Genomic DNA, 58,653 nt, shown 5'->3' on the forward strand with positions numbered 1-58,653 from the left:
ATCATATTGGCCACAATTAGGAGACTCAAATGGCGCTTACAGTCCATATAGATAAAACTAATAGGAGAGATAACAGATCTACATCTAGATGGATGCTATGTATGTCCATAGATAAAACTAATAGGAGAGATAACAGATATAAAGACATTAGATGGATGCTATGTATGTCCATAGATAAAACTAATAGAGATAAGGTAACAGATCTACATCTAGATGGATGCTATATATGTCCATAGATAAAACTAATAGGAGAGATAACAGATCTACATCTAGATGGATGTTATGTATGTAAATCTAGATAAAATGTGTAGAATGTGATATAGCTCAAGGACCAATAAGATAATAGAGAATAATCATCATCATCATCATCATCATCATAACTGTAAGTTATGCAGGAATGCCTAGCTGCTGGTGTTTATAACGATACTAATTATATTATATAGCCTAACTATGAAGTTTATAACGATAATAAGTATAAAACTATGAATTCTACTGGTGTTTATTTGGGGGTCCTTGACATGAAAAGGTTTGGGAACCACTGCTTTATGGTGTCGTCCACAGTTAACAGTTTTGTTTTGAGTTGTGCTTGAAATGTAGGCTACTGTAATTCTGCAATATGTCAATGAATTAATAAACAATTAATCAATCAGACAGGTCCATTTGGTTCCATTTGTACACTCACAATGTAAATGGGGGTCTCAGAGATATAAATGCCATTAAATGGGGGTCCGTAGACTAACGCATGTAAAACCGGGGGTCCTTGAAATGAAACGGGTTGAGAATCACTGCTAGAGCCGTAAATATGGAACCAGTACTTTGAGCTGCGTGTGTTGCAGAATGCATGGAAAAGTGGGTATTAACGCCATCTGGTGGTGGAATTTTACTGACAGAGGTAGAACTATACTTCTTCCGTACCACAGTGTTTTACAGTGCTTTGAGCTGCGTGTGTTGCAGAATGCATGGAAAAGTGGGTATTAACGCCATCTGGTGGTGGAATTTTACTGACAGAGGTAGAACTATACTTCTTCCGTACCACAGTGTTTTACAGTGGTAGAACTATACTTCTTCCGTACCACAGTGTTTTACAGAGGTAGAACTATACTTCTTCCGTACCACAGTGTTTTACAGTGGTAGAACTATACTTCTTCCGTACCACAGTGTTTTACAGAGGTAGAACTATACTTCTTCCGTACAACAGTGTTTGGTTGTGTTTACTTCCGCTAGCCCAGCTAGCTAGCTAGCTAGCTTAGCTAGCTTCCACCATAGAAGTAGCTAGCTGTGTGGTTAGTTAGCTTCTGAAACAAGACTTTATTTGTTTTAAAACATTTTTTATTTAATCGACAGTTTGTGTTAATTAATGTTCTGTCCTTTAGAACAACAATAAAACACGTGACTCGTAATAATAGCCATGGAAATAAAATACAGCTAACTGTAGCTAAAGCTATTTTCGGAGCTCACGTTTTATTTTGAAGAGAAAGCGGAAATGCAGCGTTTAACGTCAGAATATTGATGCTTGACTTGACGAGTAGAACTACCTCTTAATTTGAAAGCTTCCGGAAGTGCGTTCGCATAAATTGACTAAACATCGACTTGACGGACTGACTGACTGTAAAACACTGTGGTACGGAAGAAGTATAGTTCTACCACTGTAAAACACGGTTGTACGGAAGAAGTATAGTTCTACCACTGTAAAACACTGTTGTACGGAAGAAGTATAGTTCTACCACTGTAAGACACGGTTGTACGGAAGAAGTATAGTTCTACCACTGTAAAACACTGTTGTACGGAAGAAGTATAGTTCTACCACTGTAATACACGTTTGTACGGAAGAAGTATAGTTCTACCTGTCAGTAAAATTCCACCACCAGATGGCGTTAATACCCACTTTTCCATGCATTCTGCAACACACGCAGCTCAAAGCACTGTAAAACACTGTTGTACGGAAGAAGTATAGTTCTACCTCTGTCAGTAAAATTCCACCACCAGATGGCGTTAATACCCACTTTTCCATGCATTCTGCAGCACACGCAGCTCAAAGCACTGGTTCCATATTTACGGCTCTAGCAGTGATTCTCAACCCGTTTCATTTCAAGGACCCCCGGTTTTACATGCGTTAGTCTACGGACCCCCATTTAATGGCATTTATATCTCTGAGACCCCCATTTACATTGTAACATCAAGGTTCATTTAACTCTGAGAGTGTACAAATGGAACCAAATGGACCTGTCTGATCGATTGATTTGATTTGTTAGATTAATTCATTGACATAATTATTGCAGAATTACAGTAGCCTACATTTCAAGCACAACTCAAAACAAAACTGTTAACTGTGGACGAGTCACGACACCATAAAGCAGTGGTTCCCAAACTTTTTCATGTCAAGGACCCCGAAAATTGACACTAATTACCCCACGGACCCCCATTTGAAAAGACATGCCAGGGACCCCCATAAGAGAAGTTTTTTTTTCTATGGTGAAAAAAGAAATGTGTGTGTTAATAATATATATATTAATAATAATTATTATTATTAATAATAATAATAATAATAATTAATATATATATTATTAATAATAATAATAATTATTATTAATATATATATATTATTAATAATAATTATTATTATTAATAATAATAATAAAATTCTATGGGGGGAAATGTGTTTGTGTTAATAATATTATTAATAATAATAATAATTATTATTAATAATAATAATAATAATAATAATAATAATAATTAATATATAATAAATAATATAATATATTATTATATATTATATATAATAATATACCATAATTATATATTATTATATAATAATAATTGTGTTATTATTATAACACAATTGGATGTTGTTGGTTCAACATCCAACATCCAATTGATGCCCCACAGGCTAATTAATTAGTGTGGGTTTGGGGGTCCTTGACATGAAAAGGTTTGGTAATCAGTGATCTAGGGACCCCTCCCTCCAAAATCATGTGGGGACCCCCACGGGGTCCAGACCCACGGGGTTAGGGTTACAAGGACAAGGGTTTTCAACAGGTGGTCCGTGGACCACTGGTGGTCCGTGGAGGCATTCCATGTGGTCCCTGACCATTCACTTAGTAATGGAGGATTTGTTGTGTTTTGTAATTTTCTTTCCAATAGTTGAGAAACAGTGGCCTGAATGACTTGGTCAAGAAATTCAATAGAAAAAGGGAGTTAGAATCTCAAGAAAGGAAAGAGCACTGTTTTGTCTGGTTGAGTCATTATTATTAGGAAATTATTAGTAGTCGAATGGTTGAGAAACATATATATGTACAGTGGTCCCCAGGTTGATTCTATAGTCAGGGTGGTGGTCCCCAGGTTGATTCAATAGTCAGGGTGGTGGTCCCCAGGTTGATTCTATAGTCAGGGTGGTGGTCCCCATGTTGATTCTATAGTCAGGGTGGTGGTCCCCAGGTTCATTCTATAGTCAGGGTGGTGGTCCCCAGGTTGATTCTATAGTCAGGGTGGGGTCCCCAGGTTCATTCTATAGTCAGGGTGGGGTCCCCAGGTTCATTCTATAGTCAGGGTGGTGGTCCCCAGGTTGATTCTATAGTCAGGGTGGGGGTCCCCAGGTTGATTCTATAGTCAGGGTGGTGGTCCCCAGGTTGATTCTATAGTCAGGGTGGAGGTCCCCAGGTTGATTCTATAGTCAGGGTGGTGGTCCCCAGGTTCATTCTATAGTCAGGGTGGGGGTCCCCAGGTTGATTCTATAGTCAGGGTGGGGGTCCCCAGGTTGATTCTATAGTCAGGGTGGGGGTCCGCAGTTTCTTTCTATAGTCAGGGTGGGGGTCCCCAGGTTGATTCTATAGTCAGGGTGGTGGTCCCCAGGTTGATTCTATAGTCAGGGTGGTGGTCCCCAGGTTGATTCTATAGTCAGGGTGGGGTCCCCACTCCCAGGTTGATTCTATAGTCAGGGTGGGGGTCCCCAGGTTGATTCTATAGTCAGGGTGGGGGTCCGCAGTTTCTTTCTATAGTCAGGGTGGGGGTCCCCAGGTTGATTCTATAGTCAGGGTGGTGGTCCCCAGGTTGATTCTATAGTCAGGGTGGGGTCCCCAGGTTGATTCTATAGTCAGGGTGGGGGTCCCCAGGTTGATTCTATAGTCAGGGTGGTGGTCCCCAGGTTGATTCCATAGTCAGGGTGGGGGTCCCCTGCAGGTTCTTTCTATAGTCAGGGTGGTGGTCCCCAGGTTGATTCTATAGTCAGGGTGGGGTCCCCAGGTTGATTCTATAGTCAGAGTGGTGGTCCCCAGGTTGATTCTATAGTCAGGGTGGTGGTCCCCAGGTTGATTCCATAGTCAGGGTGGGGGTCCCCAGGTTGATTCTATAGTCAGGGTGGGGTCCCCTGGTTGATTCTATAGTCAGGGTGGTGGTCCCCACTCCCCAGGTTGATTCTATAGTCAGGGTGGGGGTCCCCAGGTTGATTCTATAGTCAGGGTGGGGGTCCCCAGGTTGATTCTATAGTCAGGGTGGGGTCCCCAGGTTGATTCTATAGTCAGGGTGGGGGTCCCCAGGTTGATTCTATAGTCAGGGTGGGGGTCCCTGGCTCTAGGACTACTAGGTTATTCTCCCAGGTTGTGTTTTCACAGTTTATCTTGAACGCAGCTCAGCCTCAGTCAGTGTGACTTTAAGCTGATAACAGAAACAGTTCTGCTGCTCTGAGTCTCTGAGTCACATTACAACTACAGCTCTGCTGCTCTGAGTCTCTGAGTCACATTACAACTACAGCTCTGCTGCTCTGAGTCACAGTACATTACAACATGATATACAGCTCTGCTGTCACTCTGCTCTGTGAGCAAACACAACTCTACTCAACTACGTCACATTATTAGACATTAGACAATTAGACAACAGGCTGAGATCTACAGCTCTGCTGAAACACAACTCTACTCAACTACAGCTCTGCTGAAACACAACTCTACTCAACTACAGCTCTGCTGTCACTCTGCTCTGTGAAGAAACACAACTCTACTCAACTACAGCTCTGAGTCTCTTAGAGGAAACACAACAGGCTGACAGTAACGGACTTTTTTCCTCCGACGTGGAAAGCCTGGTGAGGCGAGGTCATAGTAACGGACAGCTCTGCTGAGTTCTGCTGGGAGGAAACACAGCGCGTCGCAGTTTAAACTAAACCGCATCTCTACACCGTGTGTCTGTCAGTCAGTCACTGTGTGGGACTTTCATTAAAGAGCTTCTGTTAAAGTAGAGGTGAGTACTTTATCATTTATCAGTAGAAACAGCAGCTGTTTTTACAGCCTCGAGTTCAACTGACAACAGAAAAAAGAGTGTTTACTTTTACTGTTGGATGAGTGAGTGAGTTAGCAACTGTGGCTAGGAGAGATGCTAACAGACAGCAGTACTGTGGCGTACGGATGGACACACACACACACACACACACACACACACACACACACACACACACACACACACACACACACAGTTGATGTTTAGCTTTGAGGTAAAAGTGACGCTAAACTATGTCTGAAGAACAATTAAGTCATGTCAATCCTTTTCACTGTTTGACATTTATTGTTGTAAACGTGCAGCCAATGTGACGATTTATACTGTGGTTTATTTATGATGATATTTAGGAGGGAAGTGGGAAACACTAACAAACACAGTTTATTAGGGAAGACAGTTTATTTCACTTTGTTCTCGGTTTATTTTGCATCACAAGGTGTTGTTTACTTTGCAGTTAAACACCGGCTTCTGTTTAGCCCTGGAACATGACTGTCATGTTTACAGGGCTAGCTTCTGTTATGCTGTAATATATCCATCAGAGCTAATTATAATAATATCCATCCTGATCCAGCAGCATCAGTAAAACCTTTTAAACGCAGACATGCTAGCCCCAAAACGTCCCTCAGTCCCTACGCTCATTCTGTAGCCCCATAGGGTCCCTCAGTCCCTACGCTCATTCTGTAGCCCCAAAACGTCCCCTCAGTCCCTACGCTCATTCTGTAGCCCCATAGGGTCCCTCAGTCCCTACGCTCATTCTGTAGCCCCATAGGGTCCCTCAGTCCCTACGCTCATTCTGTAGCCCCAAAACGTCCATCAGTCCCTATACGCTCATTCTGTAGCCCCAATACGTCCCTCAGTCCCTACGCTCATTCTGTAGCCCCAATACGTCCCTCAGTCCCTACGCTCATTCTGTAGCCCCAAAACGTCCCTCAGTCCCTACGCTCATTCTGTAGCGAGATGAACCAGCGTAGGGACTGAGGGAACGTATTGGGCTCTGGTCAGAGCACTGGACCAACTGGACCAGGGCTACTGTCAACAGGGTAACAGGGTCACCCTCACCTTTATTTAAATTGCATTGAATTGAGACAGAGACTGACTGAAGTATGTATTAACAGTTTGCAGAAAACAGCACATTTCAAGCACCGCTCTCAAAGGGCACCTACGGATGGCTGCAATTCGAAACTGGCCTCTGTAAAATCTGAATCCCCCCCCCCCCGCCCCATTTCCCCTCACTGTATAATGTATCTTTTCCCTTTTTGCTTCCTATATGATGAATTCCTGTTCTGTTCTTTAGCTACATAGAAGTGTCTATTTGTATGTCTCTAAATGTTTTGATGAATTGAACAATGTGGACCCTGTTGTAAACAAGTGTAATGCTTAATTGGGTCGTCCACTCACAGTTAACAGTCTTTGTATTGAGTTTGTGCTTAAAATGTACTGTAAATTCTACAAACTGTTAATACATATTTCAATCAATCAATCAAAAACAACTCAATTCAAAGACTGTGTTAGGTGAGTGGACGACACCATAAACTAAAGCATTACACCTTGTTCAATTCATCAAAACATATAGACGCGTACAAATATACACTTCTATATAGCCATAAACAGGAATTCATCCTAAAGGAGGGAAAAAGGGAAAAAAAAAACATATACAGTGAGTGAGGGGGAAAATTCTGATTTTACTGGGGCCAGTTTCCAATTGCAGCCGTCTGTATTGAGAGCGGTTTTGAAGGAGTCAAGGGATTTGCATGTCTTGTTGGTAGGGCGTTCTATATGTCTGTGGCATAGGAGCATTAATTCAGTCCCTTGTTTGTGCCGAATCTGGGTTGCACAATGCACATGGTTTGTTGAACTGAGATGACAGTTGTTTAGAGTTTATGTCGCTCTGGTCCATAGCTCTAATTCTCTGATCCATAGCTCTAATGCTCTGACCCATAGCTCTAATTCTCTGACCCATAGCTCTAATTCTCTGACCCATAGCTCTAATGCTCTGATTCCATAGCTCTAATGCTCTGATTCCACAGCTCTAATGCTCTGATTCCACAGCTCTAATGCTCTGGTCCATATCTCTAATGCCCTGGTCCATAGCTCTAATGCTCTGACCCATAGCTCTAATGCTCTGGTCCATAGCTCTAATGCTCTGACCCATAGCTCTAATGCTCTGGTCCATAGCTCTAATGCCCTGGTCCATAGCTCTAATGCTCTGGTCCATAGCTCTAATGCTCTGGTCCATAGCTCTAATTCTCTGATCCATAGCTCTAATGCTCTGACCCATAGCTCTAATTCTCTGACCCATAGCTCTAATTCTCTGACCCATAGCTCTAATGCTCTGATTCCATAGCTCTAATGCTCTGATTCCACAGCTCTAATGCTCTGATTCCACAGCTCTAATGCTCTGATTCCATAGCTCTAATGCCCTGGTCCATAGCTCTAATGCTCTGACCCATAGCTCTAATGCTCTGACCCATAGCTCTAATGCTCTGATTCCATAGCTCTAATGCCCTGGTCCATAGCTCTAATGCTCTGACCCATAGCTCTAATGCTCTGACCCATAGCTCTAATGCTCTGACCCATAGCTCTAATGCTCTGATTCCACAGCTCTAATGCTCTGATTCCACAGCTCTAATGCTCTGACCCATAGCTCTAATGCTCTGATTCCATAGCTCTAATGCCCTGGTCCATAGCTCTAATGCTCTGACCCATAGCTCTAATGCTCTGACCCATAGCTCTAATGCTCTGGTCCATAGCTCTAATGCTCTGATTCCACAGCTCTAATGCTCTGGTCCATAGCTCTAATGCTCTGATTCCACAGCTCTAATGCTCTGACCCATAGCTCTAATGCTCTGGTCCATAGCTCTAATGCTCTGACCCATAGCTCTAATGCTCTGATTCCACAGCTCTAATGCTCTGGTCCATAGCTCTAATGCTCTGGTCCATAGCTCTAATGCCCTGGTCCATAGCTCTAATGCCCTGGTCCATAGCTCTAATGCTCTGACCCATAGCTCTAATGCTCTGGTCCATAGCTCTAATGCCCTGGTCCATAGCTCTATTGCTCTGACCCATAGCTCTAATGCTCTGATTCCATAGCTCTAATGCTCTGGTCCATAGCTCTAATGCTCTGGTCCATAGCTCTAATGCTCTGATTCCATAGCTCTAATGCCCTGGTCCATAGCTCTAATGCTCTGATTCCATAGCTCTAATGCCCTGGTCCATAGCTCTAATGCCCTGGTCCATAGCTCTAATGCTCTGATTCCATAGCTCTAATGCCCTGGTCCATAGCTCTAATGCTCTGATTCCATAGCTCTAATGCCCTGGTCCATAGCTCTAATGCCCTGGTCCATAGCTCTAATGCCCTGGTCCATAGCTCTAATGCCCTGGTCCATAGCTCTAATGCCCTGGTCCATAGCTCTAATGCTCTGATTCCATAGCTCTAATGCCCTGGTCCATAGCTCTAATGCTCTGATTCCATAGCTCTAATGCCCTGGTCCATAGCTCTAATGCTCTGGTCCATAGCTCTAATGCCCTGGTCCATAGCTATAATGCCCTGGTCCATAGCTCTAATGCCGTCACAACAGCAGTAAGGCTATGGACCAGAGCTAGAGTGTATCAATGGCTCAAAGACTCTGATGATCCCCCCGGTCCACAGGGATGTCCCTTTGGTCTAGTGGTTAAGATGTTGGACTTTCACATGGGAGGCCTGAGTTCGAATCCCGGGCGTTACATTTTACACTAGATGAAGTAGAGAGAGAGAGAGAGAGAGAGTTCACAGTTCACACTATAGATGAAGTAGAGAGAGAGAGAGAGAGAGTTCACAGTTCACACTATAGATGAAGTAGAGAGAGAGAGAGAGAGAGTTCACAGTTCACACTATAGATGAAGTAGAGAGAGATAGTTGTTTAGAGTTCACAGTTCACACTATAGATGAAGTAGGAATGCTAAAGTTTAAACACCAAAGTTTACACTTTATGATGAATACACATTGCTACACTTGCCTGATATCTGCGTTATTATATCTGCTGACTTGCACAAGACAGACTGTGATATTGTGCCTTATTCTTATTTATCTTTTGGAGCACGAACCTTATCTTATATCTAGTTCTGGGCCATAGCTCTAGAATCCAAGATATTGTTGTCCTGTTATCTTGACGTTATCCTTTTGTTACCTTCCCTATTCTCATGATTTTGTCATGACACAATAAAGTGCAAGTCGATGCAGCTCAAACAGAAACCTGTAAACTTGTGCTGCAGCAGTGGTGTCAGCCTGTCAGGGGTCCTTGAGGGAGTTCCAGGGGGTCCCCAGCTAAATGATAGTTTGGAACCCAATGGATCTGTAACTCTATAACGGGTCCATTTGGTTCCATTTGTAGACCCTCAGAGTTAAATTGACATAGATTTTTACAATATAAATGCAGGTCTCCCTCTGAGATATAAATGCCATTAAATGGGGGTCCATAGTCTAATGGATGTCAAACTGGGGGTCCTTGAAATGTAACTGGTTGAGAATCACTGCTAGAATACGTTAATATCTTCTCTTATGGGGGTCCCTGGAATGTCCTTTCAAATGTGAGCTAATTAGTGTCAATTTGGGGGTCCTTGACATGAAGAGGTTTGAGAACCAGTGTCTTCAGTAGCTACTGTCTGTGTATCGTTGTGATAATAATACATTACATTATCGATGTCATAAGAGTGGCCTGTTAAATATATTAATATTAAATATATCTCGTGGGATAAAATTATTTACTGTGACAGGATATAATTTATAGCTTTTATAGCCGTACGTTGTGGTGTTTGTTATCAGGGCTAAGCTTTAGTAGCAACTTAGCAAGTGATTTAATTGATAAGCTAAATGAGTCCAGCAGGTTGTAAATGAGGAGGTGGCTGATACTGATAGCTCTGGTTGTTCACCATGTCTAAAGGCCTATTCATAGTCTGGATTTTCGGTGGTGAGGTGACCACCGCTCCGGTGGTGAGCTGACCACCGGCTGTATTATACTATAGAGACTCTTATTGTGGATTAGAAAATATACTTTATTCCACTTAAACCATCTTCAAACACCAAAGGTATGGCTCCCCCATATCTTGCCCCCCATATCTTGCAAGTATGATTGAACCCTACAAACCCTCCCGTGCACTCAGATCAGCCAACGCAGGGAAGCTGGAAGTACCCTCACTAAAATCGCCGGGACAACGCTCCACACGTCCCAAACGCTTCTCCCTTCTGGCTCCAAAACTGTGGAATGCACTTCCCATTGCAGTCAGAACTGCAGCATCACTCCCAAATTCCCAATCTTCCGCCGTAGTCTGAAAACCCACCTTTTCAGACTCCATCATGGCCCATAGCACTTACCCTACCCCCTTAGATAGCATTTCTGTAGACTTAGACAGCATTTTATACAGACTTATAGCATGTTATGTAGACAGCACTATAATTGCATTGTATGTAGTCATAGCACGTCATAGTACATATGTATAGCATAGTAGTATATATGTATAGTTTATATGTATAGTTTCATTATATAGATATTCCACTGTTACTTTCTTAGCTTACGCATGTTTCATGATAAATGCTTTTATGTGATGTATTCCCATGCTTTTTGTTCTTGCTTAATGTAAGTCGCTCTGGATTAAGAGCGTCTGCTAAATGCCTAAATTGTAAATTGTTTAAGAAGGACAATATCAGTCACCAGGGAAAGAAAACAGGTATTTTCGATGAATCTATCGTGGTTAAAATTAATATCAAATATCTAAATACTGAATCGAGCAACTTAAAAACTGTCTGGGGTGTTCACATAAACCTGAGTAGAAGATAATATTATGACAAAGTGTTTTTGAAGGGAAATATCCCTTAAATCCCTTAGTTTTAGATAATGTTTTTGTAGTAAATAGTAATAAACATTACAGAGACTTTAGTTGTCACTTGTCACTGTACAATACTTTAAACAGTTGTCATGTTGCACACATGCTTAAAATAGCTGTTATTTGCGCCGCCCTCGTTGAAAACAATGTATTTCCAACTCCAGCTTGTCTCTCTCCTTCCAGGCTGCATGTTTTCTGACCCCTCAATGACGCCAATAAATTATAGCCCCTCCTCCACGCCCCTTAACCCTGATTGGCCTGTCAAATGAGCACAAGCCCCTCTTAACCCTAATTGGCTGTTGGCGGTGTAACCCCTGGTTAGTCAAATGTGGAGGAGTGGAGGGAATCGGGTCATCCCATTGGTTGTTGCTTGGTAATGAAAAGGACACAAAAAAAACAAGGATATGTTTCATGAACAAACTGTAGTTATTTATTGAAATGTCTCTAAGTTGCAGACACTCATCCAGTGGTTTTCAACCCTTTTCATATCAAGGTTAATTTAGCTTAAGCACATGATTCCTAGCATCCCTATTCTGGGGGGAAACTTATGGAACAATATCACTGATCTACAAGTTCACAGTGTGTTGCTTTGAGGCGCGTTGTGAGCTTGTAGATCGACCATTTTCTATTATTTAATTTACGGGGAAACAAGTGACACAAAGTTAGAATTTGGCGGTCCTTGAGGGGGTTCCAGATGGTCCCCATAGAGTTAGTAACCAAATGGACCACCAGTGGTCCTTGAGGGGGTTCCAGGTGGTTACCAAATGGACCCGTATAGATTTCTAACTCTTTGAAAGAGTGTAAATGAAACAAAATGTACGCTCCCAAGAGAAAATAAATTATTGTTAAACATCTGCATCTGCACCTGGGCCGTGGCTCAGCGGTCCATCCTGGGCCGTGGCTCAGAGGTCCATCCTGGGCCGTGGCTCAGCGGTCCATCCTGGGCCGTGGCTCAGAGGTCCATCCTGGGCCGTGGCTCAGCGGTCCATCCTGGGCCGTGGCTCAGAGGTCCATCCTGGGCCGTGGCTCAGAGGTCCATCCTGGGCCGTGGCTCAGAGGTCCATCCTGGGCCGTGGCTCAGAGGTCCATCCTGGGCCGTGGCTCAGAGGTCCATCCTGGGCCGTGGCTCAGAGGTCCATCCTGGGCCGTGGCTCAGAGGTCCATCCTGGGCCGTGGCTCAGAGGTCCATCCTGGGCCGTGGCTCAGAGGTCCATCCTGGGCCGTGGCTCAGAGGTCCATCCTGGGCCGTGGCTCAGAGGTCCATCCTGGGCCGTGGCTCAGAGGTCCATCCTGGGCCATGGCTCAGAGGTCGGCAGCGAAAAGGTCGGCAGCGAAAGCTGCAAAAAAGAAACATTAAAAAACCATGTGCATTACTCTACTTACAATAAGTCTAGTAGTCTACACACAATTAGAAAATGTTAAATAATTGTTATTTTGATCAACGTTTGCCTGTTATCTCTCCTAATAGCAGCAACATCAATACAACCTGTTATCTCTCCTGGCTAATAGCAGCAACATCAATAGGCCATCAGATGGTCCATCCATGCCACAAATGCACAATAAATGAATAATGGGCCTTGATCTGAAAAGAGTTGAAGGACTCAGATGATGTAAGGCAGTGGCTACCATTATTTCATAATTCATAACCAACCTGCCTGTTGTATTCCTGTTGTAAATATGATGTAATGCACTGGCTACCATTATTTCATAATTCATAACCAACCTGCCTGTTGTATTTATGATGTAAGGCACTGGCTACCATTATTTCATATTTCATAACCAACCTGCCTGTTGTATTCATAAACCATGACATTTATGGATATCTTTTCACACTCACTCACCAGGGTGTAACTCTGGCCAAACACAAGCTGGAGAGACAGAGGTCTGGCCGTACATTTAGTTTATGGCGTAATAAATACTCTTAAAAACTCCTTTCCTGGTTCATGTGGGGATAGGTTTATTTTGTTTAGTTTATTGCCAGGCGTTCAGAAAGCACATTGTGATGTTTGTTCTAGGGGCAGAACCAAGTATATTACTTAACTTGAGTAATACTATTACGTCAAATCAAAAATAGCCGATTTGATCTAGAGCTTGTAGATCTAGAGCTTGTAGATCTTGTAAATCTTGTAGATCGTCCGTAATTTGGTTGTTGGTTATTTTAGAGCATTTAAAGTGGTCAAACTAACAATGGAATTGTCATAAACTAAATTGGTTCAAGTAGCAGAATGGAATAACATGATTAGAAGCATCTTCCATTTTAAAACTATCGAAGCATAACGCTGCCAAAATTGAAATGAAATGGCAAAATACGAAAAGTCAAGAGAAATGCTTTTTAATTTTCAGGTTAATTAATGCATTTCTTGAGACAAAAATAAATCTAAAATGCAAAAGCGTTTACATTTAATCCACAGATGTGCTACCTCATTCCATGACACAATTACAATTATAAATAAAAGATCATTTGATTTTAAATTTTCAAAATTGTGCCTGCTAATTTGGGGAGAATATTAAAATGAAAATGCAATTTAGAAAAAGCAAAAGCAAATCATGTTGCATTTTCATTTTCGAATTTGAAAATGCAATGTGATTTTTACTCCTACTCCTACTCCTACTCCTACTCCTACTCCTACTCCTACTACTACTCCTACTCCTACTCCTCCTACTCCTACTCCTACTCCTACTACTACTACTACTACTACTACTCCTACTCCTACTCCTACTCCTACTCCTACTACTACTACTACTACTATTACTACTTACTGTGTCTTCCCTCCTCCAGAACACCAATGCAATGCTGCGTCTCAGACACTGTCAGCGGCTGACAAGACTGGGACCGCTCAACAATACACACAGGTACAGTAAAATTATACAGACAGACAGACAGACACTGGCTACGTTTACATGAAGGGTGATCATTCCGAATAAATACTTCTGAATAAAATACATCCGATGTAATATTTTTTGCCGCGAGTTTACATGGGAAATGGTCATTCCGAATGAGTGTTTATATGGAGAAGTGATAGAAGACATGATACATGTTAATTCACGTGAAACTACGCCATCTGTTGGACACATAAAATATAGGCAGTTCATTCATTGTGACTTTCAGACGAAAGACGACACTTTGAAATCCCATCATTTCATTCCGCAGTAGTTTTGAGGCTGCTGCTTGGATAGGGACGGACATACATGTTTACCGTCTTTTTTTCCCCACCTGCTCCGCTGGGAAGGTGATCATCTCGTTTTTATGTGTAGCCTACTTTATTATCTACAGCACGGCCAGGGCACGCAACACACTGATAATTATTGTATCGGGTCGCTCGTTATTTTTGAGAGAGAGAGAGAGAGAGAGAGAGAGAGAGTGTGAGAGAGAGACCGTTGAACACACACACACACACACACACACAAAATGCACGAAATAACGCGCTCTATGTGCAAACTCCTCGGCGCGCCTTGGATATGAGGCTTATGAGCGCCTTGGAGTTGGAGCGCAATGGAAATGAGAGAATGAGCATGCTCAGAAAGACCAGAATGAATTTACATCCGAAGCAGTGTATACATGAGTCCAATTTTCTTTCAATCGCATTGAAAATCGGAGTAATCCGGCCAGTGACATCGGAATGGTTTTTAGATCGCATCGAGCGTTTTCATTCGGATGTACGTTTTTGTAGGTGTTTACATAACAACGTTTAATAGGATTGAACTTCTATTCGGAATGAAAAGGGGATTTAACTGCTCATGTAAACGTAGCCACTGTCAACGGCTGACAAGACTGGGACCACAAAGTCCCAGTCTTGTCAGACTTATACAAAGGTAATATAATTGTATGTGTACTAGAGACTAGAGAAATGGTTGGATGGCACTTACACCCGCCTTCTAATGAGAGCGCAAAATCTGTCGACTAATCTAATATTCGACAACCTTCCCTGTGTCTCTTCACTAGTCCGATCCAGAAGAACACAGTTTGCCGGCCACTGCTACAGAGCTGACAATGAGGTTATATCTTCCCTTCTTCTCTGGAGTCCTGCCTCAAAGCAGACCAGAGGTAGAAAACTGTCGTTCCCTCTCATGTCATCGCTATAGGGACACAGACATCAGTAAGCAGGAACTGGGGGTGGCAATGAAGGACCGGAAAGTCTGGCGTGATATTGTGAAATCTATGATCTCTACCGCGGTCGAAAAATGATTATGATGATGTATTTATTGTCTAGGGTGAACAGAACCCCAGAACCAAACTGTTCATTTGTGTGAGACAGGGCGGGGTTAACAACTTGATATTTAATTCCATAATGTCATATTCAACCATAGGACTATCATTGTGTTATTAATCCATTCTGGAGTCTCACATTTTGTTTAAAAATGCTAATTTTGGTCATGGGTGATATAGCCGTCTTGGTAGTATAGCCTAAGCCCTTTAGGCCCTAAAGTTTAGGGGATATTTCTCATGTTATTTTAATAGGCTTAAAAATATATAATGCAGGAAAAGAGAGAATGCGAGTCCTTTACAACAGAAAGACAACTATTAGGGGACTAACTATTGGGGCATTTGAACACTGATGCCTGTCAGTCACAATGTGGGACAGACAGGGTCTCAATGTGAACACTGATGCCTGTCGGTCACAATCTGGGACAGACAGGGTCTCAATGTGAACACTGATGCCTGTCGGTCACAATGTGGGACAGACAGGGTCTCAATGTGAACACTGATGCCTGTCGGTCACAATGTGGGACAGACAGGGTCTCAATGTGAACACTGATGCCTGTCAGTCACAATGTGGGACAGACAGGGTCTCAATGTGAACACTGATGCCTGTCAGTCACAATGTGGGACAGACAGGGTCTCAATGTGAACACTGATGCCTGTCGGTCACAATCTGGGACAGACAGGGTCTCAATGTGAACACTGATGCCTGTCAGTCACAATGTGGGACAGACAGGGTCTCAATGTGAACACTGATGCCTGTCAGTCACAATGTGGGACAGACAGGGTCTCAATGTGAACACTGATGCCTGTCAGTCACAATGTGGGACAGACAGGGTCTCAATGTGAACACTGATGCCTGTCAGTCACAATGTGGGACAGACAGGGTCTCAATGTGAACACTGATGCCTGTCAGTCACAATCTGGGACAGACAGGGTCTCAATGTGAACACTGATGCCTGTCAGTCACAATGTGGGACAGACAGGGTCTCAATGTGAACACTGATGCCGGTCAGTCACAATGTGGGACAGACAGGGTCTCAATGTGAACACTGATGCCTGTCAGTCACAATGTGGGACAGACAGGGTCTCAATGTGAACACTGATGCCTGTCAGTCACAATGTGGGACAGACAGGGTCTCAATGTGAACACTGATGCCGGTCAGTCACAATGTGGGACAGACAGGGTCTCAATGTGAACACTGATGCCTGTCAGTCACAATGTGGGACAGACAGGGTCTCAATGTGAACACTGATGCCTGTCAGTCACAATGTGGGACAGACAGGGTCTCAATGTGAACACTGATGCCTGTCAGTCACAATGTGGGACAGACAGGGTCTCAATGTGAACACTGATGCCTGTCAGTCACAATGTGGGACAGACAGGGTCTCAATGTGAACACTGATGCCTGTCAGTCACAATGTGGGACAGACAGGGTCTCAATGTGAACACTGATGCCTGTCAGTCACAATGTGGGACAGACAGGGTCTCAATGTGAACACTGATGCCTGTCAGTCACAATCTGGGACAGACAGGGTCTCAATGTGAACACTGATGCCTGTCAGTCACAATGTGGGACAGACAGGGTCTCAATGTGAACACTGATGCCTGTCAGTCACAATGTGGGACAGACAGGGTCTCAATGTGAACACTGATGCCTGTCAGTCACAATGTGGGACAGACAGGGTCTCAATGTGAACACTGATGCCTGTCAGTCACAATGTGGGACAGACAGGGTCTCAATGTGAACACTGATGCCTGTCAGTCACAATGTGGGACAGACAGGGTCTCAATGTGAACACTGATGTCTGTCAGTCACAATGTGGGACAGACAGGGTCTCAATGTGAACACTGATGCCTGTCAGTCACAATGTGGGACAGACAGGGTCTCAATGTGAACACTGATGCCTGTCAGTCACAATGTGGGACAGACAGGGTCTCAATGTGAACACTGATGCCTGTCAGTCACAATGTGGGACAGACAGGGTCTCAATGTGAACACTGATGCCTGTCAGTCACAATGTGGGACAGACAGGGTCTCAGTTTGTGGGACGCCTGGAAAGTATTGTAAATGAGGGACTGTCCCACGTCCCAGAGGGACATCTGGTCACCACAGTGTTGTCCTGTGATCCACACACAGTAACGTGCATTTTAGTCACGCGATGAATGACCTGCACAAAGGTCAGAGTTGATACAAGGACATCCTCTAGAAGTCTAGATTGACTCAGTGTTTGAAATCCAGCCAGTCTCAGGTTAGCTATTGGTGAAGTTAATCATTATCTCACAACAGGAGCAAAATAGGAACTTCTCCTAAATGTTTTATCAGACCAGCTTCTGAATTACTGACTGTTATCGTCCCTTTTATTACTTTACTGTTTGGTCACTCACTCACTGTTTGGTCACTCTTTAGCTATTGAAAAATAGCAGAACTATTATGAGGATACTAGTGGACAAGAGATCCAGTATAAGTCATTTTACACTGAAAATAGCAGATCTACAAGCACATTGTGAGCTTGTGGAAAACGGGCCTTTGAGAACAAAGGAAATTCAACAAACCCAGATTCGGCTGAAACAAGCGACTACATTTATTTCGCTCCTATAATAATGAATAATGAATTGCATTTTTATAGAGCTTTTCCAAGTGCTCAAAGCGCTTTACAATGGTTCATTCATTCATACATTGGGAGGTGAAGGTTCTTTCATTCATACATTGGGAGGTGAAGCGGTGAACAGTCGACGCCAGCGTCCTCACTTCCCACATTCACACACCGACGGTGGCGAGCTGAGCTCACACGACCGACTCATTGGAGGCAGTGTAGGGTTCAGTGTCTTGCTCAAGGACACTTCCACATGTGGACAGGAGGAGGAGCCGGGATTTGAACCACCGACCCAGGGATCATTGGACGACCCGCTCTACCTCCTGAGCCACAGCCGCCCTATGCCACTAAAGTGTGGAACGCCCTACCAACAGCCATTAAGACATGTGAATCCCGGCCTGGGCCGTGGCTCAGCGGTCTGGCGGTGTGCCGCGGGGGTTCGACAACCGATCCCGACGGCCTTTGCTACATGTCACCCCCCCCCCCTTATCTCTCCCCCTACTGTCACCCTATCCCTCTATTCAAAAATAAATAGAAAAAAAAGACTAAAGCCACAAAGAAAAAAGAACATTTGAATCCCTAGACTCCTTCAAAACTGAACCTACAGATGGCTGCAATTCCACACTGGGCCCCGTAAAGTCTGAGCTCCCCCCTTCGCCCCCACACCCTTTTCCCCATAAGTACTGTACATGTTTTTCCCTTTTTTACTTTCTGTATATGATGATTTCCTGTTTTTATAGAAGTGTATATTTGTAAATGTGATGAATTGAACATGGTGGACCGTGTTGTAAACCAGTGTAATTAATGCTTCATCATGGAGCGTCAACAATAACAGTTTCTGTGTTGACTTGATTTAGTTTGAAATGAACCCAATGAACCCGTTCTGCAAACTGTCATCGACATGTTAAATGTCCCATGGTGGTGTGTGTTAACTACTATTCCTGGGGACTACTGTAACTACTGGGGACCCCCTGGAACCCCCAAGGACCCCTGGACTTAAAGGTGTTGTGTGTTAACTACTGGGGACCCCCTGGAACCCCCAAGGACCCCTGGACTTAAAGGTGTTGTGTGTCAACTACTGGGGACCCCCTGGAACCCCCAAGGACCCCTGGACTTAAAGGTGTTGTGTGTGTGTGTGTGTGTCCCTAGAAATCCCTTAGGTCTGGCTCCCGGCGCCTGGGCTGCAGCAGACCTCCACTCCAGCAGGGGAAGCACTGAGCAGCACAACCACAAGTCAGGAGGTCAACAACAGTACCAGTGGAACCACAGCGCCACCACCTGGAGGCATGCCCTGGCAGGACTGCTGGCCGGGACAGGCGCTGTCCTGGCCTATGGGTTCTATTACAGCAAGGTTAGTACATGTTCTCCCCCCCCCGTGGGACCTAGGGTAGGTACCCTCACATGTTCTCCCCCCATATAGGCCACGCCCATTTGCGTCAGGATAGATTTTCCGGAAATGTCAAACGTTTGTTGCAAAAACATGCTTTTGGGGAGAAGCGCTCGCTCCGGCGAAAACAGCTAATCTACAAGCTCACAACAGCTAATCTACAAGCTCACAACAGCTAATTACAAGCTCACAACAGCTAATCGATAAACTCACAACATCACAGGTTGCAAAAGTCATGAGTTTTCTCAAGCCAGAGCTCAGAATTGTGCACATTTTGGACGCAAATGCTCCATAACTTCATCTGTGCGACTCACAGAATACATTTGGGAGTATCTGTGCGACTGTCCATAGTTTCTGTGCTGCGTGTCAAACTGGGGGCCTTCACAGTTCATACTTTTCAAGCCATGAACATCCCTACCATGCATTTGTATGAATACTTTCATGTTATAGTGCTGTTTTTATTCATTAAAAAAACACACAAATATATTATAGTTAAGTTAAAATCAACGTTATTAAAGATATTTAGGGGGGGGGGGGGGGCAATATCTCACAACGGGTAAGGACTAGTAATAATAATTAATGTGAGCACAGTTGATTTAATCTCAACCATTGTGTGATCGAACCATATTTGGTCATACAGTCAATCAATGTAACCATTGTGTGATAAAACCATATTTGGTCATACAGTCAATCAATGTAACCATTGATTGTATGATAAAACCATATTTGGTCATACAGTCAATCAATGTAACCATTGTGTGATCAAACCATATTTACAGTCGATAAATGTAATTCTTCCTGATGTATAAATGAAGGGTTGTTTGCGGCAGCTCTGTTAGCGTATTGCCACAGGCCACTAGTGCCATCTAGTGGATATAGTGTACTAGTGCAGGTGTTCATCTGGAAAGCAACAATAATGACGTCCTGCCACACTAATATCCAGCACAACACCCCATCCTTTAATATCCAGCGCAACACCCCATCCTTTAATATCCAGCACAACACCCCATCCTTTAATATCCAACACAACACCCCATCCTTTAATATCCAGCACAACACCCCATCCTTTAATATCCACAACACCCCATCCTTTAATATCCAGCACAACACCCCATCCTTTAATATCCACAACACCCCATCCTTTAATATCCAACACAACACCCCATCCTTTAATATCCACAACACCCCATCCTTTAATATCCACAACACCCCATCCTTTAATATCCACAACACCCCATCCTTTAATATCCAACACAACACCCCATCCTTTAATATCCAACACAACACCCCATCCTTTAATATCCAGCACAACACCCCATCCTTTAATATCCAACACAACACCCCATCCTTTAATATCCAGCACAACACCCCATCCTTTAATATCCAGCGCAACACCCCATCCTTTAATATCCACAACACCCCATCCTTTAATATCCACAACACCCCATCCTTTAATATCCACAACACCCCATCCTTTAATATCCAGCACAACACCCCATCCTTTAATATCCAACACAACACCCCATCCTTTAATATCCACAACACCCCATCCTTTAATATCCAACACAACACCCCATCCTTTAATATCCAACACAACACCCCATCCTTTAATATCCAACACAACACCCCATCCTTTAATATCCAACACAACACCCCATCCTTTAATATCCAACACAACACCCCATCCTTTAATATCCAACACAACACCCCATCCTTTAATATCCAACACAACACCCCATCCTTTAATATCCAACACAACACCCCATCCTTTAATATCCAACACAACACCCCATCCTTTAATATCCAACACAACACCCCATCCTTTAATATCCAACACAACACCCCATCCTTTAATATCCAACACAACACCCCATCCTTTAATATCCAGCACAACACCCCATCCTTTAATATCCAACACAACACCCCATCCTTTAATATCCAACACAACACCCCATCCTTTAATATCCAACACAACACCCCATCCTTTAATATCCAACACAACACCCCATCCTTTAATATCCAACACAACACCCCATCCTTTAATATCCAACACAACACCCCATCCTTTAATATCCAACACAACACCCCATCCTTTAATATCCAACACAACACCCCATCCTTTGTCCGCCTTCTCCTACCAAACCACACCGTTTGCACACATCTCACCATGCACAACACCAACAGCATGGGTCCGTGTATTTTACGGCCATTTGAATTCTAATTTCCTATTTGACAAACGGTATTCAGAATACGGTTTGGTGTTCTGAAAACTGTTTGTCAAATATGTAAACGGTAAATTAAAACATATATATATAAAAAAATATATATAATTTCATTTCATCGTATTGTTTTGCAGACAGAGCGGGCAGCCACCAGCGTCGGGGACCCCCGGGGGCCCCTCCCCGTCTACACCCAGGATGAGGTGACCAAGCATCGCTCTGTGCAGGACGGGGGGGTGTGGGTCACTTACAAGGGCGGCGTCTATGACATCACGGAGTTCGTGGCCATGCACCCGGGCGGCGACAAGATCCTGCTGGCGGCGGGCGGAGCCATCGAACCCTTCTGGTCGCTGTACGCCGTGCACAACCAGGAGCACGTTCTGGAGATCCTAGAGGAATACAAGGTGAGCTTCATGTTCTGCAGATCCTACAGGAATACAAGGTGAGCTTCATGTTCTGCAGATCCTAGAGGAATACAAGGTGAGCTTCATGTTCTGCAGATCCTACAGGAGTACAAGGTGAGCTTCATGTTCTGGAGATCCTACAGGAATACAAGGTGAGCTTCATGTTCTGGAGATCCTAGAGGAATACAAGGTGAGCTTCATGTTCTGCAGATCCTACAGGAATACAAGGTGAGCTTCATGTTCTGCAGATCCTACAGGAATACAAGGTGAGCTTCATGTTCTGCAGATCCTAGAGGAATACAAGGTGAGCTTCATGTTCTGCAGATCCTACAGGAATACAAGGTGAGCTTCATGTTCTGGAGATCCTACAGGAATACAAGGTGAGCTTCATGTTCTGGAGATCCTACAGGAATACAAGGTGAGCTTCATGTTCTGCAGATCCTACAGGAATACAAGGTGAGCTTCATGTTCTGCAGATCCTAGAGGAGTACAAGGTGAGCTTCATGTTCTGCAGATCCTACAGGAATACAAGGTGAGCTTCATGTTCTGGAGATCCTACAGGAATACAAGGTGAGCTTCATGTTCTGCAGATCCTACAGGAATACAAGGTGAGCTTCATGTTCTGCAGATCCTACAGGAATACAAGGTGAGCTTCATGTTCTGCAGATCCTACAGGAATACAAGGTGAGCTTCATGTTCTGCAGATCCTAGAGGAATACAAGGTGAGCTTCATGTTCTGCAGATCCTAGAGGAATACAAGGTGAGCTTCATGTTCTGCAGATCCTAGAGGAATACAAGGTGAGTCTTCACTACCAGGAGCATGTTCTGGAGATACATTAACACATTTAGAGACAGCAGTATGCCTATTCATTAACCCTCAATATACCATTTATCAAATGTGTATTCTATTTATTTTCATAACGGGGAAACTTTAGTGTTGTCATAAATCATAATTGACCTTGCAGACGTCACCTCTGTAATGTAATCAGTTCATGGATCTATCAGCCACTGTTATGAACTCTTTAGAGTATCTGACACTTACAGTAGACCTTTTTCCCTTAGAAGGCCTGCACTATCCACATGTTTCACACAGATTTAATGTATTTGCTGAATAGTTAATGTATCGATTTACAATCATATATATATCAATGATTGTATATCAATGATGTATCGTATCGTATCGTCATGAATGAACCAATATGGTCCATGTATCAATCCATGTATCAGTCCATGTGTCATCGTGAGACATATCGTATCGTTACAGCCCTATTCTTTAATCCCAGGTGGGTGAGCTGAGTGCAGAGTTAGTTAATTAGTTAATTAGTTAGTTAGTTAGATTAACCCCAGGTTGTGGTTTTAACCCTTTAGGTGGGTGAGCTGAGTGCAGAGGACCAGAGGCGTCAGCAGAAGCAGCAGGCCTCGACCTCTGACCCCTACTCTGGTGACCCCGAGCGCCACCCGGCCCTGAGGGTCAACAGCCTGAAGCCCTTCAACGCGGAGCCTCCGCCCGAGCTGCTGACCGACAGCTACGTCACGCCCACCGCCCTGTTCTTCAAGAGGAACCACCTGCCCGTGCCCGCCGTGGACCCCCGCTCCTACCGGCTGAGGGTGGAGGGGCTCCCCGGGGGAGGGGTCCTCAGTCTGTCCCTGGATGAGCTGAAGAGCCGCTTCCCCAAACACACCATCACAGCCACGCTGCAGTGTGCAGGTAATGGATCTTAATGTTTAAGTATGATCGAACCCTACAAACCTTCACTAAAAACGCTCCACACGTCCCAAACTCTTTTCCCTTCTGGCTCCAAAACTATGGAATACATTTCCTATTACAGTCAGAACTACAGACTCACTCCCAATCTAAACTATGGAATGAACTTCCCATTGCAGTCAGAACTACAGACTCACTCCCAATCTAAACTATGGAATGAACTTCCCATTGCAGTCAGAACTACAGACTCACTCCCAATCTAAACTATGGAATGAACTTCCCATTGCAGTCAGAACTACAGACTCACTCCCAATCTAAACTATGGAATGAATTTCCCATTGCAGTCAGAACTACAGACTCAATCCCAATCTTCCGCCGTAGTCTGAAAACCCACCTTTTCAGACTCCATCATGGCCCGTAGCACTTGCCCTAGCCCCTTAGATAGCACTTTATGTAGACTTAGATAGCATTTTATAGAGACTTATAGCTTGTTATGTAGACGGCACTAGAATTGCATTTTATGTAGTCATAGCACCAGTGTTGTTTTCATCAGGACTGACGATAGCGTAAATGACGACGTCAACGCCTCTTTTTCCAGGACTAAGACGGACTAAAACGAACTACACTCAAATAATTCGGGACAAGACTGACGCTGACGAGCTAATTAGCTCTGTTTGACGCGATGACGATGACGAGACGTGTGTGTGTTATCGCTGACAAGACGAGGCTAGACGAAAATGTTAGTGGATTGACGAACAAAGTTTTAAATGCATGAAAATGTTCCGCCAATAATGTCACTGCTCTCGCCGCTATCCTTCTCTCCTTTCCTTGTTGGTCACGCCCATCTGCATGCATGCATGCACACACACACACACACACACACACCGTCCCATTTCGACTCTGTGTCCTCTTCAGACAATAACACGACTGGCGGAAGCCGCTGAGATCACTTTGCTTGTCCCCGTGGATTGGAAATAGGATTTAAAAGGCTATCCGATGATAGCGTGGATTACAGCACAGTTGTGTGCAATTATTCAATAAATAATTCACATCACCGCACCTCGTCAAGCCTCCAGTATTGGCTCAATGCGAAACATGCACCGAGCCGAAGCTAACGTCAATCAACAACAGTAGCTCTGGTCGATAGCGTAGTTAGGAGTACCATAGGAGTTATATGGTACTTAATTTGATCCTTTGCCCTCACTCACACCCGCGGAAGTGCAGGCTGTGCAGCCCCTCGTTTTTAACATGAAAAAGATGTGAAAGCCTACTTTCCTCCTTCTAACACTATGGATCAGAGGCTAGCTAATGTTATTCCAACTCCCAGTAGCAGTTCAAGTACCCGACCAGATGACGTAGTTTCTAACTAAACGGTTATGGCCAAATAAAATGTAAAATCTGCTATGGCTGTTACTGTATGTCCACGGAAGAGAAACAGAGGTGTTTTCTTATGGTCATGTCATTATTTGCTGCACCAATTGAAGCCCGCCCCAAACCCTGTGGAATGCATTCCCCAAAACTCTCAGAGACATGCCCCCACCATCCAAACCTTCAATATTACTTTCCCCAGCTATTTATTTTTATTTACTTAGTGTTTTTCCTTTAATAAAGTTGTTTTTGATTTATCATGTCCCCCTTGTAAAGCATTTTTGGGTACTCTATATAGCTCTATATAAATTATTAATTTTGAGATTAAACTTTTGACAAACTAAAACCTTTTACTAAAATGACTAAAACTGACTAAAACCCTTAGGAGTTTCCGACGACTAAAACTATCAAGGATAGAAATGACTAAGACTGACTAAGACTAATTAAGCATTTTTCCAAATGACTAAGACTGACTAAATCGTATAGTATAATATAGTATAGTTTCATTATATAGATACTACACTGTTACGTTCTTAGCTTACGCATGTTTCATGATAACTACTTTTTATGTATGTGATGTAATTGCCATGCTTTTTGTTCTTGCTTAATGTTAATCGCTCTGGATTAAGAGCGTCTGATTAATGCCTAAATTGTATCCACCCTGTACCTTCCAGGTAACCTGGGGAAGCAGGTGAAGGGTCTAAATGGTCTTAATGTTTATCCTCAAAGGTAACCGTCGCTCAGAGATGAACAGGGTGAAGCAGGTGAAGGGTCTAAATGGTCTTAATGTTTATCCTCAAAGGTAACCGTCGCTCAGAGATGAACAGGGTGAAGCAGGTGAAGGGTCTAAATGGTCTTAATGTTTATCCTCAAAGGTAACCGTCGCTCAGAGATGAACAGGGTGAAGCAGGTGAAGGGTCTAAATAGTCTTAATGTTTATCCTCAAAGGTAACCGTCGCTCAGAGATGAACAGGGTGAAGCAGGTGAAGGGTCTGAACTGGGGCATCGCCGCCATCAGCAACGCCACGTGGAGCGGTGCCCGCCTCAGTGATGTGCTGCGGGCCGCGGGCTATGGCCCCGAGGTGGCGCGCTGGGCGAGACACGTGCAGTTTGAGGGTCTGGACCGTGACATCACGGGCACCACCTACGGAGCCTCCATCCCTCTCAGCAAGGCCGTGAGCGAGGAGGGAGACGTTCTGCTGGCCTATGAGATGAACGGAGCCGACATCCCTGCTGACCACGGATACCCTGTGAGGGCCGTGGTCCCTGGAACCGTGGGGGCCCGCAACGTCAAGTGGCTGGGCAAGGTCATTCATTATTATTATTATTATTATGTAGTCCTGGACTACATCTGTAGATACATTATTAGAGTCCTGGACTACATCTATAGATACATCATTAGAGTCCTGGACTACATCTATAGATACATCATTAGAGTCCTGGACTACATCTATAGATACATTATTAGAGTCCTGGACTACATCTGTAGATACATTATTAGAGTCCTGGACTACATCTGTAGATACATCATTAGAGTCCTGGACTACATCTATAGATACATTATTAGAGTCCTGGACTACATCTATAGATACATCATTAGAGTCCTGGACTACATCTATAGATACATTATTAGAGTCCTGGACTACATCTATAGATACATTATTAGAGTCCTGGACTACATCTATAGATACATTATTAGAGTCCTGGACTACATCTATAGATACATTATTAGAGTCCTGGACTACATCTGTAGATACATCATTAGAGTCCTGGACTACATCTGTAGATACATTATTAGAGTCCTGGACTACATCTGTAGATACATCATTAGAGTCCTGGACTACATCTATAGATACATTATTAGAGTCCTGGACTACATCTGTAGATACATTATTAGAGTCCTGGACTACATCTGTAGATACATTATTAGAGTCCTGGACTACATCTGTAGATACATCATTAGAGTCCTGGACTACATCTATAGATACATTATTAGAGTCCTGGACTACATCTATAGATACATTATTAGAGTCCTGGACTACATCTGTAGATACATTATTAGAGTCCTGGACTACATCTGTAGATACATTATTAGAGTCCTGGACTACATCTGTAGATACATCATTAGAGTCCTGGACTACATCTGTAGATACATTATTAGAGTCCTGGACTACATCTGTAGATACATCATTAGAGTCCTGGACTACATCTGTAGATACATCATTAGAGTCCTGGACTACATCTATAGATACATTATTAGAGTCCTGGACTACATCTATAGATACATTATTAGAGTCCTGGACTACATCTGTAGATACATCATTAGAGTCCTGGACTACATCTATAGATACATTATTAGAGTCCTGGACTACATCTATAGATACATCATTAGAGTCCTGGACTACATCTGTAGATACATCATTAGAGTCCTGGACTACATCTGTAGATACATCATTAGAGTCCTGGACTACATCTGTAATTCTGTAGTCAAGACAACCATACCGCAGTAACCCTGGGAAAAATAAGAATTCAAATGTATAATTTGTTGAAAGTGTTTTTTTTTATTTCTCCTATGTTTTTTTATTTCTTTTATATTTTATTTTACTATGTTTTATTTTGAGTTAGTGTTTGTAAACAATTGTAAGTATTGCCTTTATTAAATGTTAAATGTTTGTCTGTGTCGGACCCCAGGAAGACTAGCTTTTGTCAAGGCAAAAGCTAATGGGGATCCTTACATCCTTACATCCTTACAATAAACAATAAACAATCTGTGCAAAATGTGGCGCTTTTAGTCTAATTAGCATGAAATATCCCTAAGCTCCTCAACTATTGTCAGCTCAGAGGAGAGCTCCAGCCATTGGCAGCAGAGCGACTAAGTTAAATATGTTAAATAATAAGTATTCATGTATTAAAGGTGATAGTCGGCTTAGAGGAGAGTTCTAGTATTAATGTGTATGTGTTAATGTATTAAAGGTGATCGTCAGCTCAGAGGAGTCCTCCAGCCATTGGCAGCAGAACGACTATAAGGGCTTCTCTCCCGGCACCGACTGGGACACGGTGGACTTCTCATCTGCCCCGGCCATCCAGGAGCTGCCCATCCAGTCTGCCATCACCACGCCAGCAGAGGGCGCTGTGGTGGATCGCAGCGCCCAGGAGCTGACAGTGAGTTAGTCCTGACCACCGAAATAACCGAAAACTCCTCGAGGGTTAATAAAACATGTTAAAAACTGTCCTCCAGGTCCGCGGCTACGCCTGGTCCGGCGGAGGCCGCGAGGTGGTGCGCGTGGACGTGTCCGCGGACGGCGGGAAGACGTGGTGCGTGGCCCAGCTGATCGGTGGAGACCCCGAGGCTCCTCCCCCTCTTCCGGGCCGGGCCTGGGGCTGGAAGCTGTGGGAGGCCACGGTGCCGCTGCCCCCCCGCGGGGCCCCCGGGGGGGGCCCGGAGGCCCCCGGAGGACACATGGAGATCGTGTGCAAGGCGGTGGACAGCAGCTACAACATGCAGCCGGACACCGTCGCCCCCATCTGGAACCTCCGGGGAGTGCTGAGCAACGCCTGGCACCGCGTCACGGTCACCATACGGGAGGACGAAGAGGAGGATGAGGAGGAGGAATGAGAGGGTGGCGCCCCCTAGTGGGACGGATGTCTGATTAAAACCATGTTCAGTCTTAATACGGTGCCACTGGGGGTGCTGTTGGCTACTGCCACCAATGACTCCCATTCTATTTTGCTTGGAGAAGAAGAAGATCATTCCAAAAATACTTAGCCAAAATCCGCTAAAGCTAATGTGTTGCTCGTCTTATTTAAGAGTCTTTAGAAGCATTACTATTTTAACCGCGTGGTAAGCGGGATTTATCGTTGTTCAATCCAGTTCAATCTGAGCCGTAACTTCCAGATAAGCGGCTATAAAGAGCGGCGAGCCCCAGCATTGTGTGCCATCTTGCTCCGGGCAAAACACAGTGAGCACAGGGTTGCCTAGCAACCGGGAGACCTGCTTTACGGTAAATATAAGCGAGATGATTATTATTTAATGCAAAGCTCAATAACACATTAAAAACGTCCCATCGGGGATTTCATGAAATAAACGGTAATGAAGTCCTTAGCAATGAATGCGTTAACACATTCGATGCTCAGGACGAGTATACTTGTTTTAGTTTGCTTCACATCGATATAAGAATGACTCGTTGTTTAATATCGATATAGGAATGACTCGCTGTTTTATATCGATATAAGAATGGCTCGCTATTTGGCATTTTTTAAATCTTTTCAGATTTTGCGGTCATCGCGATTGGAATATAGACATTTTCTGGAGAAAAGATGGACGTCACCTTAGCACGCTAGCGTTGGCGTTCCTGCTACTAGTATTTCAGATGGCGACAAACCGGAGCGAGGTGAACTCAAAGTGTTAATGGTGAATCTTAGCGCTTTATGTCGTCACTGTCGTCGGGCAGAAACCTCATCTCCGTCTTTTTTCTTTTTCATAAATTCCCGACTTTCAAATGTAGTCCAACACCTGCCATGTTAGGAACCAACACAGGTGTTTCAATTTATCTGGACGGTGATACATTTGTTTGCAACACCTGTTTGGTCCCCGTCATGACAGGTGTGTCACTACATGATCACACTACAGCGTCAGACACGGAAGCATCAAAGTTAACAGATCGAACTTCTAACTTTGCTTTTTTGGACATTATGAGGATTCCATCCGACAGACGATATGCTGAAGTGCCTTATTAATCTGAAGTGCTTGACTGCATACGTTACATCACACGCACGCACACCCACACACACGCACGCACGCACGCACACACACACACACACACACACACACACACAGACACACGCGCACACCCACACACACACCGATGACATCGTGACGGAGGCAGCCATAAGAGGCGCCACAACCCATTGGACACTTTACAACACCCCAAAATATGGGCCTCTCGCTCGCTCACTCACACTCGCTCACTCTGGCATGGTGGTGTTACGGTTAAACTGGTGACCTGATGCACATTTAGTGGTGTGACTGACTGTAACAGGAAGGACTCTCAGGTGGACCAAACAGAAGGAGATCAGAAGACCAAATACCGCTAACCAAAACAAACACAGACTCTTTTAGGCACATTGTTGCATGCAACCATTATCCCCAATGGCAGCTGCAAGGAGTTGCATTGGTGTGACATGTCCTTAAAACTGTTTTGTTGCAAGGAGTTGCATTGGAGTGACATGTCCTTAAAAGGAGTTGCGACTAGTTGTATAGCTTGGATGGATATGCGAGTGTTTTAGGAGTGTTTGAAGAAAACTATTTTGAATGTACACAATCATGAATAATATATTAATATTAATATTACCGTGAACCGGAATTATGAAAGTTGGTAGAATTATTATGTGTGAATGGTACGAATATGCAATAGGAACGCAAGTACGGTACTCTTAATGGATGTACACATTAGTATGTATTATGTACATGAATGTACACATTAGTCACCGTTGTGATTTACTGTCACACAAATGACTGATTAATGATTTCATGATTTAATTGTGGGGGGTTTTTTGTCATTGAATGTTATTATAATAACTGAATAAATAAACTTTATTTATAAAGCGCTTTTGGAAAACGGTGTTCACAAAGTGCTTTAGGGTGACAATATATAAAGAACATCCAACAACAAACCATTACAATTCATAGATAAGAAAATAAAACAAAACATATTGGAACATTATGTAACAAACACAAATCAGTTCGGCCTTTTAGGCTTTGAACTCATTCCTGAAGATTACAATTTAGACTTTAGGCGCTCTTGATCCAGAGTGAGATCCCAGTGATCAAAACGTTACCTGATCTGCATATTATTTTGTTTTCTTTGTGTTTTGTTTAGAAGTAAAAGTCACTTGATTTCATTAAGCATTATATTGCCTCTGTTTTATTACAGAACTTCCACAGTTGTATTAAATAACTATTGACATCAGGTCTGGCTTTGACACAATGTAACGCAGCAGGCACACCAATAAAGATGCAAAACGACATCTTAACCCGCTCAGGCACAAATTAGCCAGTGGGGCCGTGGCCCAGGGGCCCTTTGAGGAAATTGGATCGTGCGGTACTGGGTTTGACACCCTGAAAAGGGCTCCTGGGGCCCTTCATTGGCCATTGATTTAGTTACATTTTAGTCAAAAAGATGATAAAAACATGGAAATGCCGCGTGCACAAGCGCTATGGGGGCCTTTAGCATAACTTACCAGCCCAGGGGCCCTCGTTGGGGTTAATCTGTCCCTGAACCCGCTTGCCACTTGTATTACGTTTAATTAAAGGTGTGGTAAAGTCTACCTAGTCCTTACTGAGTACAGAGACTGTGAGATACCTTAGAGACCAAAAACTGAGAAAGTTGAGACACAGCAGGCAGCTTGTCGATGTTTCCTTGGTTGGTTTATTTCAGACTCGGAGATGAAGGCTCACGCCAGCCAGCAAAGTGTCACACAGGCTTGGCAGAACTGACTGGGCGGTCAGCCAGCTAATGACAAGGTCTTCACATTCTGGTATCTATTAAAGCAGTAACATTAATCAATATGGGTGGGGACTGACTGAGGCACATAAAGTTGACTATTTCTTCCTCAACACTAGGTGACAACAGGATAAACTGGGCCTCTGAATAGGCCTATATGTAAATACACAGAATATGAAATATGTAGGCTAGAATTATAGGTTCCATAAATACTTTAAAGGATATACTACATGTATACCAACACTATAGGCTATTGATTGATTGATTGAAATATTTATTAACAGTTTGTAGAATTTACAGTACATTTTAAGCACAAACTCAATACAAAGACTGTCAACTGTGAGTGGACGACCCAATTAAGCATTACACTTGTTTACAACAGGGTCCACATTGTTCAATTCATCAAATAGTAGTATTACTACAGATGAAACAAATGACATAGCTTGCACGCAGAGGAGAGCGTTTCCAGGAATCTGTCTGTCGCGTCAGTCAGCTGCGGGCGTGGAGCTTCTTTTCCAGCCACCAGCTGTCTTAAAAACTCGGAAATGACGTAAAAGACAGCTTCTTCTGTCCACGGCTGTCCACTAAAGTGTGCCCAGATGGACACAGACACACTGGTCCATACTCCTTGGAACTGCTTGAATAAACCTGACTAACTGACAACTGTAATCGCTTAATAGCGATTGTTATAACTGATTGATTGAAATATGTATTAACAGTTTGCAGAATTACAGTACATTTCAAGCACAAACTCAATACAAAGACTTAACTGTGAGTGGACGACCCAATTAAGCATTACACTTGTTTACAAGAGGGTCCACCATGTTCAATTCATCAAAACATTTAGAGACGTACAAATAGACACTTCTATATAGTCAAAGAACAGAACAGAAAGTTGTTATAACTTAAGTTATATTATATATTAGTTGACAGGGGGGACGGCGTGATGCATGAATTCCGTTTGAGATAACATGATGTTGGTACCATTAGGAGAGATAACATGATGTTGGTACCATTAGGATAGATGACATGATGTTGGTACCATTAGGAGAGATAACATGGTGTTGGTACCATTAGGAGAGATAACATGGTGTTGGTACCATTAGGAGAGATAACATGGTGTTGGTACCATTAGGAGAGATAACATGTTGGTACCATTAGGAGAGATAACATGATGTCGGTACCATTAGGAGAGATAACATTATGTTGGTACCATTAGGAGAGATAACATGATGTTGGTACCATTAGGAGAGATAACATGATGTTGCCTTTGTTAACAGTTTGCAGAATTACAGTACATTTCAAGCACAACTCAATACAAAGACTATTAACTGTGAGTGGACAACACCATAAAGCATTACACTTGTTTACAAGAGAGTCCACCTTGTTCAATTCATCAAAACATTTAGAGACGTATAGTTTAATTCACATCCATTCATTATTAGTAGTTATAAATTAAATAAAGACTAGTTTAATTCACATCCATTCATTATTAGTAGTTATACATTAAATAAAGACTAGTTTAATTCACATCCATTCATTATTAGGGCCGATTCATACTCCTATTTTACCGCTGTTTCGGCGCTGTAGTGCCGAAATGATTTCGGCTCGTCAGAAATTTTCAGAAGCACCGAAGAGCCGACTTTAGGACGGTACCCACTACCCGCCCCCCCGAACCTCAAATGACGTCAAATTGTAGGCTCTACAGTGCCGAACCGACTTTTATTCGGCTCTAAAATAGGAGTATGAATCGGCCCTTAGTAGTTATAAATTAAATAAAGACTAGTTTAATTCACATCCATTCATTATTAGTAGTTATACATTAAATAAAGACTAGTTTAATTCACATCCATTCATTATTAGTAGTTATAAATTAAATAACGACTAGTTTAATTCACATCCATTCATTATTAATAGTTATAAATGAAATAACGACTAGTTTAATTCACATCCATTCATTATTAGTAGGTTAATAACTAGTTTAATTCACATCCATTCATTATTAATAGTTATAAATTAAATAACGACTAGTTTAATTCACATCCATTCATTATTAATAGTTATAAATTAAATAACGACTAGTTTAATTCACATCCATTCATTATTAGTAGTTAAATAACTAGTTTAATTCACATCCATTCATTATTAGTAGTTAAATAACTAGTTTAATTCACACCCATTCATTTAAAGTTTCTTTCCATTTCAGCACCGTCGTATGACAGAAAATAGCAGATCTACAAGCCCACAACACGTCGTGGATGCAACGCGCTGTGGGTTTGTAGAACTGTTGAGCTGAGCTGAGCTTTGAGCTGCACTGTGATGCAGAATGCAGTGAAAAGTGGGTATTAACGCCATCTGGTGGTGGAATTATACTGACAGAGCTACAATTATACTTCTCCGTCCAACAGTGTTTCACCACCCTCCATTGGTAGCGCAGATACAGCAGAATGTAGTCTCTGATGCCACCTGGTGGTGACAACCGACAACTGCAGGACTCCGTCGAATGAGCAAATTTTGAATTTCCTGTTGGAGAGCTAGCAAATTTAAGACATCCGGTTGCCTTCAGAATAAAATAATTAATAATAATTCGACAGTGCTGTGACGGGCCTAGCTAGCCAGCTAGCCGCTAGCTGAGCAGCTAGCTAGTAGCTGTGTGTCTTCACTTCTGGTTTTACAAAATAAAAGCTGCTGCGACGTGTCAAGTTATTTCTTCAAGTGTTTCCGCTTTCCTTTCAAAATACAACCGACCCACCGGAAACAGCCGCTCGGCTGTTAATAAAACTAAATAATAATAATAAAATGTATTTATTTATTTATTTGTAGCACCTTTCATGAAATGAAATGAAATGCAGCTCAAAGTTGGAGAAAAAAGAAAAGAAAAGCAGGAATAAAACATTAAAATAATAGCAGTAAATAATACAGTGAGGACATTAATTACAATAAGTTAGCTTTAGCTATCGATAGCTTTATGCTATCTTCATGGGTATTAATACGTGTTTAAGTGTTTTATTGTTGTTCTAAAAAATAGAAGATTATTTAACACAAACTGTCGATTCAAATAAAGAAAGTTTTACAACAAATAAAGTGTCTTTTTTACGTCATGAAGACACACAGCTACTAGCTAGCTGCTCAGCTAGCGGCTAGCTGGCTAGCTAGGCCCGTCACAGCACTGTCGAATTATTATTAATTATTTTATTCTGAAGGCAAACCGGATGTCTTAAATTTGCTAGCTCTCCAACAGGAAATTCAAAATTTGCTCATTCGACGGAGTCCTGCAGTTGTCGATTGTCACCACCAGGTGGCATCAGAGACTACATTCTGCTGTATCTGCGCTACCAAATGGAGGGTGGTGAAACACTGTTGGACGGAGAAGTATAATTGTAGCTCTGTCAGTATAATTCCACCACCAGATGGCGTTAATACCCACTTTTCACTGCATTCTGCATCACAGTGCAGCTCAAAGCTCAGCTCAGCTCAACAGTTCTACAAACCCACAGCGCGTTGCATCCACGACGTGTTGTGGTCTTGTAGATCTGCTATTTTCGGCGCTCGACACCGTCCTGCGACGAAGCACAAATGTAATGAAATTAGCAAGATCTACCAGCTCACAGCGCGTTGCAACCACGACGTGTTGTGGGCTTGTAGATCTGCTATTTTCTGTCATACGACGGTGCTCAAATGGAAAGAAACTTTAAATGAATGGATGTAAATTAAACTAGTTATTTAACTACTAATAATGAATGGATGTAAATTAAACTAGTCGTTATTTAATTTATAACTATTAATAATGAATGGATGTGAATTACACTAGTCGTTATTTAATGTATAACTATTAATAATGAATGGATGTGAATTAAACTAGTTATTAACCTACTAATAATGAATGGATGTGAATTAAACTAGTCGTTATTTCATTTATAACTATTAATAATGAATGGATGTGAATTAAACTAGATCTTTATGTGAATTAAACTATAGTTGTTTATCTCATTTAACTACTATTTTGTGAATTAAACTAGTTGTTATTTCATTTATATAAACTTGGTTACCTGATGTGTTTTAATATTTATCTAAACTTGATTGATGTGTTTTATGTATACAAATTTGATAACATGATGATTGTCAGTAAATAAAAAGAGAATAAAACATTTAAACGTATAATTTAGAGAAAAACACAAGCAGACTTTTGGCAACGCCGCTTCAAGCCTGCTTCTGATTGGCTCGTTTGCCATGAGTGGAATAGTTAGAGGGTGGCGACACGCTTTGATCTCTATGGGCTGTAGTTCCACACGTTGGAACTATCCCATTGAGATAGAATGAGCACTTCCGCATTCCATTATTACAATGGGGGGTCAACGCTACTGACGTCATCTCTCTCACTAGATTACTTTGGGTCGGCGATGTTGGTCTTCCGGGTTGATGACGTCGGCAGCTCAGCCTAAACAGCTCGAGGCAGCCGGATGAACCGTTAATGTGTTTTATTTACTTTTATAGATGGAGTAATTAATCAATGACGTAGAATTGATCCTTAATTGATGTAAACAGTCCACGTGTGAAGCCGACAGTCTGAATAGAACATTAGTATTCATAATAAGTGACATCAGTTCTGTTTAGCTGATTATAGCTACAGTAGCTCATCTTACAGCTGGAGTCAACAGAGGATATCCATATTAATAAAGTGATGAGTATTAATGACATGAAGTCATATTAAAGTCCATGTGATTGGCTCACATGGAGCTGCAGTTGTGAAGGTTGAAGGTAAGAGCACTTATCTGTTATAACATTATAATTATTGATTGAAGTATTTGTTAACAGTTTGCAGAATTACAGTACATTTCAAGCACAACTCAATACAAAGACCGTTACTATATGACTGGACGACACCATTAAGTATTACACTTGTTTACAAGAGGGTCCACCATGTTCAATTAAATTGTTGTTTCATCTGAAAAGATCACAGGATCTATTGAATGTGACAAACTGACATATTGATCTTAGTGAAGTATTTAGACAGGTACATGGGTATCTTAGTGAAGTATTTAGACAGGTACATGGGTATCTTAGTGAAGTATCTAGACAGGTACATGGGTATCTTAGTGAAGTATGTAGACAGGTACATGGGTATCTTGGTGAAGTATTTAGACAGGTACATGGGTATCTTAGTGAAGTATTTGGACAGGTACATGGGTATCTTAGTGAAGTATTTAGACAGGTACATGGGTATCTTAGTGAAGTATTTAGACAGGTACATGGGTATCTTAGTGAAGTATTTAGACAGGTACATGGGTATCTTAGTGAAGTATTTAGACAGGTACATGGGTATCTTAGTGAAGTATTTGGACAGGTACATGGGTATCTTAGTGAAGTATCTAGACAGGTACATGGGTATCTTAGTGAAGTATTTGGACAGGTACATGGGTATCTTAGTGAAGTATCTAGACAGGTACATGGGTATCTTAGTGAAGTATCTAGACAGGTACATGGGTATCTTAGTGAAGTATGTAGACAGGTACATGGGTATCTTGGTGAAGTATTTAGACAGGTACATGGGTATCTTAGTGAAGTATTTGGACAGGTACATGGGTATCTTAGTGAAGTATTTAGACAGGTACATGGGTATCTTAGTGAAGTATTTAGACAGGTACATGGGTATCTTAGTGAAGTATTTAGACAGGTACATGGGTATCTTAGTGAAGTATTTAGACAGGTACATGGGTATCTTAGTGAAGTATTTGGACAGGTACATGGGTATCTTAGTGAAGTATCTAGACAGGTACATGGGTATCTTAGTGAAGTATCTAGACAGGTACATGGGTATCTTAGTGAAGTATTTAGACAGGTACATGGGTATCTTAGTGAAGTATTTGGACAGGTACATGGGTATCTTAGTGAAGTATTTATACTGTACACATATACTGTATGTGTATAAATACATGTGTATATGTGTGTACTCTAGGATGGTACACGCGGGGTACATCGGGCTGGAGAGGGACCGTCCTCTCATCAGAGTCCCGTTTCCCCACCTGGCCGTAGGGACGGTTCCGTTGGCTCTGACTGGACTGATCCTCTGTCTGGTTCTGTCTCTGATGTACCTCTACTCTGAGAGTACTTATACTCACTGTCTGGTACGTACACTGTACTGTACTGTACTGTACTGTACTGTACACTACACTACACTACACTACACTACACTACACTACACTACACTACACTACACTTATGTATTTACGTGCCAGGGGCAGGTGGGCAACCCTTAGTGTTTTATTTAGCTGCCAGGGACAGGTGGGCAACCCTTAGTGTTTTATTTAGCTGCCAGGGACAGGTGGGCAACCCTTAGTGTTTTATTTAGCTGCCAGGGGCAGGTGGGCAACCCTTAGTGTTTTATTTAGCTGCCAGGGGCAGGTGGGCAACCCTTAGTGTTTTATTTAGCTGCCAGGGGGCAGGTGGGCAACCCTTAGTGTTTCATTTAGCTGCCAGGGGCAGGTGGGCAACCCTTAGTGTTTTATTTAGCTGCCAGGGTTCAAGTGGGCAACCCTTAGTGTTTTATTTAGCTGCCAGGGGCAGGTGGGCGACCCTTAGTGTTTTATTTAGCTGCCAGGGGCAGGTGGGCGACCCTTAGTGTTTTATTTAGCTGCCAGGGGCAGGTGGGCAACCCTTAGTGTTTTATTTAGCTGCCAGGGGCAGGTGGGCAACCCTTAGTGTTTTATTTAGCTGCAAGAGGCAGGTGGGCGACCCTTAGTGTTTTATTTAGCTGCCAGGGGAAGGTGGGCAACCCTTAGTGTTTTATTTAGCTGCCAGGGGATTCATTTACCTGCCAGCAGAGCCGTAAGCCAACACAAAGTGACTTGATTAGCTGTCATTTCTCCCAAAAAGAGGCTAAAAGTCAGCTGTGGTCTACTACTATAACAGCTGATCTGTTTGGTCTGTGTGTGTCTGTTAGCATGCAGGTGGACGTGAAGCTGATAGACCTGGATGAAACCAGCTCCTCGCCACTCGCCCTACACACTTGCCCTCGATATGCGCGTTCACGCGAGGCTGCGCCATATTAAGTGTCGTCCGAAACCAAGCAGCCTTGAGTGGAAGTGGCTTATAAAGCCCTCAAGAGTGAGTCTGTGCCGAGCTAGACTCGATTGCCTTGTGCAGCCCTGCTCTCTGTCCGCATGGAAACCGCCACCTACAAATGTAAGTACCACCACAAATAAATGATAAATAAACTCCTCCTAAACAATCTTCATCTGATGCAGAATAGACAACGCTCTAACTGATGTTCACAAGGGCTCTTTATTTACCCCACCGTGAAAAGCTATAAATTAAACCATACAAACAAAACAACTTTTAACAATGATTTATAAACACCATGGATGTATATGACATGTCATTTTTGACAGTCACGCTGTATTTCCTTTTTCCATATTAATGAAATCCACATGTCACACAAACGTACACGATGCAATGCAATATAACTGTACAAACAAAATAACAGGTAACACAATTGCATGATGGTAACCATGGCAACGAATGGTGTCTGTTTCCTGTTTCTGCACAAGGAGGGCGAGTGTATTTCCAAACTGTTTTTTATACCCAGGACCCTAATCAAGGGAACTTGATTCAGCTGGAGGGGCACTTCCTGACGAGGGAACCTCCCGAGAGCACTTCAAGTCAAGGGACTGGTTTCAGAAAGGGCCACGGGGAGAACATATAGTCTTCATCATGGCCCCTGAAGAGCCCCAGGAAGTCAGGAACCTGATGGATCAGAGTGCCCTGCTCACTACAGGTAAGATGCACGCACGCACGCACGCAACACACACACACACACACACACACACACACACACACACACACACACACACACACACACACACACACACACACACACACACACACACAGGAGATGTTTATTGTTTATACATTTTGAAAACTTTAAAAATGGCACATTCCGTAAATATGAAAATGTCTAGCAGGGGGAGTGTTTACTGGGTAGGTACCCTCACATGTTCTCCCCGTGTCCCCTAGGGTAGGTACCCTCACATGTTCTCCCCAAAAACATGCAGTAATCCTGGTCTCTAAACTACCTCCCCCTGGCCAGTCACATACATGGAATGCAGAGAGACTGCATATAGATATATATAGAAGATAGAGTTTTTATTAAAGTGTCCTACATCATAAGATGCCCAGCCCGCACGGGCTTAATAATAATAATAATATATACGATTTATATAGCGCTTTTCTGGGTACCCAAAGTCGCTTTACAGAAAGAAGTACAGACATATTTATTAGAAAACTATTTAAAGGGTTTAAAAGGTTAAAAACTAGAAATAAAAAGGTGGGTTTTGAGTGTGCTTTTGGTCATTTCGGCTTACAAGACACTCACAAATTTGTACATACATAATGATACATATACACAAATAGACAGTTACTCATGGATACATCGTTCTCCAACGTAACTGACCATGCCTTCTCTACGAATTTTCTTAAAACAAAAACTTCATTACTGAACAACCAATTTAACATAAAACATTCAGACAAATCTGGGTACTTATCCTGAATTCTTTCAAATAAAGAGTTTCTTAAATCATGGTATAGTGGACAATAGAATACAACATGAAACTCATCCTCTACAACTCCCAGGTCACAAAGAGCACACAGTCGCTGCTCCTCAGGAATGCCAGTATATCTGCCAACCTCAACTGCCAGAGGTAAAGCACCACATCTTAACTGGGCACAGAGGGACCTCTGTCCCCCCCCCCGAACCTCAAATGACGTCACATTGTAGGCTCTACAGCGCCAAACCGACTTTTATTCGGCTCTAAAATAAGAGTATGAATCGGCCCTAAGGTTCAGTCATGTAGTCCTCTTTGAATTGAATATAACTTCTTAATTTAGCTTTTTTCACAATGTCCACCCTCCATTTCTGCTGATGTAACTTAGACAGTTTATATTTGACTGTATTAATGTTACAATGAAGGTTATTTAAAACGTATATGTTTAAATCAGAAAGTGAGAAAATTGAGGAGACCTCTCTTATCCACGGATGATTACATATTTTATTCCAATTAAATATAATTTTCGTAATGCTCCTTTCCTGGCAGTTGGATAAGGCGATTCCATAATCTGATCATTTCACATCTCTGCCTTGTCAGGCAGCTTTCCCAACCTGTGTCACCTTCAATGGCCAACTTAGTGGTATACTTAATACTTATTATTAATTAATAATACTTAGTGGTATACTTATGCACCCCGAGAAAACACCTCAAAGCTCTACTCTGAATGATTTTACATTCGGTAGCCTCCTCAAAGCCCCTCACACCTGCTGCATGAAACTAAATGGAAGAAACCATGGTGTCATAAAGCTTGGTAAATGTATCAAAACCTAAATCAGGGCAAATTTAATTTTACTTAATATGGCACCTAATGCTCTACCTGTTGAGTCAGCCAATACATTCCTTCCCTCAGAGAAACTCATAGATTCATTAAAAACAAAACCTAAGTATTTGTATGAGGGGGAATAAGTCATTGACCCGAACATGAAACTATGGTTACAAATCTTTGAATATATATTCTTTCACAGCAAACATTTTTAACTCAAATATTTGCCTCTGGTGGACAATATTTTCAGATGGGGGTCGTTTTCTTTCTTCAGAAAAGCGTCAGGATTGATTTTCAGGACATTATTTTGGTCTAATGTGCTCTCAGGTCTCCATGGGTTTAACAGCGGTATGTGCACCGTGCTTCTTCAGATGCTGCTGGAGGCCATCGATGTTCTGAAACCAGAGGTGTGGCGCAGAGAAGCAGCTGCTGGAGGCCATCGATGTTCTGAAACCAGAGGTGTGGCGCAGAGAAGGTACATTCATTTAACTCTGAGTTGTCATGGCAGATTATATGATAATGCCACTACACTGCCGCTGTTTGGTCTGTGAGTATAGTTCATTATGCATCCTATGAGCCTTTTACTAAGAGGAGGCATAATGAACGATACTCACAGACCAAACGGCTGCAGTGTCTTGGTATTATCATGTAATCTTTGATTAAGAAAGGAACGAGGCCGCACAGCTCGTAGTCACGATGCTATAAACTTTTTTAATCCAACGTTTCTGCAAGCAGGATGCCTTCTTCAGGGTATGAAGAAGGCATCCTGTTTGCCGAAACGTTGGATAAATAAAGTTATTAATTACTACTACTACTATAATATTAGTAATAAAACTTTATTTGTATAGCACCTATATATTTCATGACATGAAAATGATAGCAGTAATGCAATACACTGAGGACATGAATAACAACAAATAATTTAAAAGTTCAACTAAAAGCAGTGTAGTGTAGAAGTGAGTCTTGAGCTGTGCTTTAAAAGTGTCTACAGAGGCTGCCTGTGGAAGGTACAGTGTTATTAAACTACAGAGGCTGCCTGTGGAAGGTACAGTGTTATTAAACTACAGAGGCTGCCTGTCGAAGGTACAGTGTTATTAAACTACAGAGGCTGCCTGTCGAAGGTACAGTGTTATTGAACTACAGAGGCTGCCTGTCGAAGGTACAGTGTTATTAAACTACAGGGGCTGCCTGTCGAAGGTACAGTGTTAATAAACTACAGAGCCTGCCTGTCGAAGGTACATTGTTATTAAACTACAGAGGCTGCCTGTCGAAGGTACAGTGTTATTAAACTACAGAGGCTGCCTGTCGAAGGTACAGTGTTATTAAACTACAGAGGTTGCCTGTCAAAGGTACAGTGTTATTAAACTACAGAGGCTAGCGTCGAAGGTACATCTGATTAAGACGACCCCCATTTTTCAAGACTCATTTGTGGAAAAAGAACATTGAATGTCAAATAGTCTAGTCCCTGATTATAATACGACCCAGTTATTTCCATTAGGAAAAAAACATTATTTCAGACCAATATGATATGTGATTTCAGTATCTACTATGTTCTATCTGTTCTTAACTAATATTCTGCTCTCTCCTGTTCAAGGTGTAATGGAGTGGGACATGATTGCAGTGAGTGGAGCCAAACAAACCAGAGATGAGAGCTCAGCCCAGCATGAATTGATAGTCAGGTTTTCTCCAGGCTAGCTGAAAAACGGCGACAGCTGAATGTCCAAAACGGGTCTAAGTCCACCATGGTTATTTTATTTATTTTCCTGAGCACAGAGCATGATTTGAATCGTTTTATATAGGAGCATGCAGCACATATTTCACCACATATGAGTGTGACGATGCAGTGAGCCTCGTCACACTCATTCAGCCAAACTTTAGGCCATAATTGTCGTACTCGTTCAGTGCTAACCTTAAACATTAGCACTTTGGTGGACTTAAAGTCTGCTACAGCTCAGGAAGACGTCCATTCTGTGTCCAGATTGAAACACACCACACATTATAACTGAAATGTATCATTGTTACAGCTTGTGAACCAAACATGTTTATGGTTAACAAATATTATGTTATATTATTATTATACAAATGTAGAATCTATGATCCTATGTCCTAGGATAGGTGGTGGTGTAGCAAAGATTAGGCACAACATTTGGAATAGAATTATGCCGTTTTATATTCTATGCTTTATTGTTGCTACACTGCCTGTCTTTGGTTTAGGGGTAGGGTTAGATAGGGTTAGTGTTGCTACACTGCCCTCTGTCATTGTTGCACATAGGACTAAGAGACTCAAAAACGAAATTACGTTTCTCCTAGTGTCTTTTTAACTAGGAGAAACGTAATTTCGTTTTTTTCTGCTGCTACAGTTGGGAGGAATGACAAAATAAATCAATCAATCATTGCACTGAATTATTGTTACATATTCCTGTAAATGTTTTGGAAATGCATTGGTAAAAATGTGTGGGAATCCTGTGACACGATCATAGTGCCCTTAAATTATTTGATCTGTGTTTATTACTACAGTCGAGTGCTGATGTTTTATTGTGTATCTTTGTTTTATCCAGTGTTTTATTGTCCACTAATTGTCAGTAGATTAGTGTAATGCTTTTTTTAACTTGTAGTCAGCTCAATGAATGAACTGGTTGGTGGTGACGTGTAATATTTCACCACTACACCCATAGGTGTCCCTGACAGACTTATCAAAGTTCCTCTCCACCTGTAAACAAGAAAGCGCTCCTTGGCGTTGCTGAAATGGTGAATATTTTCAGCTCCATCCATAGTTTTAAAGAATTAAATTCTGTATTCTCTTTTTTTGATAGCTTGTTGAGTCTGGTGTTCATAAGAAAATAATAACATGCTTCTTTCTCTGTTGGTGTCAACAAGCAGCCTAAATTACAATGGGTTCAATCTATGAACTAACCTTCAGGAATGAAATAATGTAACTATAATTCATGGGTTAATTATTATCCATTTAAGTTATTTCACGGTACATTATGTGGTCTGTTATTATATTGTAGGCTTATAGTTATTTTAACCCTATTTTCAAATATAACTTTCATCAACTCAACTCTACAAAAGGCATCACGGGAAATGGTTATAGAGCTGTTACTGTTTTTGTCCACTTGAGGGCGTCAGAGACCCTATTTTCCTTTGAGGGACAAAGGCCGTTGAATAAGAACAGAACTCAGAACTTTGCAAGGGTGATAATGAATATAATGCTTTATGAAAACAATAGCAATCTCTAGCAGTCACTTTGGGACAAATAGCATTTATTTCCCCTCAAAAATATTTAAATAGTAGTCTAGGCCGCACACGCAGTCACGCACACACGTACACACAGTTACAACCCAGCCCACGGCCCCGCCCCTACTTGAATAGTATGCATATAGTATGTCACTCCATTCATCCATCCTGTCAGCCAATCACATCGTGTCGTTCTCCGCACGTGACCTGCCCCGCGTCATTTTGATTGAATGATTGAAAGCATTTGTGTCGGCGTCTTATCACGGCTAGGAGGAACGACCATGTTGTTGTTGAATGATTCCTTTTCCACTCACGTCGGCAGGTTAACATAACATAACAGCCAAAACCATCCCTGACGGACCAGCGGCGGACCCCCTGGCTGTAGCCATTTAAACCCTGTGCTAACCGTCCCTGCTACTGGTAAAGGATTTATCATTTTGAGAAGGGCTTTCATAAGTGGATTTATTGCGTGGTGGTTTGACAGAGGAACTGTTTTAAGTTGTTTTTTTGTTTTGAGAGAAAGGTAGGCTATCGTTTGAACTGTGGAACATTTTAGGCAGTGAGCCTCTTGAGTTGTGTGAATTTAATTATTTCGTTTGGTTTGTATGTAGAAGGTTGCTGTGAAATGAAATGTAAGGTATTTAAACCAAATGTGTTGGAAAAAGTAACCTTTCAGTTGTGTTGACACACTGACGCCACACAGCTGAGTCAAATGACTAATTGGCATCACCAGTGCAATGGGATGAATCTAGAGTTGTAATGCATGCCGTCCATTGACAGCCCATTGATCCACATTGAATTTACAATCTGCTTGTATTAAACAATACTAAACTCCCCAACGTTGCAGCTGTAGGGCAAGCTTGAATTATAGCCTACTCTCAATCTGCAAAGCAAATTTGTTTCATAAAAATACACCGCAGACGTGTTGTAAGTGACGTTGAGCTACTGGAAGCACTTGTTTTTAATTAATGGGTAGTGCTGCTGCCTCCTGCATTGTGACAATTCGAAACAGGTGGTAGGCATGGCTGTTCAGTGACTTCCAAAAGTACTCGACATTACTTGTAATTTGTATTTTAAATTGCTTTCTAGAAGCGGATAAGCTATTGACTCTACAAACTATTGTGCATAGGGTTACATTTTGATATTGCACTTTTAAATATTCTTTAAAGGATCCCTGGTTAAAGACAAATAGGCCTATGCCTTAAGACATTATACTTAATCTTAAAATGGAAACTATTTTATTTCTTTCATAAATAAATAATCTTTCACTTTCACTGCTCCTGTTGCAAGTTGATTATGTCATGTCCATATGGTCTAGCCCTATGGAATGCATACCGTATGCTAATAAAAAACAGCTTAATACTTCCTAAGATTAATATAAGCATCAAAGCAATATTTTAAATACTTTTTTATGCATTCCATGGCGCTGGACCACACATGGACATCATCAACCTGCAACGGGAACAGTTCCTATGGAGTAAAATATTCTCTATTTATGAAAGAAATAATATATTGAAGGTGTTATGTTACAGAAGGTTTATTTTTACATTTTAGTTATAGATGTCTTAAGGAATATTTGTCTTATGTTTCTATTACTGTGAGTGATATGGTCAGCTTCTGATGTCTTTCTTTCTTTCTAGATGTGGATGGAGATGACCATAGATGCCCTGGTCTCCTGTGTCCCCATGTCTGAGTGGCCTCCAGACCGACCACCCCATCCTGGCTGCTAAGATGTCCATGTGAAGGTCACCAGGGTTCTGAGTGGCCTCCAGGCCGACCACCCCATCCTGGCTGCTAAGATGTCCATGTGGACATTATGAGTGTTTGTATGGAGAGAAGCATGGCTGAAGAGCTTTGCATATCAGTCGTTTCTTGCTGCTGCCAAAGTCAAATTGTGATATCTGTAGTGTTTAGTACATGGCCGCTTATGAGATGTAGATATAAGTACACCTGACTGGTGGAAATAGCCTTGTGATACATACTGGGTGTGCTCTTTGGTCCTTCACAAAACAAAAAAACTAAAGTAAACAAAATGCCACAAACTCACTAAAAGCTGCACAAAATCACACAAATCAAGGGATGTCCGACAGTCCGTGTCAAACTCCTAATTGCCGATATCAACAGATATATATATATATATATATATATATATATATATATATGTATGTATATATATATAGGCTTTTTCCAGTGGTGGAAACATAACTCAAATGTTTTACTTAAATAAAAGTAGGCTATAAATACTGCAATATAGAAATACTCCGTTACAAGTAAATTCAACATGTACTCGAGTACAAAGGTTTTGGTATAAAAATTTACTTAAAATACCAAAAGTAATTATTAATAATTACTCATGCAAAATGTCTCATCTAAAATGATCTAATCTCTCATCTCAAGTTTTCAAATGTATAAAAATCATTTGAAAATAGCAGATCTACAAGCTCACATGTGTCTTATTGTATTGTGAGCTTGTAGATGTTTTTAATGTAAAAAAATTAAATAAAGTAAAATTAAGGGTTAGGGTTATTAATTTTTAATGCCTTTATCGGCCGATAATATCGGACATCCCTAACAAAAAAATATATCAAATGTGTCAATACATTTCAAAGTGCCACTAAAACTTCACCAATAAATAAAAAAACATCCACAAGTTCCATAAATTAAATGCCACAAAGGTTTGACAAACGTGCCGAAAAAATGAAGAAATTACAAAAAATACGTTTCATAAACATCTTCTGCCGTATGTCCATAGAACAAGCCAGTACAGTGTGTCATTGTCTAGGTCACCTAAGCCACGATCACCATTCGGTGGCCGGTATTTGGGGCAAATGGTCATTACGTGTTCCACAGTCTGTAGTGGATCCTCGCATTCACAGTTGGCACTGTCCGAGATGTCCCACTTCTGCTTTGAGGGTTGTCCACTCCTTGCAGGGGAGGTGCTGGCAAAGAACATATTTGGGGTCCTCAATGTATTCCACTGGTCCCTCTGTCTTGCCTTCACCCAGGATGCCTTGGAGGTGTCAGCTGGTGTTGTGTGGAGCAGTTCTTGGGCCTGTGTTGGCAAAGGGGCACCGTGACTTGAGGCACGTGTGCTGTGGCAAAGGGTGCCGTGACTTGGTGTGTGTGTTTGTGTGTGTGTGTTGTGGCAAAGGGCACCGTGACTTGAGGCACGTGTGCTGTGGTGTCTCTGATGACCTTGTGGAGGAGATGGCTGGGATTCACTCAGCTGTGCCTTCCCGGTGAGGGCCAGCGTGGCTGCTTCTCGTCTGACCTCTGTTGGAGTGATTCCAGCGAGAGCAGGCAGTTTGTTTGGGGTGGCCCATCCTGTGTTGAGGGCAGCATCCAGCTTCTTGACATGAGAGCTACGGCTCCAGACTGGGGCACAGTACTCTGGTCGTCTGCATAGCCATACTACATTGATGTTGTTGCAGGGAGGTCTTGGATGTAGCTGTTGAACAGCAGTTACTGGTGTGGAACCGAAAAGCTTCACAAACATGCCAAAGATTTATAGTTTTTAATCTAGTTTATTTTCAAATAAATTAGTTTTTACTTCTGTTTTGTGAAGCAACTTTGGGTACCTTGAAAAGTGCTATATAAATTGTATGTATTATAAAAAACAGCAATTGTCGCCACACAGACATCCCAAATTCCTATTGGCAGCAGCAACAAGTGAGTGATGTGCAAAGCTCTTCAGCCATTCATAGATTATAACCACCATGTCTTCCTTCCAGATGCTGCGAGGCTCAACCGGAGCCCCTACAGGTGGATATCTGCAGTTCTCGCTGTCCATGGATGAATCTGCATGGGGGGCTCTGAAGGCGGCTCAAAGTAAGAAACCACTTAGACTTTTCTATTACTGTGAGTGTTATGGTCGGCTTCTGTTTTAAATGTTCTCTATACATTTTGTGTATGATGTGAAAGGACACACTGTACGTATATCTGGCTCTTGGTCACTTTAATTCATCTTTCGTTCTTTCTTCCTTAGGGTGGATGGGTCGTGGTAGACGTCGTGGAAGGACAGAGATCCGTTTCAAAGCTTCCCTCCCGGAGGACTTCTGCTGTGAGTAGGAATATTTCTTGTTGGGATGGATATCTGTTGTACTGTTGTGGTATGAAGTATAGCATGGCAGTATGATGCCTCCTAGTGGCACTGTGGTTGAATGTCTGTCAGCTCTCCAAGCTAATCAAAGTCTTAATGACACTTTTGTTAACCACTTCAACCCCAGCATCTCTATTCTGGGGGAAGCGTTCAGCCAAATTAGCAGATCTACAAGCTCACACTGCGTTGCAACGTGTTGTGAGCTTGTAGATCTGCTATTTTTGGCAAATCAATTTGTGTAGAGTGAAATCGGAGCATATACCAAATGCTCTCTTTAAAGGTCTGTTTTATCAAATCTATAGAGCGTTTAAGTGGTTCTGAATATGCAGCTCAACAAAAGCTAATTTGGTCTTTATTTCTTTCTTTCTTAGGACGGAGATCTGTGTAGATGCCGGAGGACTTCAGACGTGGGCCTGCCCGGTGAGGAACCGCACAGTAAGAACCACTCTAGGCCTTTCATGATTATGAGGTTTCTTTTTACTGGACGATTATTGTCACTTAAATAAATTGCAATTAAATATTTAAGTGTGGCCCGGATGGTTAGCTCAACTGTCTGGGCACCTAGGCTGCCAAGCCAGCCGGATGGCGTGCTGCAGGTTCGACTCCCGACGGCCTTTGCCGCGTGTCACTCCCCATCTCTTTCCCCCTTTCCTGTCTATATACTGTTCACTATCAGTAAAGGCATAAAAAGCCCCAAAACCAACATGAGGGCTACGGCTCCAGACTGGGGCACAGTACTCAGCGGTGGGGAACACCAGAGCCTCGGTACCGGCTAGACGCCGTATCGGTGCGGCACAGGTGGTGGTCTTTCTCTTGACGCTGTCAGGTGTTGTTGCGAACGCAGTGATTGCGAACGCAGTGAGCCACTTACTATGACAGCAAGGGCTGAATGTCTGTGTGTGTGTGTGTGTGTCTGTGTGTCTGTCCCGCTGTTACACCACCCGCCCGCCACCAGAGGGCGCAGCTGTAGCACACACACACACACACACAGGGCTGTAGCACACACACACACACACACACAGGGCGCAGCTGTAGCACACACACACACACAACCACACACACACGAGCTGCGTTCGCTTTGCGCGTCTTACTTGTTTAAAGGACAGTGTTCTGTCCAGCTTCACCGCAAGATATGATGGGGAGGAATGGGACTGTAAAAATATACAAATGACACCACTGCTATCACCGAAGAGCACACCCTAATTGATCACGTCTAGGAATTTCAACAATTTAGGCAGTTATCACATACTTTATACAGAGTGACTTACAGTAAGCAACAACGACACATAGTAATACATCAAATTCATAAACAATTGTCATCAAGAATAAGAAGTAATCTAAGAACCTAACAGTAGACTATTGGCAGCAACAACAAGGGAGTGATGTGCGAAGCTCTTCAGCCGTTCATAGATGATAACCGCTATGTCTTTCTTCCAGATGTACTGCAGGTGTCCGCTGTCCAGGAATCTGCATTCCTCTGAAGACGACTCAAAGTAAGAGACCCTGTTAGGCCTGTCAAAAAGAACCCTAACTTAAACGTTTATTACTGTAAGTGATATGTTTAGCTTCTGTTTAAATGTTCTCTCTAAATAAAAGTTTGATGTACTAGGATGTATATATGTTGTGACAGGATAGAATATATATCTGGCTCTTGGTCACTCTAATCAATCTTTCTTTGTTAGGATGAAGATCGCAGTGGATGTCGCTGGAACGCCGTTGCTGGACAGGGGGCGCACACACACACACACCCCCACACACACACACACACACACATACACACACACACACACACACACATACACACACATACACACACGGAAAGGCTAATTTGGTGTGTTTTTTTTTTCTTTGTTAGAATGGAGATATCGATAGACGAGCTGATGTTCCCTGGACAGAGATCCGTTCCAAAGCCCCCCCCCCTGGGGGCTTCCTCAGAGGACTCTGATGAGCTGTGAGTAGGAACAGTTCTTGCTTGTTTCTGAGGATGGATAACTGCTTTTGTACTGTTATGGCACGAAGAATGCCATCATTTACAGTAATCCAAATGTTTTAAATATTTTATGATAAATCTAAATGACTCCGCACAATAGTTTGAGAGTCAATATCTCATCTGCTTTTAGAAGCACTTGAATACAAATTACAAAAGATGTTGAGGACTGTACATGTGTTGATGCCTCCTAGTGGCACTGTGGTTGAATGTCTGTCAGCTTTCCAAGCTAATCAAAGTCTTAATGACACTTTTGTAACCACTTCAACCCCAGCATCCCTATTCTGGGGGAGCGTTCAGCAAAAATAGCAGATCTACAAGCTCGCACTGCGTTGCAACGTGTTGTGAGCTTGTAGAGCTAATGGTTTCTTTCTCTCTCTCTCAGGATGGAGATCATAGTAGACACAGCTGGAGCCTCTAGAGATGGAGATCTGCAGGTCTGTCCATAGATGGATGGGAGGACGGAGATCTGGGTAGACGCTGGAGGACTTAGGACCTGGGCCTGCCCCGTGAGGAACTCAACGGTACGAACCGCTTTAGGGTTAGGGCTTTTTGAGGCTTCGTAAAAAGCCAATAATCGTCCGTTGCCGATAATTGGTCGATCCCTATTCTTAAACGTTACTGTATGTGTATGTTGTGACAGGACACACACACACAGCAAAGCTAATTTGGGGTGTGTCTCTTTCGTTCTTTGTTAGAATGGAGATCTCAGCCGATGCCCGAGATCTGAAGCTTTCCCCGGGTGTTTCCGCTGAGGACTTCTGGGTCGCTGGGAGGCTCGGACGGAGCTGGAAGGTTCGGTAGACGCCACTGGAACCCGTTTAGGCCTGTCAGAATCTAAGGTTTTATAATGGCCGATTTAATTGTCGTCATACTAACATTCTAAATAAAACTTTGGCTTTTGTAGGCTTTGTAAACAAAAAGCTGCACATGGCATAATTCAATAACTTTATACACTAAAAAAGAAGTAAATTACAAAGTGACACATTTAGAGCTTGTAGAGCCTCGGTACCGGCTAGACGCCGTATCGGTGCGGCACAGGTGGGGGTCTTTCTCTTGACGCTGTCAGGTGTTGTTTAAAGGACAGTGTTCTGTCCAGCTTCACCGCAAGATATGATGGTGAGGAATGGGACTGTAAAAATATACAAATGACACCACTGCTATCACCGAAGAGCACACCCTAATTGATCACGTCTAGGAATTTCAACAATTTAGGCAGTTATCACATACTTTATCCAGAGTGACTTACAGTAAGCAACAACAACACATAGTAATACATCAAATTCATAAACAATTGTCATCAAGAATAAGAAGTAAGCTAAGAACCTAACAGTAGACTATTGGCGGCAACAACAAGGGAGTGATGTGCGAAGCTCTTCAGCCGTTCATAGATGATAACCGCTATGTCTTTCTTCCAGATGTACTGCAGGTCTCCCGCTGTCCAGGAATCTGCATTCCTCTGAAGACGACTCAAAGTAAGAGACCCTGTTAGGCCTGTCAAAAAGAACCCTAACTTAAACGTTTATTACTGTAAGTGATATGTTTAGCTTCTGTTTAAATGTTCTCTATAAATAAAAGATTGATGTACTAGGATGTGTATATATGTTGTGACAGGATAGAATATATATCTGGCTCTTGGTCACTCTAATCAATCTTTCTTTGTTAGGATGAAGATCGTGGTGGATGTCGCTGGAACGCCGTTGCTGGACAGGGGGCGCACACACATACACACACATACACACATACACACACACACACGCGGAAAGGCTAATTTGGTGTGTTTTTTTTTTTCTTTGTTAGAATGGAGATATCGATAGACGAGCTGATGTTCCCTGGACAGAGATCCGTTCCAAAGCCCCCCCCCCTGGGGGCTTCCTCAGAGGACTCTGATGAGCTGTGAGTAGGAACAGTTCTTGCTTGTTTCTGAGGATGGATAACTGCTTTTGTTCTGTTATGGCACGAAGAATGCCATTTACAGTAATCCAAATGTTTTAAATATTTTATGGTAAATCTAAATGACTCCGCACAATAGTTTGAGAGTCAATATCTCATCTGCTTTTAGAAGCACTTGAATACAAATTACAAAAGATGTTGAGGACTGTACATGTGTTGATGCCTCCTAGTGGCACTGTGGTTGAATGTCTGTCAGCTTTCCAAGCTAATCAAAGTCTTAATGACACTTTTGTAACCACTTTAACCCCAGCATCCCTATTCTGGGGGAGCGTTCAGCAAAAATAGCAGATCTACAAGCTCGCACTGCGTTGCAACATGTTGTGAGCTTGTAGAGCTAATGGTTTCTTTCTCTCTCTCTCAGGATGGAGATCATAGTAGACACAGCTGGAGCCTCTAGAGATGGAGATCTGCAGGTCTGTCCATGGATGGATGGGAGGACGGAGGACGGAGATCTGGGTAGACGCTGGAGGACTTCGGACCTGGGCCTGCCTGGTGAGGAACTAGGGATGTCAGGGGTTAACCGGTTAACCGGTTAGCCGACCGTTAAGAAACATCCGGATATTTTTATCAGCTTTTAACGGTTAATTTGCATAATAATAAATGCGTGTTCTGATCTTAAATCCCTTTATTTTAGATCGTTTTTAGTAATAGTACAACATAAACATTACAGAGACTGTAGTTGTCACTGTACAATACTTTAAAACAGTTGTCATGTTGCACACATGCCTAAAATTGCTATTTGCGCCGCCCAGCTTGTCGCACTCCAGGCTACTTGAACAGCGCTCGGGCTCAATGTCCCCGTTCTCTGTTGTACTTCAATGGCTAGTTGGCTACAAGTTACAACGGTAGCTTTGCGGTAGTCAAAATGTAAGCGAGTGACAGCGAGACGAGATGAACACATGTCGACCGTATCAATGCAGAGACCTACATTATTAAATCCATTATTGGCCATTTGGCCTGGAGGGAGAACGTTTACAGCCGCCGCTGCCGCTTCCTCCTCCTTCTCCTCCTATCCGTCTCCACACTGGCACGGCTTACGGCTATCAAAAGTTAGCCATGTGCTATCGATGTTTGAGGGTTTTCTCGTCAGCGAAAAGTCAACAAACGGAACACGGTGACATGCATGCTGATCTTCCTTAATAATAAAAAAAGGCTTAGCCCATGCGTCCAGTGGCTTTATAGGTATAGGTTGCTCGGATCTGGACTGGATTTATTTATGTTTTGTTGGACTAGAACCGGCGGACCTCTGTACTGTAGACGCGCAGATGCATGCATCATGCAGATGCGATGCGTTGTTTATTGATGATTAAGCCAGAAGCCTACAACAATTTATTTATATTGTTAAATGTTGCTTTTTTGTTTGTCTTTTATAAAAGGAGCATAAATAAATGTATGCCATTCGTCTACCAACTTTAATTATGTAGCCTGCTATACATGCATATTACATTTGGGGTAGCCTATTAAAAAAAGAAAAAAATCAACCACTATCCGTTAATGAACCGGTTAATCCTAACGGGTAACCGGTTGGGAAACTATCCGTTACTGACATCCCTATGAGGAACTCAACGGTACGAACCGCTTTAGGGTTAGGGCTTTTTTAGGCTTCGTAAAAAGCCAATAATCGTCCGTTGCCGATAATTGGTCGATCCCTATTCTTAAACGTTACTGTAAGTGCATGTGTATGTTGTGACAGGACACGCACACACAGCAAAGCTAATTTGTGGTGTGTTTCTTTCGTTCTTTGTTAGAATGGAGATCTCAGCCGATGCCCGAGATCCGAAGCTTTCCCCGGGTGTTTCCGCTGAGGACTTCTGGGTCGCTGGGAGGCTCGGACGGAGCTGGAAGGTTCGGTAGACGCCACTGGAACCCGTTTAGGCCTGTCAGAATTTAAGGTTTTATAATGGCCGATTTAATTGTCGTCATACTAACATTCTAAATAAAACCTTGGCTTTTGTAGGCTTTGTAAACAAAAAGCTGCACATGGCATAATTCAATAACTTTATACACTAAAAAAGATAAGTAAATTACAAAGTGACACATTTAGAGCTTGTAGATCGGTTGCTTCCATTATTTCTTTAAAATGTTTGAAAATATATGAACATTTTCAACATGGAGACGATTATGACTATTATCTCTAAAAAAGTATTACTTGGCGATTAGGTAATTGTGACAGGCCTAAATCCTTCTAGTTGTGTTTTTATATCATGTTCTGTAATCAGTTAGGGTTGACTACAGACTTTTTTTAGGAACAAGATCATCATGCCGGTGAAGAGCACGTTTCTAGCCAATGGAGCAACTATTTCTGATCACCTTTGGAGTTACATCACAGCAAGGTAACTATACAACACACACACACACACACACACTATGATCATGACATCAGCTTGTGACTGCAACTTGTTCTTGTTCCTGTTCGCAGATGACTCGGCACTGCTAGTCTCGGACAGGAACAAACTGCAGGTTGAAAAGGCCCTCAGCTCTGAATTCGGTAGAATCTGTACCTGGCTCGCTGATAACAAACTATCCTTACACCTGGGAAAAACTGAATCCATTCTCTTTGGATCTAATAGTAATCTCAGCAAGGCAAATGGCTTCTTGGTTAGAGTTGGTGACAATGTTATCACACGTAAAGATGAAATTACCTACCTAGGTTCCATCCTGGAGGCTAATCTTTCCGGTGATAAAATGGCCACCATCGTAATCAAAAAAGTCAACCGAAGAACAAGATTCCTTTACAGGATCTCCTCACTGTTCAACAAAAACACCTTGAAGACCTTAACAGGAGCCCTCGTACAAAGTTTCTTTGACTATGCATGCACCTCCTGGTACCACAGCACCTCAAAGGCCCTTAAAACTAGACTCCAGACTTCCCAAAACAAACTGGTCAAGCTCCTACTTGGCCTCACCCCCCGAACCTACCTCACTCCTGCCCACTTTGACAGGCTGGAATGGCTTAGGGTCGACGACTGTACAGCATCTTGCAATGGGTCTGGTCCACAAGATTCGATACACCACCAAGATACCCATGTACCTGTCTAGATACTTCCTTAATGTTAACGAAGTCCACACCCACAACACCAGAGGGAGTGCAACGAACCATGTACAACCCAGATTCGGCACTAACAAGGGACTAAATTATTTTCACTCCTATGCCACCAAAACGTGGAACGCTCTACCAACAGTCATTAAGACATGTGAATCCCTTGACTCCCTTTTTCCCCCTCACTGTATAAGTTTATTTTCCCTCCCTTCCCCATAGTGTCTTATTTGTACGTCTCTAAATGTTTTGATTAATTGAACATGGTGGACCCTCTTGTAAACAAGTGTAATGCTTAATTGGATCGTCCACTTAAAGTTAACAGTCTTTGTATTGAGTTTGTGCTTGACATGTACTGTAATTCTGCAAACTGTTAATAAATATTTCAATCAATATTGTTTTATGACCAAAGTAGTAATGAGCATTTCTTTCTTTTCTTCAGGACGTTGCTGGTCTCCTGTGTGGCTCCATCTGGAGGTCACCAGGGTTCTGAGTCACTCAGATCCTGACTGGTAGTGGTGATATGTAGATGTGATCAATCAGGGCTCTTTGAAAATAATAAACAATACAATAATAAACCAATATAAATAACTAGATAATAATATAAATAAATGGATAAAACGAACGATAAAAAAATAGATAAATAATAGATAAATTAAAATAAAAGTAAATTAAAATAGTAAAAAATAAAATAAAATAAATAAAATAAATAAAATAAATAAAATAAATAAAATAAATAAAATAAATAAAATAAATAAAATAAATAAAATAAATAAGTAATACACAAAATAAAATAAAATTAGTAATGGATAAAATAAATATAATTAATATAGACAATAATACATAAAATAAATTAAATTATCAATATAGTAATGCATAAAATTAGTAATAACAGTAATACATAAAATAAATGCATAAAAATAAAATTAGTAATAACAGTAATACATAAAACAAATACAATTTGTAATGCATGAAGTAAAATTAGTAATAACATAGTAATCCATCAAATAAATACAATTCGTAATAAAGTTATACATAAAATTAGTAATAACATAGTAATATATAAAATACAATTGATACAATAGTAATACATAAAATAAATACAATTACTTTGTATTGTAATTATAGAATTACTTAAAAAAACAAACATATCAATCACATCTACATATCACAACCAGGCTATATTGCCAGCAGGCAGGTGGACTGTAGACTCACTACAGCTGTCACAATGTGGTAAACTGTGTTTTGACCCAACTGGCCTCCAAGGAGAGGCGAGCATGGAGCCGGACATCTGATGATACACGAGAGAAGACGCCATAGTATATGTTTCATGTTGATTGTACTTTATTAATGATGCCATATATCTGTAAATCATTATTTTCTTAATAAATTATTGCATTTATACCCGGGTGTCCGTTATGGGTCCATTACCCCTAGATCAAATGGTTCATAATAAGGATGAGGAATACAGTGGTACTATTTACATGTTTAAGGAATATTTAGTTATAGTTAATGTATTTTACACATTTAGACCTTCTAAAACCTAGCCCAAGGTTTTCTGAAAACCTTCAAATTCTTATTGAAACAATAAAGGATGTAGACGGGTGGATCCCGGCATGAATGGTATAAGGTTTTGTATTGAGGTTTCACCAGGTCTAAATGGGCTAAAAGGAGGCCTCAGGTATTCAAAGGTTTTCACCCCAAGGTCTCTACAGAATGACCTGGCTTATTAATATTAATGCTGACAATCTCCCAGAACAGAGCCATGCCACCAAACATGAATGTTGAATATTGTAATTAAATTACTGTATTCAATTTTAAATTGTATTACATGATTTTACCACGAAGACCAGACTGAATTTTAAGTAATAAGACTGTTTGGCTTGTTGTAGTGTGGTACTTTTCCTCCAGGAAATGACTCTGTACTCCTTTGAAAACTTTAAATTAGAATAACTTAGTTATTAAATGTTCTGATGCAAATGGACCTCAATGTAAACGAGTCTTTAATAATGTTTGTTTTATTTAACCAGGCAGAACAAATAATGTAATAAAATATAATTTAACAATCTAATGAATAGATCTAGTTTATTAATAGAAAAACTAGTTATTAGATAATACAATAAATAATAGACAAGGTGTTTATTTTCTTAAATAAATACATATTTAAAATGTATTGATGAATAGAACTAGTTTGAACTAAATGGAACAACTAGTTATTTAATACAATAAAGAATACTAGACAATGTTTATTTTCTTAAACCAGGCAGAACAAATAATGTGAATTAATGGATCTATTTTATTAATAGGACAATTAGTTTTTAGTTATTTTTATTATAAGTTATTTAATTAGTTTCCGGTGTGTTACATTGAAGTCGGTGAACCTATAGAATTCTGTGACTCTGTACTGCCGATCTTCAAGCTCAGAACGTCGGCTGTTTTCACACCTGCTAGTGATTACATCAACAAACAACACAGGGAGCTACAGCTGACGTACGTGACGCCATTCTGTAGCTGCCTGTAACGAAATGCACCCTGTAACTCTGAAAGTATTCAGAGTAACACATGGAACCAAATGGACCCTTACGGGTCTGTAACTCGGGTCTGTAACGGGTCTGGAGAACAAGGAGCAGTGCATGGGGATTTAAACAACAAACCTTTTGTGAGTGAGTACCGATACGGTTGTTTATAAACTGGTACAATGTGGCTTTACAATGAATTTAACTGTCTGGTTTTATGCAACGTGCTGAAGGGCTTTGATAGACTGGGAACTGTATTGGAACTGAACTGAAAGGTGTGGAGTAAGTAGCTCTAAGCTCTGGTCCATAGCTCTAATGCATTGCATTTCATTAGAGCTATGGACCAGAGCTATGGAGTAACTACTAACTAGCCCTGAAACATGACTCTCAAACGGGGTTCGTTTGGGAAATCCACAGTTGCACACCGGGAGCGCACTCCCTATTAGTCTGCATTGACAGGGCGGTCAGTGTGCCGATATCGAACACAGAGGTCCACACTCCTCCCGACCGATAGGGGCGCGTAGTTGAAAGCCAATGGCAAAATAACAGCTCGGATAAAAATGCTTTTTATTAAACAACGCGGGATGCAGCAATGCTAATCGCTGTACCAACACATTTCTAACACCCAGTGTTTATGTACACGTTTGGACTGTAAATGTAGCGATTGCGTAAAACAGGCTGCAGTTGCGCCATGACTGTCATGATAATCATGACAGTCATGTTTCAGGGCTAGAACAGAACCAATATCTTTGACTAGGGCCTTCAAATACAGTACTTTTCTAACAGACGGAAGGCAATTGATATTTTTACTTTTGGAAATGAATATGGAAGAAACAAATTTTTTCAGACGGGCAGCACTGGTTGGCAGGTATAAATACACTTTAAGACCAACATTATTTGTGCCAGCATTGTGATTAGATTTATTTTATTTTTCTAAACAGTCTACAAAGTAATT

At 41.9% G+C, this 58,653-nt stretch overlaps 1 protein-coding gene across 1 annotated transcript; it reads left to right on the forward strand.

Moving 5' to 3' along the window:
* Positions 1-5,050: 5,050 nt before the first annotated feature.
* Positions 5,051-30,607, forward strand: suox (sulfite oxidase). Its single transcript, XM_083789274.1, has 8 exons — positions 5,051-5,226; positions 13,898-13,971; positions 19,067-19,268; positions 21,661-21,927; positions 23,296-23,635; positions 25,949-26,307; positions 27,974-28,162; positions 28,239-30,607. Exons 2-8 carry the CDS (start codon positions 13,910-13,912, stop codon positions 28,614-28,616), a joined length of 1,797 nt encoding a protein of 598 aa, XP_083645400.1. The 5' UTR covers positions 5,051-5,226; positions 13,898-13,909; the 3' UTR covers positions 28,617-30,607.
* The last annotated feature ends 28,046 nt before the right edge of the window (positions 30,608-58,653 follow it).

Source organism: Protomyctophum parallelum (genome assembly GCF_964188405.1).
Source record: "Protomyctophum parallelum genome assembly, chromosome: 18".
Lineage (NCBI taxonomy): Eukaryota > Metazoa > Chordata > Actinopteri > Myctophiformes > Myctophidae > Protomyctophum > Protomyctophum parallelum.

Excerpts from the sequence above, each read along its gene's own strand:
- suox (XM_083789274.1), top strand. The coding sequence starts at position 13,910 with ATGCTGCGTCTCAGACACTGTCAGCGGCTGACAAGACTGGGACCGCTC. Across the intron at positions 13,972-19,066 it reads CCGCTCAACAATACACACAG|AAATCCCTTAGGTCTGGCTC; the intron begins GTACAGTAAAAT and ends GTGTGTCCCTAG. Across the intron at positions 21,928-23,295 it reads AGATCCTAGAGGAATACAAG|GTGGGTGAGCTGAGTGCAGA; the intron begins GTGAGCTTCATG and ends TTAACCCTTTAG.